This window comes from Monodon monoceros, unplaced genomic scaffold (assembly GCF_005190385.1).
Source record: "Monodon monoceros isolate NGI ecotype Baffin Bay Population unplaced genomic scaffold, NGI_Narwhal_1 Super_Scaffold_1, whole genome shotgun sequence".
Classification (NCBI taxonomy): domain Eukaryota; kingdom Metazoa; phylum Chordata; class Mammalia; order Artiodactyla; family Monodontidae; genus Monodon; species Monodon monoceros.
Genome location: NW_021703765.1, coordinates 68497156 through 68569244, shown reverse-complemented (window position 1 = coordinate 68569244; position 72089 = coordinate 68497156). Strand labels below are relative to the sequence as shown.

Genomic DNA, 72089 nt, shown 5'->3' with positions numbered 1-72089 from the left:
AAATGATGTGACTGACAAGGGATTAATTTCAAAAATATCCAAACAGCTCATACAACTCAATAACAAAAAAAAAAACAACCCAATCGAAAAATGGGCAGAAGACCTAAATAGACATTTCTCCAAAGAAGACATACAGATGGCCAACTGGCACATGAAAAAATGCTCATGATCGCTAATTACTAGAGAAACGCAAATCAAAACTACAATGAGTTACCACCTCACACTGGTCAGAATGGCTATCATTAAAAAGTCTACAGATAACAAATGCTGCAGAGGGAGTGGAGAAAAGGGAACCCTCCTACACTGTTGGTGGGAATATAAATTGGTGCAGCCACTATGGAGAACAGTTTGGAGGTTCCTCAAAAAAAACAGAATTGCCATATGATCCAGCAACCCCACTCCTGGGCATATATTTGGACAAAATTATAATTCAAAATGATACATGCACCCCAATGTTCATTGCAGCACTATTTACAATAGCCAAGACATGAAAACAACCTAAATGTCCATCAACAGATGAATGGATAAAGATGTGGTGTGTGTATACACACACACACACACACACACACACACACACACACTGGAATATTACTCAGCCACAAAAAAGAATGAAATAATGCCATTTGCAGCAACATGGATGGACCTAGAGATTATCATACTAAATGAAGTAAGTCAGAAAGAGAAAGACAAATACTACATGATATCACTTATATATGGAATCTAAAATATGACACAAATGAACTTATCTATGAAACAGAAACAGACTCACAGACAGAGAACGGACTTGTGGTTGCCAAGAGGGAGGTGTCGGGGAGGGATGGATTGGGAATTTGGGATTAGCAGATGCAAACTATTATACAGAGAATGGATAAACGACAAGGTCCTATTGTATAGCACAGGGAACTATATTCAATATCCTATGATAAGCCATAATGGAAAAGAATCTGAAAAAGAATGTATGTATAACTGAATCACTTTGCTGTACAGCAGAAATTAACACAACATTGTAAATCAACAATACTTCAATAAATTTTAAAAAAAGATTTTAAAAGTTCAGTGTTGTTATTATTCACTCCATTGTTTGTTCATGATATAAATTTTCACTTGCTTTAGCTACAGTACTTAGAAAATGTAGGTCCAGGAAGAACGGATGGCATGTTTTCCGAATAATCATGTTGTGTTGTGATCTAAAGTAAAGTGAGATGGAATCTGAAAGTGTTTTATTGCGATCTGATTCTTCTCCTTGGCTTCATTTCCAAGCAATGAGTAGAAAGAAGGAATCTTATTGTCTTGTTTTACCCCTTGATTAAATGTAAAAAAATTTAATGATCAAAAATAGTGAAGCTGATTTTCAATATTTTTTAAACTCATAGAAATGAATAGGCCATGAGGGCAGTTCACAAATTGCAATAATTATTTAATATCTTTAGAAATTACTGGGCACTCTCAATGCAATTTGATGGTGTGTGTCAAAGATCCTGCACAGGTGTTAGTGACAACTGCAGACCCTTTGAACATAATAAATGACCCTCTGACTAATAAATTTGTGCTAAAATGAGCAGCAACCCTCAGGGGTCGTTATATCACCATTTACAAAGGGATGGGTACCTCCCTTTTCTGATGCAGGTTCCAGGACTCCATTCTACTTTCTGAACACCCACCACAGTCCAGGACTAAGGTGATACCATCTCTGCTCAGTTCAGTAAACATATGTGTCTACTAAGACCTAAGACTTGACCCTGTTCCTTACAAGATTATTTGAAATTACAGCAGTTTCAATTCATATGCAGCCAATGTTTTTAGGAGAAGATGCACCTACACTGCCCTCCCTTCTGCTTCAAAACCTGTAATTCCGGTTATAAGATAAATAAGCACAAGGGATGTAATGTACAACATGATAGTTATAATGATCACAACCTGCCGCTGACCAGCGAGAGAAAGAGGATCTCACCGCCCAGGGCCAGAAGGGAAGGGGTAAGGAACTGAAATAGCACCGACGAATGGTGTCAGAACGACCAAGACAACTGATGGTTGCAAGGCAAATTTTATTGTGCTACAGTTGCAGATTATATAGACTAGAAAAGGGAAGGTTGCCTTCCCCCTCCCCGTGTCCTCAAGTCCATTCTCTACGTCTGCGTCTTTATTCCTGCCCTGCCCCTAGGCTCTTCAGAACGGTTTTTTTCTTTTTTAGATTCCATATATATGTGTTAGCATACCGTATGTTTTTCTCTTTCTGACTTACTTCACTCTGTATGACAGACTCTAGGTGGGCTACTTTAAAGCGGTGCCTCTGCCTCCTCCCTGCTGAGGGCCTGGACGGAAAAAGCGCGGGCAATGCAGGCCACGCCCTGCGCTGAGGCCCCGCCTCCTCAACACCGTGTCCAACCAGGGCCTCCTGACTGGGGATGGACTGGGGAGGGCCCCGCCCCCGCCCCGCCCCCGCCCCGCCCCCGCCCCGCCCCCGCCCCGCCCCCGCATGCCGGAGAGAAGGCCAATTCCTACACCAAGACCCGCGCCATTTTGCGCCGCCTCTTGTCACTCTGAGGGAAGCAGATGTGCCAAGGAGGAAGGTTGGGCCCAAAAGGAGTCCCAGCAGGCTTTCCCCAGCCAGACTTTGCCCTTTATGACTAACATTAAGCTCTACTTATATGTGCCAGGTGGTATGCTGAGTGCTTTATTTGCGTAATCACCTGAAATCTCAACAGTCCTGGACCCTGGAAGGTGAGTCAATTAGTCCTTATCTTGGAGTCTCACTGCAATGGGGGTGCTTCTTTCTGGAAAATAGGGGGCTGGAAAAGTACCGAATGATCCCGCTGCGAATGAGATGCCTCATTTTTTTGTAATCAAAAGTTTTTATTTTGAGATCACTGTCGATTCACACGCAGTTGTGAGAAATAATACAAAGAGATCCCATGGATCTTTGACCCAATTTCCCCTAATGGTAACATCTTGCAAAACAATAGTACAGTGTCACAACCTGGATATTGACATTGGTCCAGTCAGGGTACAGAATTGATCCGTGACTACAAGGGTCCCTCATATCCCTTTAATTCCCACATCCTCTTCCCTTCTCATGCAGCCTCTCCTTAACCCCTGGATTCCACTACTTTTTTTTTCTCTGTAGTTGCAAGAATGTTGTGTAAATACACCATACAGTCCTTTTGAGATTGGCTTTTTTCACTCACATAATTCTCTGAAGGTTCATGCAAGATGTTAGGTAAATAGTCTGTTCCTCTTTACAGCTAAATACTATTCGGTAGTATGGACGTTCTACAGTCAGTTTAGCCTTTCACCCACTGAAGGACATCTGGGTTCTTTCTAGTTTTTAGCTATTATGAATATAGCTGCTATAAACATCCATGTACAAGGTTTCTGTGTAAACATAAGTCTTCATGTCTCTGGGGAGAAAAAAGATGCTCAATTGCTGGGGCATGTTTAGTTTACTGGTAAAAACTGCCCAAATGTTTCCTGGAGTGGCTGTACCATTTTACATTCTGCCAGCAATCTATGAGAGATCCAGATCTTCTCCAACCTCAGCAAAATTTGGTGTTCTCACTATTTTTTATTTAGCCATTCTGATAGATATATAGTGGTATCTCATTGTGGTTTTCATCCCTGATGGCTAATGAATGTCAAAAATTTTTTTTTCTCTGTAAATTCCTCTTTGGTGAAATGACCATGTCTTTTACCAATTTTAAAATTGGGGTGTTTTGTTTTTTGTTTTTTCTTTTTTGCGGTACGCGGGCCTCTCACTGTTGTGGCCTCTCCCGTTGTGGAGCACAGGCTCCGGACGCGCAGGCTCAGCGGCCATGGCTCACGGGCCCAGCCGCTCCACGGCATGTGCGATCTTTCCGGACCGGGGCACGAACCTGTGTCCCCTGCATCGGCAGGCGGACTCTCAACCACTGCGCCACCAGGGAAGCCCATGATTTCAAGTATATTCTTAATTGCTTATTTGAGGACTTTTACAATGGCTGCTTTAAAATCCTTGTCAGATACTTCACCACCTCTGTCACATCAGTGTGGGCATCTACTGACTGTCTTTGTTCAGTCCGTTTGAAACCTTCCTAGTTCTTGATGTGATGAGTAATTATCTATTGAAACCTGGACATTATGAGTATGATGAGACTCTGGATCTTATTTAAATGTTCTGTTTTAGCTGGATTTTCTGACCCTGCTCAAGGGGAAGAGGGTCTTGACTCATTACTGCCAGTTGAGTGTGGAATCCAGGTCTCCCAGTTGGCCTCCATTAACCCTCGAGGGCTGAGGTTTTCCTTACTGCTGGTCAGGATGGGACAGGAGAGTGGAGTTCCAGCTCCCCACTAGGGCTCCAGTGATACATCGGTGGGAGGGAGGGGTATGAGTGCCTCATTAGTGCTCCCCATGTGACCTCACTGACATCAAGGGTAGGGAGAGTGGCCTTAGTAACACTGAGTGGTGGTAAAAGCCTCCTCTGACATCACCCCAGCGGGGAGAGGGAGGCCACCTCTTTACGGCTGGGTGTTGTTGGAAGTCCAGGCTCTCTCCAAAATCCACTGACACTGAAGAGTGGAGGACTTCCTCATCATCTGGCAGGGATGAAAGTCCTGACTCCATACTCAGTCTTCTCTGGCACCACCATACCCCCTGTCCCGCCAGAAGGGGGTTGTAGTGCCTCATTACAGCCTGGAGAGAGTGGAAGTCGAGTTTATTTACTCAGTCTTTGCAGATATGGGTGGGTGACTTATTCAGACTAATTACCCCTGGTTTCTACTTTGTGCCTGGGTCAACTTCCCTTGACCCTGGGATATAGATGAAAAGCAGCTTCTTTGAAATGTGGCCAGACATTCTCATTGTCTGAGAACAATGAGGGAAAGGGTCAGAAGGAAGAAACAGGGCTTGCAACCCAGAATAAGTACTGTAAATTATTAATCCCTATTAATGTTGGAACTGAATAACACACTCTGGCACAGCTGCAGAGGATAGCAGTCGTGAACATGAGCTTGGGAATCAGATAGCCCTGGGTGCAAATTCCAGCTCTTCCACTAATTAGCTGTGTGACCCTGGGTAAGTTATTCAACATCTCTGATCCTCATCTATAAAATGAGAATTGTTAATGTAACACGTTTTGAGTTCATACTATGAACAAATAATTGCTATTTTATGCTACTTAGGACCCCATCACAACACTTTGGGATGGTTTGTTACACAGCACTAGAAAACTGATACAGAAACCTTATCCTCCCATTTTACAGACTGAAGAAAGTGAGGTTTGCTTGAAACCGTGGAGCCACAGTTCAGTCTCTTTCCACTACATCATCAGGGTGAGGCCCCTTCTGACATCCCCAGCCCCATGAAGCAAGGCCAGTTACTGATAAGACAGGGGGTGGGAGACTCCAGTTTCCATTTCCGAAACTCTCATCCACTCACTCTTGACTCTCAGTTTTCACATAAAATGGGGTCACAGCACCTCCTGGGAGGCTTACTGTGAATATCTTTTCAGGTGGGGGATTCTGCCTTCTTCCTATGAGACTTTGGGACTGGCTTTCCCACTTGGGGAATCAGAGGCTGAGACACCTCCCTGTGTCTCCTTGAGGGTGCACTGGAAACAGTGCACCTGGAGACCTGCAGGCACATGGGGCCCACAGCCAGGACCCTCCTCCTGGAGCCTGGAAGGCTGTAGGAGACTGGGGGGTGGGGGGAGGTGCCAGGCTTGGAGGAGACAACATATACAATGGGACCAGGTGCTAAGGCTCCAGGTCCATGGCTGGAGCTGGAGCAGTCCTGGGGAGAAAGACTGATGGGCCTCTGAATGTTGCCTGGTTGCACAGAGCAGAGGTTGGTTGGGCGGGTGCCGTGTGGGTGTGGCCCCCTGCAGTTCTAAATGCTGCCCTGCTGCTGCTCCTTGGGGCTGAGCTTGTGCAGGGGAGGCTTCTGCCAACTAGATGTGGGCATGGGGAGTGGGGTGAGGTTAGGGCTGTCCTCTTCTGGAGCTCTGAGAGCTTCAAAAGAGCCAGAAGCCCAGAAGATGCTGGCATTGTAGCCCTTCACCATTTCAGGGTTGGGGGAGGCAGGCTGAACTCCCTCAAACCAAGAATTCACTGTATGTCCCCGAATCATCTACTGTCTCTTCCTTCATTCAACAAATAGGTCTGGGGCTGAGGTTAAGACCGTTCTTCCCACCACTGTGTGATTTGAGCAAGTGACTTCACCTCTCTGAGCCTCAGTTTCCTCATCTGTAAAATGAAGATGACAGTAACACTGCTTTCATAGCTTTTTGAGGATTTAATGAGAATACAAGTAAGGCCCTTAGCAAGGCGGTATTAGTGTTGATGCTCTCCTCCACGCCACACCCTCCCCACTCCCTCAGCCCAGGAGACCCCTGCCTGGTCTACCCAGAGGCCCAGCCCTGCTGGTTATTTGGGGTTGCCCAGGGAGAATGGCTAAGGCCAGCGCTGGAACCAGCAAGATATAGGCTCAGTGACATCCCTCTCTGGATCTCAGTTTCTCCATCTGTGGAAGACAAGAGCTGTACTGTAAAAAATGAGAGACAGCAGTGCCTGTGCATTTATGGAGGGCCAACGGTATGCTCCACACTTCACCACCTTCCCTACAACCCTAAGGGGCTGCCAGTGTCATCAACAGCCCCATTGTACAGTCACACAGCTAGGAGTAGGGGTGCTGGGCTTGAAGCCTCACTCTCATGGCTGAGGACCTTGGGCCCCTGGGAAAGCAGGGCTAACTCTGGAGGGACTTCCTCTCCCCCTCCCTCCTCCCTCCTTCCCAGCCTCCACTGGGAGGTGTGCCCTGGAGGAGCAGCTGCCACCCCACCTCCACCAGGCTTAGCACAGAGGCAAGGGCAGGGCTGGTGCTCTGTCTCCACCTCATCAGAAATGGGATGGAAAAACACAGGAGAGTCGACCTGGAGGGGAGGGCGCTCAGGAGCTGGCGCTGGCTCTCTGGGGCTGCCAAAGAACTGAAACAAGATTCAGTTCCTTCGGGCATCTGAGCACCTACTGTGTGCCTGGCACTGAGTGGGGCCCGAGGGGCGGGTGGGAGAGTAGGAGCCATCCCTGCCCCCAAAGAGCTCATTCTCCATCACACAAGCCGTCCGTTACTTCACTTACTATAGGGGACTCACTATGTCCCTTCATTCACCACCACCAAGCTATGGGTGCTGTTATCCCCAAGGGTTGTATCTGGAAAATGAAGCCCAGAGAAGGAAAGTGAGTTGTCCAAGCTAGTTGGTGTTGGAGTTGAGAATTATGATTCTTTTTTTTGAATCACACAACTTATTATTATATATTGACTTTCTAAAGACAAAACAGTGCTTTTGGTCTCCAACCATATTTAGTTGCTATTTATTCACGTACCTTCAATAATCTTTCTCTTTCGCTAACGTTTGCCTAGTATAACTTCCCAACATTTTAATCAAAAGTATATATGTGGGGGCTTCCCTGGTGGCGCAGTGGTTGAGAGTCTGCCTGCCGATGCAGGGGACACAGGTTCGTGCCCCGGTCTGGGAGGATCCCACATGCCGCGGAGCGGCTGGGCCCATGAGCCATGGCCGCTGAGCCTGCGCGTCCAGAGCCTGTGCTCCGCAACGGGAGAGGCCATAACAGTGAGAGGCCCCTTTAAAAAAAAAAAGTATGTATGTGTACTTATATATAGTCATGTCTTGTATGGTTTATCTAATCTGGATAAAAGCTTTTTAACTCTCATGTTAAGCCCATTTAAATTTAGTATGAGTGAATATTTTTATATTCATATTTATTTCTATTATAATTTTGATATATTTGTATTTATTTCTACTATGTTTTTTGCTAATTGTTCTGATGGTTTGATGCTTCCTTTCTCCTTTTCTTTTTTCTTTTGGATTGACTAACTGTAATTTTTACCATAGTACTATTATGTAATTTTAAAGTTACTCTTAAAACTTTAACATACAAAATTAGCTTACAATGCAAAGTAATCTTTGTGCCTACCTCACTCTGAACAAAATGAGAACTCTTCAAATCTGATTGCCATCCTTCTCACCCTACATGTTACTTTAGTAGTTTGCTTTTTTTTTTTAACTCCCAATTTGGAAAATACTATTATTTCATTTGGTGAGTACTTCATTTCTGCTCACCAGTGTTCACTGAATATCCCAACATCTCAAACTTTCATTCTGAGATCATTGTCCCTTTAATTACCTCAATTTGTCTCTGAAAAATCACCTTTACTGTTTCTTTTCACTGTTATTTGAATACAAGTAAAAGTCTATAATTCTACACTGATCTTCTTTTGAATCTTAGCATATGAAAGTGTTATTTCAGTTCCTTTTGTTTGTACTTTTGCTGGTTGTTCTTATGAGATAAGAATAGCCCTTTCTCGTCGCTCCGTTTGTTTTTCTTGAGATGCACTGCAATATAGCTCTACGTGGATTTTTTATTTATTCACGTGCTAGGGTTTTCATCCTGCTTTCTGAAGAGGAGAATTCACATATTTTTTATCACATCTAGGAAATGCTCGGCCGTGATTACTTCCAGTGTTTTCTTTCTCCCATTCTCTTCATTTTCTCCTTGGAATAAAGTTGGAAGATGATCAAAGCTTCTCATTCTGTGTTTCATATTGTTTTACCTCTTTATTTGAGCATTCCATTTCTTTGTATACTAAATTGGGAAAATATGTCAGACCTAATGTCCATTTCTATGTTTCTTTCTTCACCTATCTCTAATCTTCTGCTATAGCTCATTAAATGAGTTTTTAATTTTAATTTCTGTATTTTTCACTTCTAGTAGTTCAGTTGTTTCCTTTAATAATCTGCCTGGACATTTCTGATCATCTGTGATTCCTTTCCATGTTTTTAGTTCTGCATTTAATTTTTAAAATATTTAAAAGGTCTTTGTGATTCTGACAATTATAGAATCTCAAGCCCTTAGATATCTAGTCAAACAGGAAGTTATAGGTGAATTTTCTAGATAAAGAACTTTGGCTGTGTTTCTGCAAGCCATTGTAATCCCTTTAGATGGTACAGGTTTGTGTCCTAGGGGGTGGGGTGTGTCTGTATGTGAGTTCGTGTGGTGCAGTTTTGTGTGTGTGTGTGTGTGTGTGTGTCTTTCCCCTATATTCCTTTTACACAGCAAAATTGCAAGTGTCCACTTTCTCAGTAAAATATCCCATTGCCATTGCCTCATGGGTATATGTGTTAGGTGTACTGCAATGTCATTCTGACGCTAACCACCAAGAGTTACTATCAGATCCCACAAGTTAAGGACAAAGTCCTCCATATGACTGCCGTTTCTTCAGATACCAGCCACATTTTGTGGGTTCCCAGGCTACCCAAACTTCCAAAAGACTGGCTATAAATTCAGGGGTTCCCATGACCCCCTCAGGTTTGATAATTCGCTATAAATGACTCAAAAAACTCAAGAAAGTGCTATACTTGTTATTACAGTTTTATTATAAAGGACACACATAGGGCGAGGCCTGAGGGGGTCCTGGAAGCAGAGCTCCCATCCCCTCTCCCTGTGGAGTCAGGCACGTCACCGTCCCAGCACATCTGTCTGTTCCCCAAACAAAAAACACCACTAAGCTTCGGTGTCCATAATTTTTATTGGGGTGTCACTCTGCAGGCATAATTGATTTAAACACTGAAGCCAATCTCTGTCTGCCCTCCCCTCTCCTAGTCTTTGACCATGGTTACCTTATAGCAAAATGATCATACCTGTCTGAGCATCTACATTTGGAGTAGCATTTACATAATAGATACAGCAATAGTACTGATGTGAATATAGCTAATATTTGGAGGAGCAAGTGTAGGGTACAGATAGCAGGTTTTTAACTCAAATGTATTTCCCAATACATTTAACTATCAGTATAAGTATTATAATCTTGCCAACAATGCCAGTGTTAGACCGCATCTCAATATTATAGATGCAACCTGAAAAATGAGTTCCTTTTAGTTATGAATAAATAGTCCAGCCCATCATCATATTACATGACCAAATGTCTCCTGGGCCAGGGCCACAGAGGTTTGCAGGCTTCTGTTTGACATTGTCAGGTTCCAAAAGAAGGAGTGGTCTCAGCTCTATGTGGCTTCAGCCTTTCAGGCATCTGGCATAATTGAGCTAAGAGCCTTTTTGGAAGAATACTGGATTTCCCTCTCTGCATAGCCCATGTATTCATTCCTTTACCTTCGGCTATTATTTCTGCTTCTCTCCATTTGTACAGAATGAATGGGCTATTTCTACTGCTGGGCAGTATAAGAGCATGCACCATTAACCCCATTTTGGCTTGAGGGAGTGAAACCAGGACTCACTCAATCAGGCCTTAGGAAAATTGACATAAACGTGTAAAAGTAGAGTTACAATTTCTTGCCTAGGACCCATGCCTACTTCTGATTGTAGTTACAGCCCAGTCCTGTGACTACTATTTACATCAGGTAGGGGAAGAAAGTTGAGGTGATGGGTGAGGAAAAGAAAAATATATAATCATACCATCATCTTCCCCCAGTGGGAAGAACTGCATAGTCAAAGCAGCATCCTCTCCCACGCCCTCTCCCTCAGATCCACCACAAAAGCAGAAGGATCTATCTAGTGGGGAAATGCCTTTGGCGCCTGTCACGGTGAGAGTGAGCAAACGCTTGTGAGGGCACATAAGCAAGTCTGTTATGCCTCTATCTCCCCCTGTTTTAGACAAATCAGTGCTTTAATTGCCTATTCCAATCTTCTACCAAACCATTACTCTGAGGATGAGCATTGTGTTGCTCAGTGCAGGACCTTCTGTTCTGACTCTTTTGTTGTAGTGTGAGCATTGGCATGTACCACCTGATAACATACACTCCAGTCCATAGTCAGTATCTATTCCTGTCAGGACTTAGGTATAGCCCCCTGGGGCCCCAGCATTAGTCCAGTGTAATCCACTTGCCAGCTTTCCCGCTGGGGAATCCACTCCACGGCCATCAGCAGTCTGTGTCTCTCTTGTCAACAGACAGAACAGTTCCTGGCATTTTGTGTCTCAGAGGGAGCAAGAGGAATGCATGCCGATTCAGTCCATTACTACAGTCCATGGACCGAGGAGGCCACCTCAGGCAAGCACATTAGTATATCCAAACTCATCGATTCCAGTCATCTTACAAATCTGAAGAATGGTTTTTCTGATGGGCATTGACATATCCTACTTGAATTCAGTCTTCAGATTTCCATAGTGATTTCCATAGGGCCATGCCCCATCTGGGCATCCTTCTCATAGGCCATTTTTCCATTGCCTTTTGGCCTGACCATATGGCCAAGCTATTGGCCACCACCCATGCATTAGTAAAAACCCAAACAGCATGCAATATAGGGGCATGGAGCTAGTTTATTTTTACCTTCTTTGCTCAGAGTGATGGTCTTCCAAACAGGAAACTATCTCTTCATCTTGCAACTGTCATCTAGAAGCTAAGCTGCTCTTTTTTGGTCAGTCAAGAGCTGTTTATAGGGCACTGTCCCAAGTGGCAATGGAATCAGTAGCTCCTCATGTGATTCCAAAGTCAGTCCTAGAGAAAATGAGTGTACTTGCCCACAAATACACTGAACAAGTCTTTGCAATCCCCTCACAGCCTGCTCCTGTGCAAACCATTTCCATTTTATTATGGAACTCACCTGGGCATTGCCCTCCCTATTAGAGTGTCCCTCTGCTATCACCCAAGATATTATGGGTATTTCAGGTTTCAAGATTATTTTATGTCCTTCAGTTGTAGGGCAGAGTCAGTTAATGTCCAATAGCAAGATAATAATTGCTCCTCTTACGGAAATTCTCTAGTCTGTTATCCCAGCAGTGGTCACTGGGAGGGGAGCACAGGGTTTTGCCATAAACCCCAGTCTACACTCTTACATGGGTCTACTGTAATGAGAATTTGTCTGTACCAACACTTAAGCTTCTATTTTATACTCTGTAGGTTCTGACATTTTTACTGCTTCCCATTTAGCAATTAGTATTGCTTGAAGAGTGGACTTATGTGCCTTCTGTTTTATGCCAGGCAAGGGAAACATTCCTCAGTCAGACCCAATATCCATCCCTATAATATGTTCAGGTAACACAGACACAGCCACTTTACACAGAGCCTGCATAAACATTCCAGTTTTCATCCAAACTTTCTACCTTAATCCGATTAAATCATGCATTTCTTTTATTTTCTCAGTTTAATTGTAGGCTCTTTGAGGTCCTGTCTCACGCACAGATTTGGGTGCTACACAGTGCATGAAGTTCTTTTGTCAAGGAGCCCAGGAAACTTCCCTTCCTCCCTCCCCAATCATTCCACCCACTCGTGTGCATAAGACTTTGGGTCCCCCAGCAGAGCCATGAGCCAAGATACACTGGCCCCTTTGTCAGTCTTTATCTAGGTGAGTCTGCTTGACTGTCATCCCAGGTGACTCCCAGTTGGGTTTCTCACTGTAGTCTTTGCCTCCTGACTTTTAAAATTGCTCCAAACTGGGATAAATAGAGTGGAAAGACATGTTTGAGGACCCATGTGGACCCATTGGTCCACTCATCCTTTGATGGTGCTCCATTAAGACTTTTGTTTCAATGCCATTAAGGTCAGCTTTATTCATCCCATTCCTCAAAAACCATGCAAAGATTTCCATTCTGCTGGGATAAGTCCCTTGACTCTCCCTTCTGCCTTTTGCCGTTGTTTAAAGTTAATTAGTCTATTTTTTAATTAGCATCTATAAGACCCGTAAGGGGAAAACTGAGACAGAAAAATCTCATAAATCATTTTGGGGTGCTGTTTGATTTGGCAGCAGTTAGGTTACAAGACGTGTCCACGCAAAAGAGGCTCTTTAATCACAGCACTTGCCATGTCCTGGGTAAGGGGCATACTCTGGATTAAAATCCTGATCTCCATAAAGCCAGTGTAGCATGGCTTGTGTGCAAAGCATTTCAGCTGCTTCATCTGAGATGTACTAGTTGGCATTTATAGGGGGAGTCAGACAGTCTTTCCTGTCAGGGGAAACAGACTTCACAGGACCTTTTATCCAGCCCACAAGGCTGTTGGGAATAACCTTTGGTGTGTCTGAATCATGCACAACCTTCTGTGATTGTTCCATAGTGACATGTGGGTCCTGGATCAGAGCAAACACACCCTTCCACTGTGCAGCCTTCAAAGCCAGAGACACAGCCCCCACATTAATCCTCTCACGTGCCATTTCAGTACAGGCTTTTCAGGAAGCTGATGATACCAATCCACAAAATGAGACAACTGCACACTCTACCTCCTGGTTTCAGTAATTTCTTCTTTTTGCCATCCTCGACCTGGACTACCTTTTTGATGACCAGAGGTCTCAGAGGTCCTCTCCCCTGTGCAAAATCTGAGCTTTGTCAACACCAAGATCTGACTCAGAACTTTCTTTCAATTCAGTTTTAGCTATTACAGATAACAGTAACCAGCGGACTACATACTGAACTTTTTTCTTGTTATTTTACAATTCTTATGCATCCAGTGAGCCAAAACCCCAGGAGCTGGGTCCATCATCTCTAAACTCTATTGTTCACTTTTGAGTAAGGGACTGCAGCACAACTGCTATTCCATACTGTAAATGACCTTGTGGTCACCCAGGAATCAAAAAATCCTCACCCGCCACCCTTTTATCCTTTCTCTTCACAAACCACATGTCTCAGTGGGTCAGGGTCCTTGTAGTGGATCCCCCATTTCTGACACCAAATGCTGTGTTTCCCCCCCTATTCTGGGCATACATTAATGTGAGTCTGATGCTCACCACCCAGAGTTAGCATCAGATCCCACAAGGTAGGACAAAATCCTTCACAAGACTCTCCTTCCATCAGACACCAGATGCAATTTGGGGATCCCTAGCCACCTACACTTCTGATGGACTGGCTATATATTTAGGGGTTCCCACAACCCCTGGGGTTCAATAATTCCCTAGAAACAATTCATAGAACTAAGGGAAGCACTATTCTTACAGTTTTACTATAAAGGATACACACAGGTGAGGTCTAAGAGGGTTCTGGATGCAGAGCTTCCATGTCCCCTCCCTGTGGAGTCCTAACACATCACCCTCCCACCACGTGTTCACCATCCTGGAGGTTCCAATGTGTACAGGTGTCCAGAGTTTTTACTGGTGTTTCATTAGGTAGGCACGATTAATCAAATCATTGGCCGAATGACTGAAGTCAATCTCCAGCCCCCTCCCCTCTCCCTGGAGGTCACTTTGGCTTGAAGTTATAACCATCTAATCCTGCAGTTGGCCTTTCACTCCCATCCTAAAGCCATCCGGGGATCCAAAATGAGTCACCTCTTTGGCCTAACAAAGGCTATCTTAACATGCAGGAAATTCCAAGGATTTTTGAAGCTTTATGCCAGGAGCCAGGGACAGAGACCAGACACCATCTTTATTATACTATAGGATGTATGTCCAAATTTATCAAACTGCAAACCTTCAGTATGTACAGTATACTGTATGCTAAGCACACCTCAATAAACTGGGACAAAATACTGTTGCCATCCAGGAAAACATTCACAGAGTTCTAAATGGACAAAACTGTGGCTTCAGAATCACTATTACTGAGACATTAAGTATTCGTTTAATAATAAATCTCCACTCTGAGTTGGCCTTTACATTCCCCTCATTTTGGTTGATCAAATACAAGAAAAGAATCTCTAACTGTATTTATTTGACTTATGAGAAATGGGAGGCTTGAGAACGTGGGGGTATTCTGCAAAGCTGTACGACCAGCAAATAGGGAACCAGGCCCTGTAGATTAACCCTTCAGTTCCAAATCCTGTGGACTTTCTCTGGTGCCTCTGCTTCTTGGGACAGACTCTAAACTTCTCCTATGAGTTTGGCATATCAATTATGACTTTAATCCTTGTTCCCAATCCTTGCGTGGGATGCTCAGCAGGCCTGAGGTTGCAGGAATCCCAGCCCTTGCTCCTTCAGATACTTTAACATTAAAGGGGTATTTTCTCAAGGATGCCCCTTCCTGTCCCTCTCCACATTCCCAAAGCTTCTTTTTGTTATTACAAGAGGCTTCAGAATTAATCCTCCCCCATCTCAGCTGGGCGCTGGGGCAGCATTCCTTCCTTTTGCAGGAGCCCCAGGTGAACCCACATGTTGCACCCAATTCTGGAGGAATCTGAGAAAGGAGGATCCTCCAGGGATAAATGAAGAACCTATACTCCAACTCTCACCAACTAAAGTCTAGTATTTTGCTCCAGAAAATGTTGCCAAGAATAGGAAATGCCATTCTGATGTGGGAAATCAGTCTCCCATCACTTATGCCAGCCCTGGTTTCTGTGTGCTGGGCACGAAACACTGTACAGAGATCTCTTTCAGGGACTGAGCGTCAGGGTAGGCCCTGGGCTCCCTTCCTGGGAGGCTGAAGGGGAGGTTATGCATTGCAAGGTGGGGAGAGGGGAACTCAGCAGTGGGACAGGAACATCGCCACTCATGTCCCAGTCAAACCTGCCAGAGGAAATAGGGTCTGGGTTTCTTCTGAAGCCTTAGCAAGTAACAAGTCAAGGGAGTTGTTTGAAGTCAATGCAAATATAAAATGAGGCAGAGTCTGACTTGAGGATCCTTTTGTTTCATGGCTCCTGTGTGAAATGCATGGCATTTTAATAGAATTTGATTGTCCTACAGGAGTGTTGAAATTTTTCCCCACAAAATAAAAAGAGGAGACTAGTTGATTAAAAAGATCAATTTTTCCCCCCAGAAGCAAGTTTCTTATAACAAGATTGTCCTAGAAATCCTTCATCTCTAGATCACAGATTCCCAGGGGTGCTTGAGGAGACCCTGGCCATGTGTGATTAAAGGTTACAGCGAGAGATACCAAGAGCAGCTGCCCATAGGAGACATCAGGGCCCAGAACCTTGGGCAGGACCTTGAGAGGGAAAAGATACGGAGGGACACAAGAAAGACACAAGAGTACCCAGGCCATGGGAAGGAAGAGGGGTGATAGATTCCAAAGTCTTCAGATGGGAAAAATCAGTACAGCATCACCACCTGTGTCCAGCCATGGCCATCTCTACCTCTGTGCTCCTTCCATGTGGGGATGAGGGAGGATGAGGTGCAGTGGCTGCAGTGAGAACAACAGGGACATCCACCTTATTTTCTGCAGAGAGGAGCTTCCTTCCTATTCTGTTGTCTTCTCCATCAACTGGAATATACCCGGCACTTTGCATCATGGCAGTTGGTGAGAGGCAGAGAAGAGGAGTCAGGTCTGACATGGGTCAGCAGGAATGGACTACAGGGTCTGGCCAGAGACAGGAGAGTCTGAGACCTCTTCTCCCTCATGCTGGGACAGGGACCAGTTTTTACTTTTCATCAGCTTCTAGAGGTTGCATGACTGCTACTCCTTTTCTAGACAATATTAACCAAGGATTTTCCGGCCCAGAAAAGCATTTAAACTGAAGAGAGCTCACAGCATGTGGCCAGGCAGCTGTAGAACACTCCAGGTGCAGTGGAGGTGGGGAGGGCCACAGGCACTAGCACCAGGCAAGCTCAGCAAAGACATGAGGGATGTTCCCAGAGTCGAGGTAGTCCTTGCTACTCTCCTCTATGACTGAGAGGCATCAATTTGAGAGTTTCTTCGAAATCGTCTTGGAATTCTCAGGCCCAAACTCTGTGTCCTCCCACTCTTGGGGACAGGAACCTTGGATGTAGGTGACCACTGCAAGGGCACTGCCTGTATCTTCCTCATCAATTCTCACCCCAGTGGTCAGCCTTGGACAACCCTTCTTAGACCCCATAAATGTCTAATGTACATCCCCCCACCCCGGACTGGGATCCAGTTCAGGGGTGGAAAGGGTCCCTCCTCAGCTTGTCCAGGCCTGCTGGGTCCACACCAAGTCAGGGGCCTGCCCAGGTTCTAATCCAGATCAGGAATGAGACGGGTGGGCTCCTGAAACATCCCTCCCTCACCCCTGACCCTGCTGTTCTGATTACATCAGCACAGGTGTGCCCGGTCTTGCTCTTCATCTCTGCTGACAGGTGGGCCCCCTGATGGGAATCCTCTAGCACCTGGGTGTTGACCTTACTGTCTGTGTCCCCAGGGCCTCACTTAATGCCTGGCACGTGTGCGTGAGTCCAGGAAGGACCTACAAATGCATTGTCAGATAAGACCAGCAAACTATACTTACAAGGAACAAGGCGGAGCGGGGGAGACTATGTCTTCCTCATCTTTGGATTCTATAGCTGTGACATCCAGTGTGGTGTTCCCTTGCCAGATTTGCCTGTTTATAACTAACTAATTAATTAATTATAAATAAAATGAACATTCAGTCCATCCATCACACCAGCCATGTTTCAAGTGCCTTATAGAGTTATGTGCTAGCAGCCACTATATTCAACAAGGCAGAGAGAACATTTCCATCCTCACAGGACACTGTCTTGTGCAGCTGACCTGATCTGGGCACAGGTCTGTTGGTTGAACTCATCTAATTCAAAGTGTTTCCATCACAGGTGGAATTTCAGGTTGATAAATTTGCAGGTGACAGTGGTACTTATCCGGTGGGAATTGGGGTAGTGAGAAGTTGAAGAGGGCTCCTCTCTCTCATTAGAAGATTTGCAACTATGATCTTGGTGAAGGGCTCTGGTTCCAGGGAGCCCAGGGAAGGCTGAGAACCCAGAGGAAAGAGCCGGGTGATGCTGAGTGAGCCAGCATGGCCTCCACTGGAGTAGAAGGAAGGAGTGAGCTACTCTCTCTAACAACCTTATTGCTCAAGTTTGTGTTTCTAAAGAATGGCTGGAGGAGAGCATATATGACTCAAGCAGCGAGGATGACGACTCTCCAGGTAGGGAACAAGGCTCAGCTGCTTTAGTAGGCTGAGGAAGAAAGGTATAAGATCAGAAAGAAGAGGAAACATGGAGGCTTGTTTTGTGTTTTCCGTATTTTTAAAAATTTATTTATTTATTTTTGGCTGCATTTTATTTTTGGCTGCATTGGGTTTTCATTGCTGTGTGTGGGCTTTTTCTAGTTTGAGCAAGCGGGGGCTACTCTTTGTTGCGGTGCGCGGACTTCTCATTGCAGTGGCTTCTCGTTGCAGAGCATGGGCTCTGGGTGCACGGGCTTCAGTAGTTGTGGCTCGTGGGCTCTAGAGCGCAGGCTCAGTAGTTGTGGCACACGGGCTTAGTTGCACCGCGGCATGTGGGATCTTCCTGGACCAGGGCTCGAACCCGTGTCCCCTGCATTGGAAGGTGGATTCTTAACCACTGCATCACCAGGGAAGTCCCATGTTTTCTGTATTTTAATGACCTAATAGGAAGAGGTATTACGTTTGTGGGCTTTGAGGGTGCTGTGTTTGTAATCACCTTTCCTGGCTTTGTTATTTAAGATAATCATTTCCAGGAGACCAGTTCTTGCTGCCTTTGCCACTGCCAAACACCAGAACCTTTGCTTACGTTTGGTTGGCATCTCTTGAGAATAAAGCACAAGTGTTATTGGGTTGGGGTTTGGGGGTTGAGCTGGGATGAAGCCATCTGGTGGGACTCGACTCCCTCATGAACACTTGAACCTGGAGACACAGTTCTTCGTGTGTGATCCCGGTGCCGGGTGAGAAGCAGACTCTCCCTCTGCACATTCAGGTCTTGAGGCGGCACCTTCATGTCCTGTCCTCAGGTTTACTCCTGGTTTAAGGGCGCTCCCAGGGATGGGGAGGTTAGAGATGACATCCTCCCAGCTTCCTGCACGGGTTCCTGGGTACTCCTGGAGAGGTGAGTGGGGAGCACACCCTGGAGCACATTTCTCGCCTCCACTCCTCACCCACAACCCAAATCCTGGGACCAGGAATGAGGCCCATGTTCAGCTGCCCCTCGAGCCCCTCCACGGTTGGCAGGAATTCTCGAGGATGCTGTGAAGGGTTGCCGGGCTGGCCCCACACACTTGTCCTCATAGCCCTGCTGACCTGGTCCTCTGGGACTGACCTGCCCCAGGACAGAGCGTCTGGGAGGCAGGGCCAGGGGTCGCTTCTCCTCTCAGAACCCACTGCTGCAGCCAGGCAGCGCTGCCCCTGCTCCCCCATACCCCAGCCATGCCCACCCTGTGCTCTTCCCCCAGGCCGGCCCAGGTCCCCTCCTCCCCAGTCCTTCCAGGACTCCGGGGAAATCTCTCAGGTACTGTTTACTCATGTGGGCATATATCCTCCTGCTGGAGAACCCTTGTTGCATAGCTTGCAGACCAAGAGAATTTGGACAAGTTACTTTACCTCTAAGCTTGTGTTCATCCCCTCTAAGGAGCTAGAAAACTTACGGGGTTGTTGTGAGGACTAAGTATCTAGCAAGTAACTAAGGTCATCGCCTCAGGCACAGGACAGATAAGTTGTATGTGGAATTGGCTGCCATTCTGTCCCAGGAGGCCCATCAAAACCCTGGGTCCATGACAGGTGCTTCCTGCATTTGGTTGGATTGGTTCATCGATCCATTGATTGATTAGGGAGAGTGGCAGGATACCCACAATTGTTCCTGCAATGTTCCCATATGTTGGAGAACAATATGGTTGGTGGAGGTTGTCAAGGAGAAGGGACTTTAAGCCGACAAGGAAGGGAAGAAGTAAGGAAGAGGAGGGAGCTGGGAGGAGGGCAGCGTTATGCACAGAAAGCCGTGGAGATGTGACTGGCTGTTGGAGGCACAGGAGGACACAGGCATGGCTTCCTGGTCATAGTTACAGAATTCGAGGGCTGGAAAAGGGGCCCTAGAGATCCTAGACCCTCGCCCTCATTGCAGAGGTGAAGCCATCCAGGCCCTGGGAGAGATGGGGACAGAAGGGGCCCGAGTTCTGACCTTGACTCTGATTCTCAGCTCTCCTTTCACATGCCCCCACCCCCAGCATCGTTGCTGTCCTTGGCACTAAAACACTCCTTGGCTGACAGTGCAGACTCTGAACGGGAGGGCAGCAATCCGCATGTAACTTACTCTTTCATCTCCTTTACATTTTCTCTCTTTTTCTAATCCATAAGCTCCTCTGTGTAGCTCTTCCCTGTCCCCTCCTTCCCTCTTTTTAATGATTCTCATCCAGAAGGACCTGTTCTCATCCAGGCACTTGAGGTCCTGGGATCTTCTATAAAATCTGTACAAACCCTCTGCAGCCGTCCTCCTCCACTTTCTTAGCATTGCCCTGGCTCCAGAGTGCCCGCCCACCACCCTGTCTGTATCACTGAATCGTGTTGAGCAGCCCTGAGTGCCCCCCCTCCCTGGGGCAGGAGGCAGGTCAGAGTCAGAATGACTGGGCCCACCCTGCTGGAGCCCCCCCAGCCCCACCTGTGAAGTCTGGCTCTGCCCTGCCCCCTCCCACCACTGCCACTAATGGGTGTAGTCCTGCCCTGGGCGCCTCTGACAAGTGCCATTGTTTTCTCTCCAGCTGTCAAGAAATTCTCTCCTACTCTATTAGAATGAAGGAAGGAGATAAAGTGGAAGAATAAGAGGAAATGGGAGCATGAAACAAGTAAACTGCGGAGGGGAGGCAAATAAGGGCACATGGGTTCCATTGCTTCCTAACTTTCTTTCTGGCACTTTGGTAGAACCAGCCAAACTGAGGAGCACATTGGGGCGGCCAGTATTGCATGCAAGGGAGACAAGAGGATGGTAAAAATCTATGCAGACAAATGAAGGGTGCCCTGAGAACATCTTTCCTGGAAGCGATAACCCACTCCACATAACCTTTTAAGGTTGCTGGGCCAAACCCTCCAATGGCTCCTCCATTTGGAGGGGAGGGCTGTAGGTTACTGTAAGGCCACCTGTGCCTGACTCCAGGCTGCGTTGTTCACATCATACACGTTTGTAAGAGTCTTCCAGGATTTATTTAATATCTTGGTAGTGCGGGACCCAGCTCTGCTCCACCAACCCCCTTAACATCAACAGGGGGCATCCCCCACTCAGCGGCTGAATGCTAGATCCGCTAACATTGGATATGATGAGATAGCATGGTGAGGCCCTGACCCTCCCCCTCCCTCAGGCCTCCTAGGAAAAGGGTGAGAAGGACAGTGGCACCTGGGACTCCTTCTCATGCAATCAGGACAGCTCACGTGGGCCAGCTTAGAGCCCTGTCTGCCTGTAGTAGTCTCAGGATCAAGTAGGGGACTATGCAGGATCCACACCCAGCTGGGAGGGAGCCGACCCCTGGGGGCCCCTCAGCCTCTACAGAGCCCTGCGGAGGGCCTGAGTCACCTCATGGCAACGTTTCTCAGGCTGAGGCTCTGTAGATTTGTCATATGTATATAAGAACAAAACAGGCACACAAAAGTGGAAGGAAACTCAATGCCATACTCATTTGGGATAGGGTAAGGGGGCAGAATTATAAATCGCTTATGTTTCTTTAATTTCCAAATTTGTAAATAAGTAAAAAAAATTATATATTTGATTATATTTCATTTTTTATTTATTTTTTAAATATTTATTTATTTGGCTGCATCAGGTCTTGGTTGTGGCATGTGGGATCTTTAGTTGCAGCACATGGGATGTTTAGTTGTGCATGTGGACTTCTAGTTGTGGCATACAAGCTCTTAGTTGGGGCATGTGTGATCTAGTTCCCTGACCAGGGATCGAACCTGGGCCCCCTGCATTGGGATCACAGAGTCTTAGCCACTGGCCCACCAGGGAAGTCCCTATTTCATTATATTTTATTTTATTATTTTTTAAATAAATTTATCTATTTATTTATTGGCTGCGTTGGGTCTTCACTGCTGCGCACCGGCTTTCTCTAGTTGTGGCGAGCGGGGACTACTCTTCGTTGCGGTGCGCGGGCTTCTCATTGCGGTGGCTTCTCTTGTTGCGGAGCTCGGGCTCTAGGCGCACAGGCTTCGGTAGTTGTGGCACGTGGGCTTGGTAGTTGTGGCTCGCAGGCTCTAGAGCACAGGCTCAGTAGTTGTGGCACATGGGCCTAGTTGCTCCGCAGCATGTGGGATCTTCCCAGACCAGGGCTCGAACCTGTGTCCCCTGCATTGGCAGGCAGATTCTTAACCAATGCACCACGAGGGAAGCCCTCATTATATTTTACATAGCAGTGTTTTCTATAACCTTTTCATATTGGAGTACTTAGGCCATAAACCTCATTTTTTTATTACCACTGAATAATCTTTTTCTAAAGTGAAAGAAACAAGCAAGGCTTGGTGGGGATGTTAGGAAAAAAATTATTGGGGGTAAAATGTGACTTAATTGTTCATTTCCACTGTGCAGGTCTCCTGATGGGTCGGGTTGAGTAGGGCTGGAGGGAGAGGGTCACTACTTCCACCTGTGTCATCAGACCTCCCACTCCTCACAGCACCCACACTTTTCACCCTGGAGCCCCAGAGCCTCCCCTTTCCTCTGCATCACTTTCACTGTTCAGGGGACCAGTCAATTGAACGCCACCCAGCCAAATGCCCAGGTTAAATCGCCCCTGTAGGACAGGTCTCTATGCTACCAGAACACACTTGGCAAAGAGCAGCAAACAGGCCCCAGTGCCCTGAGGATGTGAGCCCTGGGGATGTCAGGGCCCAAAGTCACTTCCAGGGTCTGAGTAGCCCCCTGGGTCCCACACACCGACCCCAGGGAGCCCACCTCCCCACTGACTCCAGTCCCTGCCTTTGTGTGGCAGGCTCTGGTCTGACACCTGTGAAGACCGTGACCTGGAGGCCTCAGCCTGAGACTCAGGGGGGATGGAGCTTGTGCAGTGTCTGGCAGCTTAAATGAGACACGAGGCCAAGGAAGGAGGGCCGCCTCTCTGCTCCGCCTCCGCTCCTGAGTCAGCTAGTGGGTGCCGGTTACTTCCTGTCCGAGCTGTACAGATTTAGCATTAATTTTAGATATATGTTTTATTTTTAACACTGGAGGCTTTTACATCAAGCAAAATTGATCTCCTCCTTGGTTTATTTTTTAAACATTTCTATGTAAAATAACACACAAGTATAGAAAATCACCCTCCGCAAAGGGAGGGCTCAGTGAATTACAATGGGCGCTCCACTCTGGGGAGCAGTAGTTTTTCCCTCTGTAAAAGCCCAGATGCTTCTGAGAAGCTCCTCTCAGCTTCCTTCCTCTGGCCTGAGACCTCCACAGCGGAAATCCCAAAGGGACTGGATTCTCCCAGCCCTCCAGCACCCTCCACTACTTTCTGATTGTGCTGCCACACTCATTTTGAGTTATTTGTGTGTAAATCACTGCACTTGGAATATACATGGAGTAACTGATTTCATTCTTATAACCAAATAAGTTAGCACTGATTCTTCTCTCCTTCTACAGGGGGCTGCCAGGGTGCTGGGGACGTCCTGTATATTGAACTGGGTGTTGGTAACAGATGTGTTTATATTTACAAGAAACCATAAAGCTCTACGCTTAAGATCTGTGCCCTGTACAATACTCCAAGTAAACTTCAATTAGAAAGAGATCCAAAAAACTTTCCCCACAAAACAAACTTCAGGCCCAGGTGGCTTCCTCTGATTTCTATCAAACATTTAAGACAGAAATGATGGCTGTCTCCTACACACTCTTCCAGAGAACAGATACAGAGGGAACACACCCGCACTGCTTTCATCGGACCAGGAGAATACTGATGTCATACCAGCAGCAGATATTACAGGACAGGAGAAGTGACAGGCTAAACACTTCTGAATGTCGATGTCAAAATCCAAAAGCAAATATTAGCAGTCTAAATCTAGAGGTTTTCAGAAAGGAAGGAAACTGGGATTTCATGGCGGTATTTCCAGTGGTTGATGTGCACAGGATCACTGGGTGTTTGGGTGCTGCCTGGGAACGTGAAGAGAAGGGGCAATGCCATCGGGTTAGTGGAATGAACATTTGGTGACAGAGATTAGGAGGGCCTGGGTCATCCTCAGAGACAGTCCTGTGATGGGGTCTCTAGGCTGTGGCTATGGAGGGGTCCCTCTAGGAGGACATGGGCCTCCTGTGCCACCGCAGGGTCTAGGGATGGATGAGGAGTTTGTAGGGGCTGGATTTTGATGAGGAAGGATGAGCAGGGAAGGTGCGCGCTCAGAGCCAGTGCAGCCATGGCCCCTCCCCAGCCAGGCCGTAGCCCAGGCTACTCAGACAGTTGCTCACATCAATAGTCAGGCGACAGTGGGGCACGCCAGCTTCACCCACTAAACCACCAAGCACAGCCCAGCAGGCCACTGTCCTCATTAATCAGCACTAACTGTGTATCCAGGGCTGGTTGTTGAAGACCAAGCTAATTTGTTAGAGACGTGCCATGTGGGCAGCTGGCTTGGAGAGACCAGGGCTCTGAGCCACGTGGAGACAAGCCGACCACTGGTCAGACCACCAGGAGGCTCACCCGGTGTGTGAAGATGATGAGGGAGGAGGGACGTAGATGGGACCCTGTGATCCTTCAAGGGACCTTCTTTCAGGGATATTTAACAGCTGTGGGGTCAGGGATCAACATGTAAGGGAGGCAGCGGGTCAGGCATGGGCCCTCCTGTTGGCTCAGACCCCTCCTGTCCTTGGAGCAACCACGGGGCAGGCAGGAGGATTGGGGGGATGGAGGGAGGGGAGCCCTGGGCTCAGGAGTCCAGGGCACCATCTAGAGGATTCAGGGGTTCAGGGATTTCTGTCCCAGGGAACCAACTACATTCCTGTCCCACATCCATCTGTCATCAGCTTTGTGACTCCGGGAAAGTCACTTAAAATCTCAACATTTTAGTGCCATGTACCATAAAATATGGATCACAGCACCTGCCGTGAGTTCCCCACGGGGCTGATGTGGGGAATCACAGGAGATGATAACAGATACTCTTCACAAGCTCTAAAGCATCACACCCATAGCCTTCCCCGCTCCCCTGCCCTGTGGCATCCAGGTCCCCTCTCTGGAGGCAGCACTACCACATTTCTTGCTTATTCTTCCAGACATTTAATATTTGAACACTTAGGTAGCACTTATGAAGTACCCATCACTTTTCGTCAGGGTCTACCTGATTTGTTGTATTAAGCTTCATCATGTAATACTAATAAGTGGGCCCTATTAACATTTCCATATCACAGAACAAGGAACTGAGGACAGAGGGTCTGCATAACTTTCCCAGGTTCATGTGGCTTCTGGTATGATTTGAATCCAGACCATCAGGCACCAGCCCCCACTCTGTCGGTCACTGTGCTGTGTTCCTTTTCTATATTATCTCACTAAATAAAGTCATGTCCCCGTGCAGTCAGCCCACTGGCTATTTTAAGTGCACCCCACAGTGCAACACCCTCTTCCCAAGCCCAGCTTTGATTCGCTTGACTCCCCTAGACTCCCCTAGGAGGCTGGTGAACAAAGAGAACAGACGTGTGACCTGGGAATGAATTGACACCTCTGCATGGTCTTCTCCCAGCAACTTATCAATAGTTCTTTCAGTTTTTGTTGTGTTTTCCAGGATCATGACTCGGGTACCAAGAAGAAAAGGAAGATTATAAAGGAATCAAACACAGGATGCACAAGAATATCATCTGTGATCAAGATAATCTGCTGGCCATCCGCAGCGGTGGTTCAGGCACATCAGAATCAGCATCTGGCCAAACAACAGGGTGGGGACCCAAATAGCACCCCCACTGACCACTCCATTGAAGGTACTGTGGAACTAATACCAGCAAGTAGATTCAGGAGCAATGGCTGTAGTTTGTACAGCAGAGCCTGGATCTGGCTGAGGGATGATTGGGCAGGGAAGGTGCCCACTCAGAGCCCATGCAGCCACTGCCCGCTCTTAGCCAGGCCTTAGTCCAAGCTGCTCAGACGATTGGTCAGTTTCTAGTCAGTGAGACCCTGAGGGTCTGTAAACTTCATCTGTTAAGCCACCAAAACACCAGCCCAGTAGACCCTGTTCCCAGCTAATGAATATTAACTGCTCATCATCCAGGTTTGGTCAGTTGAAGATGATGCTAATTCTCTGTGCAACTGTCATGTGGGCAGTTGGTTTGGAATGTCCTGAGTTCTGAGTCAGTTAGGGAGTCAAGTAGACTACTGGTCATTCAGGGTGGTCACCTGACCACCAGGAAGTCTCACTGCAAGTCAGCTGCTAGAATCAAGTGCTGAGGGGGAAGGGAGGGGAGATGCACACATATTTGGATACCCCGGTCCATCAGGGGGTCTGCGTTTGGGGGAAAGGCATTGTATTTGGGGTCAGGGATTGAAACGTAGAGCCAGGAAGTGGGTCCAGATTTGAGCCATTCTCTTGGGCCAGGCACCTCCTCCGAGTACCAGCTGTCTCCTTGCAGCATCCTTGGGGCAGGAGGATGTGGGAAAGGGAGTGAGGAGAGCTCTTGGTTTTTGTATCCAGGGCATGATCTCATGTCCATGTGTTCAGGAATCTCTATCCGCAGGGAATCAACTCCCTCCCCTGCCTTAGACCCATCACTCATCAGTGTTGTGACTCTGGGCAAGTTACTCAATCTCTCTAAATTTCAGTGCCCTGAACCATAAAATATGGGCCACAGCTCCTACTCTGTCCAACCCATAGTGCTGATGTGAGAATCCCGAGAAATAACAGATTCTCTCCAGTATTGAAAGTTGAGTATTGAAGTTTCTCACTATTATTGTTGAGGAGTCTGTTTCTCTTTTCAATTCTGTCAGTTTGCTTCATGTCTTTTGGAACTATCTTGTTAAGTGCAAAATGTTTATAAAGTTTCCTCCTTGAGAAATGGACCCTTTTGTCACTCTAAAATGTCCTTACTTGTCTCTAGAAAAAATTGCCATAATGTTTGTCTTATATAATAAAGCCAGTCTAATTCTCTTTTGGTTAATATTTGCTTGGTATATGTTTTCCCACCTTTTTACTTTAGATCTCTTTGTATCTTGAATTTAAAGTGCAACTCTGTAGATAGCATACAGCTAGATCATAGCTTTTTATCCATTCTGCCAATGTCTGTCTATTGGAGTGTATAAACCATGTATGAATACATTTTATTTAATCACTAATCAGGTAGCATTGAAATCTGTCATTTTGCCATCTGTTTTCTGTATGAGTTGTATCTTTTTGTTCTAATATTCCTCCATTGCTGCTTTCTTTTGTGCTGGTTATTTTCTAGTGTACCAATTTAATTCCCATGTTGTTTCTTTTACTATAGATTCTGGGTTATAGTCCCACTATAGTCCTTAGTGGATTCCCTGGGGACAATTAACATCTTAATTTATAGCATTCTAATCTGGATTAATACCAAATTAATTTCAGTGACTTACAGAGACTTTACTCATCTGTGGATCTGTTCCATGTACCCTTCTGTATACTGTTACTGTCATATAAATTACACATTTTATATGTTGTGTGTTCAGCAATGTAGATTATTATATTCTTATAGTGTCCTTTTTAAGCAGATAGAAGAAAATAGTACATTGTTTATATGTTTATACTATATACATCTTATGTACTTATATTTACACTTTCTTTTATATTTACATATGTAACAATTTCTTTATGTAGATTTGTGTTACTCTGTTGTCTTTTCATTTCAGCCTAAAGGACTCCATATTTCTTATAGGCCTGGTGATAGCAATGGAGTCTCTCAGGTTTTATTTATCTGGGAATGTCTTAATGTCTCCTTCATTACTGAAGGGCATCTCTAGTAGAGAATTCTTGGTTGACAGTCAATGTCTTTCAGCACTTCTTTGTGTTTTTTTTGGCCACGCTGCGCACAGCTTGTGGGATCTCAGTTCCCCAACCAGGGATTGAACCCGGCCCCTCTGCAGTGAAAGCGTGGAGTCCTAACCACTGGACTGCCAGGAAATTCTCTTTTTTAGCGCTTTTACTATGTCATCCCATTGCCTTCTGTTCTCCATGATTTTTAATGAAAGTCGGCCCTTAAACTTAGTGGGGAGCCTTTGCCCGTGATTAGTCACTTCTTTCTTGTTGCTTTCATGATTTTCTCTTTGTCTTTGACCTTGAACCATTTTAGTGTGATGTGAGCTTATTCAACTTGATGTTCACCGAACTTCTTGAATATTGATTGTGTTTTCCATCAAATTTGGTGAGATTTTGGCTGTTACTTCACATGGCCTCCCTTTCTCTCTCTCATGTCTTTTTGGGACTCTTCTTTATGCAGGTGTTGGTATGCTTGATAGTATTACCCAGGTCTCATTAGGCTCTGTTCATTTTTCTTCCCTATCCCCCCCCCTTTTTTTAACTTACTGTTCATCAGACTGGAACTCAATTAACCTGTCTTCAAATTCGCTGATTCTGTCTTCCTCCTGCTCACATCTGTTCAGCCCTATTGTGGGTTTGTGTCCCCCCAATTATATATTAAATCTCTAATGCCCAGTACCTGTGACAGTGTCCTTATTTGGAAATAAGGTCTCAAGTTAAGATATGGTCATATGGGATAACTGTGGGCCCTAACCCAATGGCTGTTGTCCTTATAAGAGCAGGGAAGTTTGGATACACAGACACAGAGGAGAGAAGGCCCCGTGATAATGAAAGCAGAGATTGGAGCTGCAAGATAAGGAAAACCAATGAGTTCCAGAAAATACCAAAAGCTAGAAAGAAGCAAGGAAGAATAATTTTCTAGATCTTTCATAGGGAGCATAGCCGGGCCTACAGCTTGACTCCAGACTTCCAGCCTCCAGAAGTGTGGAACAGTAAATTTCTGTTGTTTTAAGACGTGTGGTTTATAGTAATTTGTTACAGCAGCCCTGGGAAACTAATCTAAGCCCCTCCAGTGAAATTTTCAGTTATTACTGTCCTTTTCAACTACAGATATTCCATTTGGTTCTCTTTTATAATTTTATCTTCTTTATTGCCATTCTCTACTTCGAGGAATATAATTTTCATATAATTGTTTAGTTTTTAAAATATGATTTCTTTTAATTCTTTGAACATACTCAAAAAAAATTTCAGGGTTCATAGCAGCACTATTTACAATAGCCAAGACATGGAAGCAACCTATATCTTCATCAACAGATGACTGGATAAAGAAGATATGGTGTATATATATATAATGGAATATTACTCAGCCATAAACAAGAATGAAATAATGCCATTTGCAGCAACATGGATGGACCTAGAGATTATCATATTAAGTGAAGTCAGAGAAAGACAAATATCATATGATATCACTTATATGTGGAATCTAAAAAAATGATAGAAGTGAACTTATTTACAAAAATAGACTCACAGACATAGAAAACAAACTTATGGTTACCAAAGGGGATAGCAGAAGGAGGGAGTAGAGATAAATTAGGAGTTTGGGATTAACATATACACACTACTATGTATAAAGTAGATAAACAGCAAGGACCTACTGTATAGCACAGGGAATTATATTCGATATCTTATAATAACCTATAATGGAAAAGATTCTGAAAAAGAACACATATATATATAAACCAAACCATGTTGCTGTACACCTGAAACTAACACAACATTGTAAATTAACTACACTTCAGTTTTAAAAACTGGTTTAAAAAAATAGCTGATACAAAGTATTTGTCCATTGTCAGGAGTTTCATGAAGATACTGTCTGCTAGGGTTTTTTAACCCTTGTGTGTCAGCCTGTTTTGGTGGGGGGGCGAGAACACCCCCAGGCTACATGATTCTCTCACTGAACTCAGTATATTGTCATACTAGTTGCTATCATTTATTACAATGACAGCACACGAAGCAAAATAAGCTCAGGGGAAAAGTGCATGCAGGAGGTCCAGAGGAAACCAGGCACAGGCTTTTAGGAATCCTGCTCCAGTGGAGTCACACAGGCACACTGAGCTCCTCCAACAAAACTTGTGACAGCACATGTGAAATGTTGGCTTCCAGGGAACCTCATTAGAGACTGTGTGCCCAGAGGTTGTTACTGGGGGCTGGTCATTTAGTCATCCTCTGCCTAGCACATACCTAAACTCAAGAATTTCAGCAGGAAAGAGATGTTCAGCATAAAGCACAGTGTTTGCAAAAACAGCTTGGGCACAGTGAGCCACTCTTACTGGAGAATGGTGGGGACTGTCCTGATTCCAAGTTCCCAGACTCTAGCCAAGGGCCAATCTAGCAAGCAGGCCTTTCTAAGGAAAGCAGTCTCAACCCTACTATGTCAACTCTTTTCTGGACCACACTTTTTTTTTTGGTGGGCGGGGGGGCATAAACTGGACATTTAAAATAATATCACATGGAAACTCTGAGAATCAGATTCTCACCCCTCCCCAGGATTTGTTGTTATGCTATTTTTTTGTACTTGTTGTGTTTTTGGTTTTGGGTTTTTTTTGTTGTTGTTGTTTTGCTATTGACTTTTCTGAGCAAATTCACTAAGTGTATTCTGTGTCGTGTGTGACCACTGTCGTCCCTGTTTGGTTACTTGGTGGTCATTTGTTGATTGGATAGAGATTTCATTAACAGCCTGGAACCAAGAAGTCACCCAGTCTTTACTGAGGGGCTCTGTGAGCATGGGGATTTTTGTCTTAGCACTCAGCCAGGCAGCGGAAATCCCCACCTAAGCCTTCACTTCCTGCTTGTGCAGAACGTCAAGGTCAGCCGGAGGTGAGAGCTTAGGACCTTCGCAGGTCTTTCCTGAGCGTGTGCACAGCCCTGAGTATGTGAGCCAATTCCTCATAATAAATCTCCTTCTATCTCTGTTTGTTTCTCTAGAGAACTCTGACTAGCCCAGGCTCCACATGACCTCTACAGCCAAATGCATACTTCTTAGGATGTGTCATCTTTACAACATGGCTGCACCCTTCCTTCATCTCATCCAGACTCATCTAGAGTCACTTCTCCTGACCCTGTCCACACTGCCATCTGCCACACTTAGGCCCAGTGCAAATTCTATTATTTACTTGGATGAACAACCAAAAAATTTTTTTTCTGTTGTTGACATATGCTGTTACCAACACCTAGAGCATTTTCCCCCTTATTTCTCCTTCTAGCTCATTTCCATAAATCCTAAAGATATCACCCTCTGGGGTCAGGTTTCTGTGTCCTAAATGCTTCCCCCAAGCCTAAACCCTCACTGGGGTTTAACTCAATATGTGCTCCCACGGCACCCTTCTAATTCTCACACTGTTGTGTTCAGGGACTGGTAGAAAAAGGTGAAGGTGGGGCTTTGGAGGCACAATTGAGGAGACTGACATCCAAAAACATAAACTGTGTGAGAGCATTACTGTTCTAGTGTTAGGGACCCCAGGAAGTGGCCAATATATGCTGTAATGGTGGATAATCCACAGGACTGAAAAATTAGATGATTGCATGGAATTGAAAGATTGTTAGGAAGAAGTTGGGTAAGTAAATGTCCCTTTAGCTATTCTTGGCATTGTTTACAGTTCCTTTATGGAAAAAATCAGAGGTTAAATAAACATATTTAACCTAGCTCCTCTTCATTAATAAATACATGTAATACACATCATCAAGTAGATCTCAGTAGGTTTAGAACTGTGCTGCATATAAATATTTTTGAATGAGTAATTCTAAACATCCTTAACTGGATTTATTGAGTTTTGTTGGCAGTCCCAACTTAAAAAAGCCCCTTCAAGTACCCAATATTGTCTACTCCATATCTCCTCAGGGATCCATTGCACCCCGATGCTCTGGGCAGCGAGTAGGTAGCCTGAAGCCCAAAGGTCTTTCTCTCACTTCCCTGTGGACCTTGAGCACAATGCAAGCACTCAGCTGCTGTCCCATGCTGAGCAGTAATGATTAGCCTCATCTCCAGGCTGGAGACCAGAGAGAGAGAGGCCAGTCTGCCTTGACCCAGAGCCCACGAATCTCTGTGATTCCTGAGAGTCGGTTAACATACTTGTGGGTCAGGGGTTTGAGGACACAGCCTGAGTGTTGCTGCAGCCAAGCTGCTCCCTGGTTGCCCATATTGTTGCTATTTCCAGTACAGGTGATGGTGGTCATCTGTCCTGGGCCCTTGGATGCTGAGGGTGGCTAAGTCAGCCCTGCCTGGGCCGTAGACCCTAGAGGGAGAGAGGGAACAGTGAGCCAAGTGAATGAGGGTACAGGGCAGAACTGAGGGGTCCCCCACAAATATTCCACCCAGAACAGGTCAGCCCTCACCTGCTGCAGAGAGGGAGGAGAATGGTGAGGAGAGGGGTGCAGGTCATGGGGCAGGTGCTCAAGAGCTGTGCTGCCTGAGTCTCCAGTGGGTGCTCCCCTAAGTCTCTTATTCTGAGGCACCCATGGGAGGGAGGAGTTCCTACATTCACATGTGTCCCTGTTCCCCGACACACTCAGCCCTGGGCAATGTCTCTGTGGCAGGTTAATGGCCCCTCCAAAGATGTTTATATTCTAATCATTGGATTCTACCCAAATGTTGCCTTATATAGGGAAAGGGAATTAATGTTGCAGATGGAGCTAGGCTGCCTATCAGCTAACATTAAAATAGGGAGAATATCTTGGATTATCCAAGCGGTCCCAACATCATCACAAGGGCCATTAAAAGTGGAAGTGGGAGGCAGAAGAATCAGTGTCAGTGGGATATGAGAATGACTTCATTGGCCATTGCAGGCTTTGAAGATGGAAGCGGGGCCAGGAGGCAAGGAATGCAGACAACTTCTGGAAGCTAGAACGAAGGAAACAGACTCCTAGAGCCTCCAGAAAGGAATGCAGCCCTGCTGGCATTTATTTTAGCCCGGTAATGCCCACATCAGACCTCTAACTCAGAGTCAGGAAATTCATTATTCTTAGATTATATATTGTATTGCTGCTTAGGCCAAATTCATTCCTAACCTACTCAGTAACGTGAAACTTAGGCACTATGATACACTGGAGAAAGTTTATCTGTAAGCCTTTGGAACAATAAAGCTTTCTCCTAGAAATATTTGATACCCAGTTTCCTTCATCTAATTTATAAAGGACTAGTAGGCTAATAAAGTCAGATGGTGTCCTGGTCACAATACTTCTGTTCATCTTACAAAAGCAACAATTTTTTCTAATCAGTAGATTAAGAAGCCTAAGACCATATTTTTAAGAACAAGACTGAATTCAGTGATTTTAACATGAATACGTTTAGTGAATCACATTTTAAATTTATAATTCTAGACATTATAGTTTTATGAATAATATTTGTATTGCATTTATAGGAAATGTTCAGAAAGTGCTCATTACTTTGAATTTGTTCCAAGTGATTTTTGTAGCTCTCTAGAAATGTACTACCATAAATGTATTATCATAAATCAAATTCTAGCTTTAGAAAAGAATGTGTTATCTTTAATCATGGAGACCATATCCTATATTTATCATTATTAGCAATACAGCTAGGTAGGACGTTACCTGGATTACAGTATATTTAAAAGACTTGTTTTAATTTTATTTCTTATAAGATGGGTTCAAATTGCAAACCTAAATTGATTAACCTATAATCAAAGCAATTATATTGTTTTTAAACATATCCTTTCTGATGTATTTGAAGCCCCCTAACTACCCCACCTCAAAAAGAAAAAATACCACTCTAGGAGTATAAGAGAATGAAAGTTTCACATATTGTTTTTTTAGTTAATTAAGTTATTTATTTATTTATTTTTGGCTACGTTGGGTCTTTGTTGCTGTGTGCGGGCTTTCTCTAGTTGCGGTGAGCGGGGGTTACTCTTTGTCGTGGTGCGTGGGCTTCTCATTGCAGTGGCTTCTCGTTGTGGAGCACAGGCTCTAGGCGTGTGGGCTTCAGTAGTTGCGGTGCGTGGGCTCAGTAGTTGCGGCTCGCGGGCTCCAGAGCGCAGGCTCAGTAGTTGTCACGCCCGGGCTTAGCTGCTCTGCAGCATGTGGGGTCTTCCCAGACCAGGGCTTGAACCCGTGTCCCCTGCATTGGCAGGCGGATTCTTAACCACTGAGCCACAGGGAAGTCCCACATATTGTTTCTTAAGTCTATTTACAGATAGTTTTAAGTGGAAAGAGAAAAAAAAAATGTGCCTGCTTTCAGGAAAAACATGATAGCTTCATTTAAACAACTTATTCAAGACTTTCTTCTGATGATGGTACAGCTAACACAATAATGTCACACTTAGAACATGCACAAGAGAATGAATTAAACAGAAATGCTAACAAAGCCTTTAATTTACCTTCTTTGTGGAAAAAGTGACAAAATGTTACATTCCTGAGCCACCAACTTTTAAATCGCAAAGCTCTCCTTACTACAGCTCCACCAGAAAAAATTCAGATTGCCATGCAGGTACAAAGAACAAACTATTTCATATATAGGTTGTTTCTTTCATACAAAATATTAAACACAAATAAATTCCCATTTAATTTTGCCACTTTTATGTCTTCACTGTCCTGAGAAAAAGGTTGTTACAAAAATAAAGTAGGTATGATTTTCCAAGTAGAATTTACTTGTTCATAGATATATATATTCTCCATGTGACTAATGCCCAACCTTTTTTAAAAATTAATTAATTAATTTATTTTTGGCTGCGTTGGGTCTTCATTGGTGTGTGCAGGCTTTTCTCTAGTTGTGGTGAGCGGGGGCTACTCTTCATTGTGGTGCACGGGCTTCTCATTGCGGTGGCTTCTCTTGTTGCGGGGAATGGGCCCTAGAGTACATGGGCTTCAGTAGTTGTGGCATGTGGGCTCAGTAGTTGTGGCTCGTGGGCTCTAGAGCACAGGCTCAGTAGTTGTGGCACATGGGCTTTGTTGCACCACGGCATGTGGGATCTTCCTGGACCAGGGCTCAAACCCGTGTCCCCTGCATTGGCAGGCGGATTCTTAACCACTGCACCACCAGGGAAGTCCCCCAACCTTTACAATTAGAGCAGCATTGCTTGGAGTACAGAATATTCAGGCATGTTTAATCATAAAGTCCTTGTAACACATTTGAGAGGTAAATTCTAAAACAAAACTGTCACTGTCAGTTCTCCAGCCTGGAGAAGAGAAGCCTCATGTTAAGTTAGTGGTGGTATTGAAAATAGCATAACACACTTGGAGTCTCGTCCGTGTCCAGTCAAGAATGGTTTTAAGCTCTGATCGTGCATCTAGGAAAAAATTTCAGATGTACAGATGCAGAATGAGAAAATAAATTTACAAATTGTGGTTTTCAACATCCTATCATGCTTTCTTCTCTAGGTTAAAGGTAAAAGAGATGTTTTGACAGAGATCCATGTGGTTCTTGGTGAAGACTCTGGCCCACCAGGTAAGCCAGCTTATGGGTATAATGGCAAGGAGCAGGGACTCAGATGATACCCTTTAGGAGAAAGATTAACCAAAACAATTTTCTTACCTTTATGTCTACTTTCCCTAAGTTTAAATTTTTATAGATATCCAAGGTTCAAAAAGCAGATTCAATTTTGAACAGTTTCACAGATCTGAAGGAAAATCAGTATCAAAAAACACTTACCATAGCCACTATGGAGAACAGTATGGAGGCTCCTTAAAACTAAAAACAGAGCTACCATATGACCCAGCAATCCCACTCCTGGGTGTATATCCAGAAAAGATGAAAGCTCTAATTCAAAAATATGCATGTACCCCAATGTTCGTAGCAGCACTATTTACAATAGCCAAGACACAAAAGCAACCTAAATGTCCATCAGCAGATGAATGGACAAAGATGTGGTATGTGTATACAATAGAACAGTACTCATTCATAAGGAATGAAATAATGCCATTTGCAGTAACATGGATGGACCTAGATATTATCATACTAAGTGAAGTAAATCACAGACAAATATTATTTGATATCACTTACATGTAGAACCTAAAAAATAGCATACAAATGAACTTATTTTTATTTACAAAGTAGAAACAGACTCACAGACACAGAAAACAAACCTATGGTTACCAAAGAAGAAACTGCAGGGGGGAGGGATAAATTAGGAGTATAGGATTAACAGATGCACATCACCAAATTAAAGAAAAAAAGTATTTACTGAAAAATTGTAATACATGTGGCATAATTTGTAAGTTAGACTCTGTACTGCATCTGGGCTCAAGTAAAGCGTGTCATGGATGACATTATAATGAGTGGGAGTGACAGTGCCAGTGCCTTCTTTCACAGACTGACTCACAATAAAAAAGTCATACCTAGAATTATAGAACCTAATTGGTATCAAGCTTATTTTAGAAGAAAAACAGTGTAGCAAACCTAGTCTCTGAAGTAACAATTTACAGAAATCTATGATACAGCGTTTCCTTTATATTTAGAAGCCTGGCTAACTGTTGAGCAATGATTTGCTAAAGCAAATCTACAAAAGACAGTGAAATCATTGACAATTAATAACGCTCATGGGATTTAAACTCAAAAGCATATGCACTGATGCCTAGAGGCAGCAAACATCAAATTAGCACGTTAGACATGGTCATAGGTAATGTGATTCAGAGGTTCAGGGAAAGTTGGGAGTATCCATCCCTGCAAATCACCAGAATATATTCAAACTCCCTAAATTATATAAGTGGTAAGCTTAACCAATTTATTGTAAATATTGAATGTTTATATCATTTTATGTTATACTTTATGTTAATTGTACTCTTCATTTGCTTTGTTTCCTTCAATCCTTTCATGCCTTCTACTAGAAAAATCAGTGTTTCTGCCTTTCTTCAAACTTAATTCATTTCTCCCTATCTGTTGGTATGAATATCCTGTTTTATTTCTTGCTGTGGTTTTGCATAACTTTCTCATTTGCATAATTCACTTTACAAGTCTAAAGTTAACCAGAAGTTCTAGCCTTCTTCCTAACAACGGAATCATCTTAGAACGATCAATAAATATTTGTCTGTTTTTAAAATTCTCTGAGAGGGCTTCCCTGGTGGCGCAGTGGTTGAGAGTCCGCCTGCCGATGCAGGGGACACGGGTTCGTGCCCCAGTCCGGGAAGATCCCACATGCCGCAGAGCAGCTGGGCCCGTGAGCCATGGCCGCTGAGCCTGCGCGTCCGGAGCCTGTGCTCCGCAGCAGGAGAGGCCACAGCAGTGAGAGGCCTGCGTACCGCAAAAAAATATATATAATAATAATAAAAAAATAAAATTCTCTGAGAAACAAAATGATTGAAGAAAGAAAAAATTATCATCTAATATACCTATCATTTTTAACCTTCTTTAGGTCAATTCTTCCTTTCTCGTCCAAATCACGCAAACCTTAAAAAATTCTGTTACTATTTGAATAAAAAGGAATCTTTAAAATAAAGATGGCTTACCATTCCGTCCTAGTCACCTCTAAATCAATAACAATTCCTGGAGATGGATTGTCAAGTCTTCCTTCATCCTTTTCAATAAAAAATCTGATGTTTATTTGTTTCTTCACCACGATGAAAGATCAGTGTCACTCTGTTTGCTCTGCGTTATCTCAGAAGCATTCGGAGTGTCGAAAACAGCCCACACGTAGGAGCCATTAAAAGGAGTCTGCAGATGGTAGCTCTCCACACACCCCAATTTTACTGTCTTAGATCCAAGAGCCTGATTCAGGAAGTAAAGGAGGAGGTTTCTATTCATAGCCATTCAGATCCTAGGGGAAGGGTCCCTTCCTCCCAAGGTCAGGATTACTTGTACTGTCTATGCTGGGCACCAGGCTTCACTGACAAACAGGTGAGGCCAGAGAAGGGAACTGAGAGGAATCCCCAGTCCTGGGACGTACAGAACTCCAGGATAAAGGAGCTGGATAAGTACAAACCATTGACAGGCTATGTTCATGGACTTTTAGGAATATCTGAGGTTAGCAAGCCCTTCTCCATCAAGGTTTGAAAGGAGATTAGAAAAAGAGAAAGAATCATGGGGTTCCATATGGAGAAACAACCTGCTACTGCAAGGCTTCAGTTCTGCTTTCTCCTCTGACGTGGGCATGGAACGCAAAGGGGGAAGGGTCTGTTTTTTCTCCCCCCCGCCATCCACTGAATCCCTCTATATCCAGCTTTCCAATTCACACATCACAATTGTTGTAGATATTTCCCCCTGCCCCCAGAAACTAAAATGTAAAGCTTACAAAATCTGCACTTCAAGAGTAATATACCCACTTTTGTCCTCTGTAAGCATTTTCTAAGTAGGACTCCATCTGTCTTAGTTTTTGGTCAGTCAGTGCTTGAAGCTGTCCATCTCCCACTCCATCTCGATACACAATGGTGAATGTGGCAGAGATGAATTTTGTTCATACCAGAGCTTCAAGGCAGCTGAAAGGAAGTCAGAAACACATATAAATAAACCATAACTTGGAACAAAGTGGCCACTATTTTTGACAACTTCTGTGTTCATTTGTCAACATGGTAGCTTTCAGGACACTGCTTAAGTCCTCAGTCTTGTCCATACTTAACAAGAGTATGAAAATTTTGAGCCAGATAATTCTTTGTGGTGGTCAGGGGCAGGGAGTGTTGCTGTCCCATGCATGGTAAGACATTTAACAGCATCCCTAAACTTCTGTCCACTAGATGCCAATAGCACCTCTATCCCCATTGTGACAACCAAAAGTGTCTTCACTCATTGCCAGATGTCCCAGGTGGGGGAGCAGTATCTCCACCAGTATAGACTCAAGCCCTCCAGCCTCCACCAGGCACTGACTGTGCAAGCAGGTCGTCAGCCCTTTGACAAGCTCCTGCCCCGATTGCTGGATGATGCATTGAGAGAACCACCTGTATGGAGAAAAATAAGCCATTAGTTTGGAAAACAAGATTAATTCAGAATCAAAATGATGAAATTAATCTATGACCAAAAAAAAATTCACTATCAGTAGTTGAGGATCCAATTAAAGATCCTTTTTTTTTTTTTTTGGCGGTACGCGGGCCTCTCACTGTTGTGGCCTCTCCCGTTGCGGAGCCCAGGCTCCGGATGCGCAGGCTCAGCGGCCATGGCTCACGGGCCCAGCTGCTCTGTGGCATGTGGGATCTTCCCGGACCGGGGCACGAACCCGTGTCCCTTGCATCTCAACCACTGCGCCACCAGGGAAGCCCTAAAGATCCATTCTTCATCCCGCTGCAGAGATCCAGGTATTGGTCTCTTCACATATCTTAGGCATTTTGTAACATTTTGAATGTACAGAAAGAGTAAGATAGAATGGAAACATTTGTTAACATTAACTACAAATTATACATGCTTTGAATACATATGACTCATATTGTTTCAGCTCCTGGGGAATTCCACAAAGTGCAAACCCAGTGTTTCTCTGGAGACTCCTACTTTAGTTCAATGTCTTAAACAATGGCTCATCCATATGAATCTGCTTTGGAGGGAGCAGTTTGCTTCAAAACAGTAATAGCTATTGTGACCACTGCTCAAGGTATCAAGTAAAATCACCTGTTTGTCTCGAGTTTCTATCCCCTTATTGCGTTTTTGTTTGCTTCAGAGTATTAGGATGACCTGATAGGGCATGATGTATGTTTGCCTCTTCATCTGAATCTGTACTCCAATGGACGGGATCAGGTATTTTGGCTTTACATTTTCACTGCTGCATTCTCAGTATTTACACATAGCAAGTGCTCAAAAATATCTATTGCATGAATGCAAGCTTAACTTTTTACCTATTATCACATTTTCTACTAAAAAAGGCAGAGTAAATCCATGTTACTGTATTTAGAGTATGACTGGAAAAAAAAAGATCCTTAAAGGATACTGTGGAATTATACCTGGTGGGCCACAAACAGCATTGAACATAGTGGTGGTTTGTGACTGTCCCACATACCATAACGCACAAGAGAAGAATATGCAAACCCATCTGCACTATGGGTTTTATTTTCTACTCTAAGCACAGAAAATAAAAGGTCCCTGGAGAAAAGGAGAATCATAGGATATAGAAGCACATCTCCTTATTCAGGTACATTATATACAAATGTATGAAGACAAGATCTTATTATACCTACAGGCCACTGAGTATGTTCCCATATGTGTCTTCACCCACGTATATCCTAAGTGCTTCCTCATGTGTCCCTATGCAGAGGCTTACTGATCAAATTCTGCGGTTGGCAGAATTCTACCTGTCCTCATCCTTGGAACTTGTGAACATCTGAGATCTGGCCCCTGTGGTGATGTTATATGGCACAGTTGACTTTAGGATAAGGAGTCTCCAGATGGATGATATCCGACATCCTGAGCTCCTTTAAAATCAGCAAGTTTTCTTTAGCTGATGACAGAAGAGGAAGATGGAGAGATTCAAAAGAGAACAATAGCACAGTGTGAATTGGCGGGTTGGAAGTTGGAGGGGAGGCAGGGAGCACATCAGAAGGAACATGGATGAAACTCTAGAAGCTGAGACTAGCTGTAGGTGACAGCCAGCAAGGAAGTGGGGTCCTCTGTCCCACAATCACAAGAAAATTGGCTCTGCCACAACGACGTATGCTGGGAAGAGGATCCCAAGCCTCCAGGTGAGAATGTGGCTTATGTGACACTTTTCACTCAGCCTTGGGACTTCCCTGGTGCTCCAGTGTTTAAGAATCTGCACTTCCTCCGCAGGGGCCATGGGTTCGATCCCTGGTCGGGGAACTAAGATCCCGCATGCTGCGCAGTGCAGCCAAAAAAACAAAAAAAATCTCGGCCTTGTAAGGCCCTGAGAGCCACGCAGTGCCCAACATCTGACCCACAGGACTGTCCATGGTCATGTGAGTGTCGTCTTAAGCTGCCATATTTTGTCATGGTTGTTAGGCAGCAATAGAGAGTGATCAGAGGCTTCCATACAAAATGTTCTGGGAGCCTAACTTTGCCAGAAGATCAGGAGAGCACATCTCTAAGAACAACTTGTCCATGGAGCTTGCCAATAATGTGTGTTAAGTCCACCTCTCCTATCTGGCCTCCAGATAGCTCCCCACTAAACACTGTCTGCCAAAGCTTACCCACCGCGTCAAGTCTGGATCGATGCTTGCCACAAATCCTGCGACTGACTTCCGTCGATGTACAATACCGTGGAAACAATCGATACCGATGAACATTGCATTCTGCAACTTAAATTTTAAACAAGGTAGCAGATTGAGTTAGAACACGAAGCAAATTTCCAATTAAATAGGACCTTAACAAATTGTACCAAAGACAGATGAAAGCAAGAGAAGGCAACAAAATCCCCACGTACTTCTATATCCACCTTCCAGAGGGCACCTCCTAGCTTGCAGTTCATCTGCAGGGCAATCTTTGTAGCGATGGTCTCTCTAAGGTCCGTTTCAACACACACTGGCTTGGAAGCGGGTAATTGACACACAGGTGTCTTTTTATGCCATCATAAATTTCTTTATTTTCAGTGGGCAGCAAGAAAAGGACCTTGAAAGAAAGCAAACATGACATTCCCCAAAATGCAAGAACACGGTGACGTGAGAAATGGATGCGTGTCGAGGAAGCTATATAGGTGGAGCACTGACAAAGTAGAGACTATTTATTAAATAGATATCTGAATCCATGAGGGTGAAGGGTCTAGAATCACACTGCATTCAACAAGTGTGAGTGTGAGTGTATGGAAGAGACAGGCTGCGAGACAGGCATTTGGAAATATGCATCGATCCTTTAAACTTGCAAAACACTTTCATCCTAGTCATTCCATTCCCAGGAGTCATTCCATTTCCAGAAGTTTATCATGAAGTCAACATGGATGGGTTAAAAACATAGACTGAACTATACCGTCCTCAGGACAGTCACCGTCGATGGGATGATCGCTGTGTGGGGTGCTTCCCAAGCATTCTACTTGATTCAGTTAATTCTCTCACCAATCAACTGAGATAAATACTGTTATGTGCCCCCACCAGCAAACAAGCTTGGGGGCTGTTGTGGAAACTGCCTGATTTACAAGCAGCAGAGCAAGTTTCCAAACCCTCGCCAGGACCTCCAGTAGGACACTGAGCAGTTAGGAAGAGAGGCTACTGCTTGGCTTGTTTCTGACTAATGGGAAAAATCATCAGTATATATATATTTTTTTTTTTCAATTTTATTTTATTTTATTTTTTTGTGGTACGCGGGCCTCTCGCTGCTGTGGCCTCTCCCGTTGCGGAGCACAGGCTCCGGACGCGCAGGCTCAGCGGCCATGGCTCACGGGCCCAGCCGCTTCACGGCATGTGGGATCCTCCCAGACCGAGGCACGAACCCGTGTCCCCTACATCGGCAGGCAGACTCTCAACCACTGTGCCACCAGGGAAGCCCAGTATATTCTTTTTAACATAATGATGCTTATAGAAGTTTTTGGCAGACGTTCTTTATCAGATTAGGGTAATTCTTTTCTCATTGTAGATTGAGTTTTTTTTTCACATGAAAAAGTATGAGATTTTATTAAATGCATTACCTGCGTGGACTAAGAGAAATATTCACCACACTATAATTCACCACACTAACCAGTTTTTAGAAAAATATAAACAACCTATTTCAAACTTAGTGGCCCACTCTAGCCCATGGTGTTCTCCTAATATTTCTTTAACCACCAACTGTGAACTTTGGAAATCACACTTCCCATTTCTTATAGCTTTTGTAAAAAATAAACAAGCCTCAATTAAATAGAGTCAGGAGACGAGAGGGGGAGCTCTCATACCCTGCAACCATAGCAGAGCCCAACAGGAAGAAGAAAGACTTCTTTTCTTCCCTGGCAAGACCTTGGCCAATGAAAAGCCATGGACTCTTTGTTTACTAAAGCCCTTCCAACTTGCTTTTCTCTTCTATGAAGGGGTTCTTTCCTCATCAAGTGGGACTTGCACGTGGCTCGCCAGGGTTGCAGACCCCAAATTGCAATTCTACACTGATCCCAAATCAACCCATCTTTGCTGAAGAAAAAACCTGCAGTCTATTGTTTTAGGTCCAAAAAACAAATCAGTTCTGTTGTCCCTATTTCCATTATTTGAAAGGTAGGATTGCGCTTACTTTCTAATGCCTCATCTATGAATTCAGCAGTTTTTCCCAGATCTCATTACAACCCTACGACAAAGTTGTCATCTCTTATGAGACTCAATTCCTAGCAGGGCATCCTGAGACTACCCTAGTCATTCAAATATTTCAGCACATCCATTTCACTCAAGTAAATCTGCTGGAACCATTTTCTTATGTTTACATGTAAGACTCTATATATCAACACATGCCAAGAAGGTAGTTTGCCTTAATGTGACACACTCCCTCAAATTATTACTAATCCCACTACTCTGTGATGCTAACATGCATGAATTATCTATTACAACCTATGTGTATGAACTACTATGTGCCAGGCATGGTGTAAGGTATAAGAGATATGTATTGCAAAGAGCAGAATCATAGCTCTCCTAGTCCTATGAAACTCATAGTCTATTGGGGAGGGGAGAGGTTAATAAAAATCACCCAAATATATAATTACAAACTGGGATAAGTGTTATGAAATACAAGTACATAACAGAACAGGGTGACCTCACAGAGGCCTGATGTTGCAGGTCAGTGTATGCACGAGAGGGAGGGGTACTGTTGGGATATCCAGAATGGCTCTTTTTCAAAACATTTTATGAAGTATAGTTGATTTACAATATTGTATTAATTTGTGCTATATAGCAAAGTGACTCAGTTATACATATGTATATTCTTTTTCATATTCTTTTCCATTATGGTTTATCACAGGATATTGAATATAGTTCCCTGTGCTATGCAGTAGGACCTTGTTGTTGTTCCATCCTATATATAATAGTTTGCATCTGCTAATCCCAAACTCCCAATCTTTCCCTCCCCCACTCCCTCCCACTTGGAAACCACAAGTCTATTCTCTGTATCTGTGAGTCTGTTTGTTTCATAGATATGTTCATTTGTGTCATATTTTAGATTGCATGTATAAGTAATACCATATGTCCATCAACAGATGAATGGATAAAGAAGATGTGGTGTATACACACACACACACACACACACACACACACACACAATTGAATATTACTTAGCCATAAAAAAGAATGAAATAATGCCATTAGCAGCAACATGGATGGACCCAGAACGGCTCTTCTTAGTCAAAGATCTTTGAGATAAAATTTGTAGGATGAACAAGCAAACATCAGCCTAGGTGGAGGAATCAGCACACATAAATTGAGAAGGAGAGAGGTCCTTAACTCTCTCACAGCCTCACCTCCCTTACTTCCCCAGCTTGCATTCCATAGCCTGTCACAATTACATCCTCACAAATGCCATTCATTCCTTCACTATGCCTTCATCATGCTACGTTGGCAAGTCTCAAACCCTGGTAAAATCCAGCTGTCTGTTCTGCCCATGCAACCAACAGCCTAACCCTGCTGAGTGGTTCTAGAGTCAGTCTGCCACAATCTAAAAGGGGTGTTCTGTTCAGATGCCCTAGTTATGCTTCCTACCCATTCAAAAAACCAACATTTCACACTTTCTCATCTCTTCTCAAATCTCCTATACATCTCCCTCATCGCTGCCCATCAACTAACTCAGCCAGTGATCTTGCTTCATACTTCGCTGAGAAGTGAATGTCTGAGGATTCAGACAGGAGTACACTTATGTTCTGCCCGGTGTTTGCCTTCTCTCTACACGTATGTATGTTCTTCTTGCCTTCCGATTACTATGGAGGATGTGTCTTGCTCCAGAAAAGGGTCTGTAATCTCTACTACAGCTATGGATTCTAACCTCTTCTTTCCTTCAGGGATTTTGTTCCTATCATTACCCCTCATTTATCTTGCCTTCTGTATTAACAATTTCTCCTTCTCTATTGGACAATTTATACCAGGATAAACACATACTGTAGTATTCTCTAACTTAAAAAAATCCTTCATCTACGTAACATTTCTCTTCCCTTCTACAGCAAGTGTTGCTAAATTTTTCCTTCAGTACCTTCCACCTGGACTTCAATTGCCACCATTACACAATTTGCTCTTGGCAGTGAACTCCATGCTATCAAACTCAATATACTCTTCACTGTGTGTTTTTCCCCCAGCTCTATTGAGGTATAATTGGTATACAAAAATCTGCCCATAATGTGTACAGTTTGGTGAATTGGGGCATATGTATACACTCTCATTTAACCTCATCTTAACATTCTACAGAGACGCATATCCTTCTTTCCTGAAATATTTCATTCTCTTGGTCATCTATATATTCTGCCTAGGTGACTGCATATCAAAATCCAAGGACTAGGTAAGAGCTAATAATTCCCAAAATGAAAACTCCAGGCTTTACACCGTGGGACTCCAGACTCATCCGCATGCCCAAAGAGCATACTTTATTTACACCCTTTGGCAGAGAGATGATACTGAACTCACCACATCTGTACACGAAAGAAAAGAGTGTCCACTTAGGTAGGTTCAGGCTATAGGACTGAATTTAACAAAGAAATATGAGTGAAAGTAGTGCATCAGCCTATCACTTTCAGTCTAAGGGACCTAAGAGCCAGGATGCTGCTTCTACCTCTTTTCTTCTAACATGACAACCTTGGAGTCCTCTTGTTGAGATGGTAGAGCCACAAAATGGTAACAGATGAGATCACTGAGTCTCCGTGACTCTCATTAGACTTTATTCAAGCCAGAAATAAACCTTTTAAAATTAACTTATTGATATTTCAGTTTGCAATTCCATCTGTGCCTATCTCATCCCAGAACAATCCCCTCACTTATTACAACCAAGCCTTCACTATGTCCCCTCCATTTTCACCTACTTCTCCCACCCTGCTCCAGGCCACCATCATCATTTAAGTCAACTGATTTAATAACCTCCTCACTGGTTTCCCTGCCTCCATTTTTACCCCCATACAGCCCATTCTCTGTATATTAGACAGAAATCTTACAAATATCTACACAGTATTATTTGACAATCAAATCCAATTTACTTCTCCAGAGAACACTCCAGCCTAGTTTGGGCTCTGGGTACACAATGCCCACCCCGAAAATAGTGCCTTTGTACTACCTCTTCTCCCTCATCCGCACCTAGCTTGCTCCTTGCTTCCATTTATATATCAGCTTCACAGAGAAGCTTTCCATGACCTTGCAGACTAATAGCCACCAGATATTCTCCATAATACCACCCAATTTTAATTATCTCCATATCCCTTATAACTATTAGAATAGTTTTCTTCTTGTTTGTCATCTCTCTGCCATGAGAAGGCAAGTGCCTTAAGAGCTGAGAACTAAATTGTCTTACTAATGTATACCCAAGATATACAATAGGCACTAAATGCTCTTGGGATTGAATGAACAAGTAATAAGTGTGAAACACAAATGAGGATAATGTCATGATAACCCTCCCTTGAAAGGATGTCAGAGGGCTATGTACCTGCAATTGTTCCAAGTAGCTATGTTTTGAGTCCCAATATAATACAAGCTTTTTAAAAAACATCCATTTATAAGTTCTTTCCATTTGCCACAAATATCTGCCGTTCCTTTAATTACCTTTCTCTCATCTGCTAAAGCTAGAAAACCAACCTCACCAACTGGCCTGAGTTTACATTCCTTTAATTACCTTTCTCTCATCTGCTAAAGCTAGAAAACCAACCTCACCAACTGGCCTGAGTTTACATTTCTTTAATTACCTTTCTCTCATCTGCTAAAGCTAGAAAACCAACCTCACCAACTGGCCTGAGTTTATTTGTGAGCACTCAAATTAAAAATATAGGAGGGAGGGCTTCCCTGGTGGCGCAGTGGTTAAGAATCCGCCTGACAATGCAGGGGACACGGGTTCGTTCCGTGGTCCGGGAAGATCCCACATGTCGCAGAGCAACTAAACCACCGTAATGAGAAGCCCACGCACCGCAATGAAGAGTAGTCCCTACTCGCCGAAACTAGAGAAAGCCCGCGCACAGCAACGGAGACCCAACACAGCCAAAAACAAATAAATAAATAAATAGAGGAATCCATGAATTATGAGATTTAGCACGTAACAGACATCATCTCAGATTGTAATTGGTCGTTTTTTTCTTCTTTTTGAACCAAGTTCTGTAGGGCTGAAACTCCTACATAAAGTTCTCATTTCTGAAGTCTTACCATATTTTATTTTCTACCTAACAATCCATCTACATGTTCAAAACAACCATAGCCACTTCTAAGCCTGACAGAGAGGGCCATCTTGGAGCCATTCTAATTATGTGACATTACCCTATACACAAAACACTCGAATACATGGATAATAGATATAAGCCAAGCTATAATACCCCAAAAGGAGAATATATACAAATACATATATATGTGTCTAAATAAGACTTGAGAAATATACTTAACTGTATAATATGAAAATTTTTAAGACAAGTATGTTTGAAGAAATAAAATTTCATACCTCCCTGTAATAGTCTACAAAGGAGGTTTCACTGCCATCTGATCTTGTAAATGTAGAGCTGGGAGACTTCTCCCAAGTAATACCATCCACCCTATAGGTTCTGTTGTCATACCTGTGAAATAATCGTAATATATGGTATTATTCCTGACGTTATTGCATGGAACCATGTAAGAAAGAAGTGGTTTAAAATCCTACAGGTAATTGCAGGATATATAGCTTTACTAAGATTAATTCACATAACATGCAATTCAGCCATTTAAGTGTGCAGTCCAGTGGTTTTTAGTATACTTACTGAGTGGTGCAACCATCACGCGATTTTAGAATATTTTCATCACCCAAAGAAGAAACACCTGAACCATGAGCGGTCACTCCTTGTTTCCACCCAATTCCCCCAGTCCTTAAACCACCACTAGTTTACTTACTGTCCCTATGCACTTGCCTACTCATCACATTTCATATAAATTGAGTCATATAATACGTGATCTTCCCTGACTGGCTTCTTTCACTTAGCATAATATTTTCAGGGTTCATTCATGCTGTAGCATGTATTGCTACTTCATTCCATTTCATTGACAAATAATATATCATTGTATAGATATACCACATTTGTGTTTATCCATTTACCAGTTGATGAACATTTGGGTTGTTTATGCTCAAGCTAGTATGAATAGTGATGTTGTGGACATTCATATACCAATTGTGGTGGATATGTTTTTATTTCTCTTGGGTATATAACCTGGAGTGGAATTGCTGGGTCGTATGGTAATGCTATATTTAGCACATTGAGGAAATGCCAGACTGTTTCCCAAAGAGGCCATACTTATACCAGCAGTGTATAATGGTTGGTTTCAATTTTTCCACATCCTTGCCAACACTTGTTAATATCTTCCTTTTTAACTTTTAGCAATCCTAGTAGATAGGAAGTGGCATTTCATTGTGGCTTTAATTTGCATTTCCCTGATGGCTAATGATGTTGAGCATCTTCTCATATGATTATTGGCCATTTGTATATTTTATTTGGAGAAATGTCTATTCAGATCCTTTGCCCATTTTTTAAAGTTGAGTTTCTTTGATTGAGTTGTAAATATTCCTTATGTATGTAGATACAAATTATTTATTACATGTGATTTGCAAATATTTCCCCCTGTTCTGCCAGTTGTCTTTTCACTTTCTTGACAGTATACCTTAAAGAACAAACATTTTATTTGGTTAAGTCCAATTTATTTGTTTCTTTGGGCATTACTTGTGCTTTTGGTGTCTTATCTAATAAGGTTTTTGCCTAACTCAAAGTCAAGATTTACTCTTATGTTTTCTTCTAAGAATTTTATATTTTTACCTCTTTTAGTTAGGTCTATCTCGAGTTAATTTTTTAGTAAATTTGAGTTAATTTTGTGTATCCTGTGATGAAGGGGCAGGTGAATATCCAGCTATCCCAGCAATACTTGTTGAAAAGACTGTTCTTTCCCTGATTGAATTATCTCCATACCCTTGTTCAAGTCAACTGACTATAAAAGTGAGCGTTAATTCATGGATTCCCTATTCTGTTTCACTGGCTTTTAGGTCTATACTTATACCAGCGTCACACTGTCTCAGTTACTGTAGCTTCATAATAAGGTTTGAAATTAGGAAGTGCAAGTCTTCCAACTTTGCTCTTCTTAAAGATTGGATTTAAGGTTACTTAGCCAAAACATCCTCTTACCAATTAAGATTTCTGGTGTAGAGGGAGATTAAAAATAAAAACTTCCTTCAAATGGAAATTTGCTAGTAGATTATAATTAAGCACCAATTTTTAAAAATAGCTAGACAAAGAGAAAGGAAAAGAGAAATTTGGAAGATGCATACTCTCTTGAGTGCAAGTGAGCGTTCAGAGCCAACAACTGAGTTAGCAGTAGGACTCAGAAGAACCTCAGAGTTTACAATTGACACATGTTCCTCTCCCATGCTGTATAACCAGATGAGAAAAATTATCCAGTGATTCTTGCCATTTTCATGCTATTTCTACTTCTGAATGTCTATATTTAATCATTCAAAAACCCTAGGAACATCTCTAATGAAAAAAAGTCAAAGTGATTGGATAGGTTTCCAAAAAGCAGACTTACTTTGTAAGAACAGATGACCCAACTAACTTTTTAAGAATTTTCTCTTTTGCATCTTCTCCTCTGGCTTTTTCACGACTGTGTGATATTAAATCATAAGCAGTTTCCATTCGGAGCAGTTTATGGCTCACATCAGCACAGAGGGTAAGACCAGCTTCATATGGAAGAATGGAAGTAATATAGCCAGGCCAGATTTCCAATCTGCAAATAAGTTAGATGTGGGTTTCAAGATCCCAGCTCTGGCCGTAAAGCCAGGTATTAGGGAACCTAAACTCACTGTCTAAAATTGATACTTTTAGAGTCAGTTTTAATCTCTTATTTTTAATAATCACTGGTCTTTTGAAGGACCTTCAAACAGAGATTTTTACCAGATGCGCTAGTTATAATACATCATCTTTGTTAAACCATTTTTATTATCACCTATGGGCTTAAACTGTTATATATACTCATATGTGAGGATATATATGATATATACATGTGTAAATTATATACACGTATACCAAGGAGTAATACATACACATAGACACAAGTGTTATGATTGACAATATTTTCAGAGAAATTACCCAAGTTTGAGATGATTATTTGGTTCTTTAATGTAGAAGTTTATAGGATAAAATAGTAAGTCTTTCTCCCAATGTTTTTTTCTGCTAAAGTTTTAGAGGGAACAAGAAATTTTAAAAATTACTCAAAACTTCATTATCGGCATTTGAGACATATTGTACCATTAAAAAGGTGGTAAAAGATATATTTTTTACCTTTGTACTAAATTCAGTTTAAGCAGTGAAATGAGACACTAGAGAATATCGGTGATAATCAAACATGGCATGTGGGTTTGTTACAAGTCCTATGGGCAAGGGATGTTCAGGATATCTCCACAAACTGTTGCACAGGAATAGTGGGAGTTTGGCTCTAATAGAGTGAAAAATGGGAGAGAAAGAGCAATGTCAGGAAAATGTAGGATATTACTTAACCGTTTCCCCTAGTGAGTGAAGTAATAATAAAGAGTTTCCATCACGTATACGACGATGTCCCAATAACTTTCCAAGTTCAGAGAGTAAAGCTTCACGTTTTCGTCCATCCTCTATGTCTGGCATATAGATGACATTGTACTTGTGTGAATTCCCATGGGAACAAGACTTCAGCTGGACATGGTTCAAAAATAGCATTACCGGGCTACCTAGCATGCCTGAAAAATGGAGCCACGTGTTAATCATGAAACAGAGTGGCTGATCAGACCCCAAACAATTTGGACACCACAATATTAAGAACCAAAGTTAGATCCAACCAGGAGATTGACAACAAACAACATAAGCAATTATATACACCTGGCCTCCAGAATCCCTAACATCAGTTTAGGTGAATCCTTATGCAAGCCCACATTTAGGAAGTTCAAGGATCAAGGTATTTAACGATAATAAAAATAGCAAACGGAAACCTCTGCCAAAAGCAGGGGATTAGGGGAGGGGAGCCACGGTATGTAATAATGTTTAGTTTTCTGGGTTTTTTAAAAATCTCAGCACAACCGAAGAACTGGGTCATTCTATCTTAAGTGGCTATAAAAGGAAGAGATGAAAATGAAGAGTACATCCAGGACTCTTAAGTCTTTGTTTATGCAAAAGTGAATGTTATTACAAAAATGTGAGAAGGTGAGAGGGTACCTCCACTTAAGGTGATGGTATAAAGCATCATAGATACTTAAACAACTCTATAACATTGTATTGTTAACGATCAACATACCTTTTGTTGAGTCTCTAACATGGCCTAATATCTGCTGAGTATTCACCACAAAGTCTCGATAATCCCTGCCAACATCCCTCCTCTGCCTCAGCGAGGATTCCTGCAACCCAGATGCCGGTTGAAGTTCCTCTACATGTAAACAAGCATGAAACTTGTTAATTTACACAAAAAGGGAAATGTAAATAGAAAGGACAATATTACACCCCAGCTATTAAGAGTTAAGATTGTTTGAGGAAGAAAAGATATCAAAGGATCCCAACATTATTTTAGCAATGGGTCATCAGAAAAGAAGAGTCTTACTCAGAAGCTTTTCCCAACAAGTCCCCAGTCCACATCGGTGTTTGCCTTAGCACCTCATTCCTCCCTGCTCTAATATTTGTCTTGTTTCATCTGGTTTTGGTTCAGAATACAAGATTCTTCAACTGGAATATTGTTCAACATTAAACAATGAATTCTATGGGCTTCCCTGGTGGCGAAGTGGTTAAGAATCTGCCTGCCAGTGCAGGGGACACAGGTTCAAGCCCTGGTCCGGGAAGATCCCACATGCCGCGGAGCAACTAAGCCCGTGCACCACAACTACTGAGTCCACGTGTCACAACTACTGAAGCCCGCATGCCTAGAGCCCATGCTCCGCAAGAGAAGCCACCACAATGAGAAGCCCATGCACCGCAACAAAGAGTAGCCCCCGCTCGCCACAACTAGAGAAAGCCCAGGCATAGCAACGAAGACCCAATGAAGCCAAAAATAAATAAATAAAAATAAATTTTAGAAAAATCTTGCAATATGTAACAACATGAATGAACCTTGAAGACAGTCACAAAAGGACAAATACTGCATAATTCCACTTATACATTGAAAATAGTCACACTCAGAAGCGGAGAGTAGAATGGTGGTTTTCAGGGAGTGGGAGAAGGGAACTAGGGATTCACTAATCAACAGGTGTAAAATTAGAGTTATGCAAGATAAGTTAGTTCTTGAGATCTGTGGTACAACATTGTGCCTATAGTTAATACTGTGCTGTACATTTAAAAATACAATAAGAGGGTAGAACTCTATTGTTCTTACCACAATAAAAATTTTAAAAATGTTTTAAAAAGGTGGTTGGAGAATCAGATCTAAGGTTTCACTGCATTACCCAAATCCTTGGCAAACGACAACATCTGAGCCTGTGGGCTTACCTGTATAATGATAACTGTTCACCTGTGAGGATAATACAATGTAGGTAAACATTTGAGGAACTGCTCAACCTTTCAGTATAGCGATTCACGAACCCAAGAAAAATCTTGTTCCCTGAACTAGTTAACTTATAGTTGTCATACCAATGCATTTTCTAAATTTGAAAAGCAATTACATTGAATTAGCTAATGAATAATGACCTCTATTTCTTTTTCCATAAGTCTTAAAATATAAGGGGAATAAAGCATTGATAGCCAGATAATTCACTGCAGGAGATAGTTGAGAGCTGTACCTTCTTCCCATCCTGCCAAACATCACGGGAACACCGAGGCTGTCTGTCTAGAATTTTATCACTGTCATGTACCGTCACGTATTAAGTATCCTCTACCCCTCACCATATCTTTCTTCTTCCCTCTTTTTACCTGAAGGCTGCGGTGTTCCTTCTGCTTCTGTTGGTGGTCCAGCCCCAGCCACGTGGCTAACACCCCACAGCTGCTTGAGTCTAGCCTGGATTTGACGAGGTTGCTGAGCCTGCAAGTTTTTGGAGATAAAAATAAAGAGTAATGTTATCCATATGTTCGACCGTCACCCAAAAATTATCATATGCCTGCCATGTGCCACGATGCATGTATCAGAGCATAAAGCAAAGGAACTTGCTTGAAAACCTCATATTCCAGTGACAGAAAATAAATTGATGACTAACTTATATGGCATGAATATGATAATTGCTAGGGAAATGAAAAAAGTAGAACAAAGCCAAGTATGGAAAATTGGGAGTTATTGGGAAGGTGGGGTATGAAAGGGGCTGGTTGCATTAATTCATGGGGGACAAAGCAGAGCCTCAGTGCGAAGTTGACGCTGAAACAAAGACTCAGAGGCAGTGAGTTAACAAGGTTACACAAGCCTCAGGTGGAGGAAAGAGCAAGCTCCTAAGGAAGAATTGTTCAAGGGAGAGCAAGATGAGCAAGGGAGGGGGAAGCAGGGGGACCCGGGGAGGTAGTGGGAGGGAGGCCATGTTAAGGAAATCTCCTGTGACTCTGAGAAAATGGGAACTCTTACAGGCTGTGGGTTGGACGTGAATCCAATTTACCGGCTCTGTGCTGGGGACAGACTGAGGATGAGACCAGGGCAGAAGCAAGAAGGCCAGTTACGAGGCCATTTGTGGGGTCCAGCCAGGGATGCTGGTGGTTTGGCCCAGAGGGTGGTAATAGAGGGGATGAGAAATGATCAGAGACTGGATATTTTTTGAACATCAGGGACAACAGTATTTCCTGGTTGTTTATGTGAAGGGTTTGAGGTCAAGAGAGGATGAATCCAAAGACTTCGGCCTAAACAACTGGAAGAAAGGGATTTCATCAGATGAAGTAGTTAGGAATTGTCTGGGGGGGCAAATCAGGGGCGTGAGACATGCATGGGGATGTTCGTTTAGTGCAGGAGAGGGAACTTGTCCACATACCAGATCGCACCTAAAGCCATGATACTGATAAGATGACCAAGGGTGTGAGTGCATGTACCAAGGAGAAGAGGCCCAAGGACTAGGTCCTGGGCATATGGACAGGACAGGAGGAGAACCCAGCCAAGGGAAGCTACAGCAGTGGCCAGTGAGGTTGGTGGAAAACCAAGGGTGTGCGGTGACCTGACCAGCACATGGAAGGAGTTAATCAAGGAGAAAGGAGGGCTCAACTATTCCAAGTACAAGTGATAGGCAAGACCAAGGAGGACCTAGGACGGACCTGGGGATTTGACAAAGTGGAGGATACTGAGGAAGCCTGACAAGAGCCATTTCAGTGGAGCAATGGGGAGAGCACCTGATTGGAGTGAAGGGTCAAGAGGGAGATAAGGATTGGAGTTCAGAAACGAGACAAGACTTCGTTGATGGGAAGCAAAGAGAAAGGAAGTAATTGTGAGGAAAGCAGATCCAGGAGAGGATTCTCATTGGATGGCAGTCAACTCAGCTGGTTGTAGGCAGATGGGGATGATCTAGGACTTGGGAGATAGGAGAATTGCAGGAGAGATGCCAGGGGATAGAGAATTGGCTAAGGGGCCCAGGAGATTTTTCCTTTAGGTAGGAGCAGAGCCAGTGCCCTAGGGTCTCGGGTGAGGGGCCAAGGCCAGGATGTGGAGATTCGGTGAAGACAGCATTGAAGTTCTGCTTTGATGCTTTATTTGTCTCAGTGACATAGGAGTTGATGTTAAAGGCTGAAAATTAAGACGGGGGAGGAGCAGCAGGAAGGGTTGAGGCTTGAGCAGGTGGGGGAGGCGAAGAAACAGGACCTGATGGGGTCATATGACTGCTGGCCAGCACTGGGACCCATCAGAGGTCAAAGCAAGACCCCCTAAAACATGCAAAGTGGATGCGGGATAAGAGAGGACAGAAGTGCATAGAGACAGCAGGGATAGCAAGTTTTAAACAAGACTAAAAAATTCTATCCAACTCAGTCTGTTCAAACACTTGCCTGAAATTGCCCATTTTGAAATCACTCCCCAAAGAGGAGTCACTGGCTGAGACCAAGAGATATAGATGACTTTCCATCCACTGGGGTTTGGAAGAAGGTCTGTTTGCATCTATGAAGATGCACATGAAAGGGAAGGGGTAGAGAGGATATCCGGGTAGAGAGGATATCCAGGTAGATAAAGCCTACCCACACCGACAGCCATGGAATCTGAATTTTCTTACAAGATGCATTAGTTCCCTCTCAGCAGGAGAGAACTCTAAACCTGAACTGTACTGACTCAGCAAGGCATCTTTAGGAACATTAGGAAGCTCACTGCTGTGCCACGTCTCACTATGTCAGCGAAGCTCCGTTGTAGGTCAGTTCTGGGTACTTCAGGACCCCCTAGCCACCTCAGGCTTAGCAGGCTCCACGGATGCTGGATTGCACGCTCTACCTCGGGCTCGAACCCCGGCCCTGCCGGTCATTGCTGTCCCGAAGGTGATGACCCTGAAGGGGGGAGGCCCTTAAAAAACATGGTTTTGTTAAACATCTCTGTGTAGTTGCCTGGGAACTTTTTTTTAAACTACGACTTCAAATAAAGCATCAGGTTTCTAGCTACACACGTTTTCCAGTCACACCAACAAGAGGGACTGCCCCTAACTTGTCAGAGAAGTGTCCTGTAGTAAAAGACAGGGGACCTGGGCAGATACTCATGGGAATTTAAGAAAATTGTTGATTATGATTCTTTTCCACACACAGATTCACGAGACACTATGGTCAAAGTGCTTGCTAGTACAAGTCAGGTGTGTACTGGGTTCTTCTTACCTACTAGGCATCCCCATAGCACAGTGAGGAGCCTGGGTGTCCCCTAGACTTTCTCTAATGCACACACACACACACACACACACACACACACGGTGTCCCCTAGACTTTCTCTAACACACACACACAGACACACACACCTCTGAATTGCTACTCCACCCACCTATCTCCAGTCTTGGTCCTCAGCCCACACAGCTCACCTACCCTCGTTCCTCTTCTGCAATTAGGAAGATCTGTGCATGATGCACCCACAGTTTTGTGCCCTCGGGTCCCTCTCCTCCAGCCCCACAGTGTCTGAGCGCCGATTTCTGCAGGGTTAGAGGTGCAAAGCTCCTTCTAAAAGGGTTAGCCCTTCCCAGGACACAACCCTGTGCCCCCAAAGCAGTCACCAAGCAGGGGTGGGATTGGAGGGAGAACTAGCCTGGCCACTTTGTGGGATGCGCCTCACCCCGAGCAGGGCAGGTGCCCGGTGCAGGCCTACCTCAATTTCATTTTCAACCCTGCTGCCCAGCCTCTTCCGGCGCCGCCTCCATCCTGGCCCAAATGCAGCCAACTCTAAGCTGCACCTGGTGAATCCCACCCATCAGCCATCCGCAGATTAACCTGCCGAGTGACTTTACCAAATGATGTTCACTTGGAACTCCAGAAACTTATGTCCTTAGCACTTAATACTTGAACTAAATCCGTGCTGTGGCCAATATAACTAAATCAGTTGTAGCTACTGTGGCTGTCTTTGGACTCAAACCTGGGCTCATCCCTAGTTGTCTCCCTGGCACAGATCCCTACAAGTGGATTTGCAGTGATATTTAAGCTAACTATTGGAGGTTGTTTTTGTAAATGATATTTGTTGTATCAGTCGTTTTGTTAATTGCCTCCAGGTTCTGTCATTCTTTGGCTTTGCCATTTAAAAATTTTATTAGGGCTTCCCTGGTGGCGCAGTGGTTGAGAGTCCGCCTGCCGATGCAGGGGACGCGGGTTTGTGCCCCGGACTGGGAAGATCCCACATGCCGCAGAGCGGCTGGGCCCGTGAGCCATGGCCGCTGAGCCTGCGTGTCCAGAGCCTGTGAGAGGCCCGCAGCAGTGAGAGGCCCGTGTACTGAAAAAAAAAAAGAACTTATGACTAAAAAAATAGTTATGACTGAGAACCATAAACAAAATGAAAAGACAACCTATGGAATGGGAGAAAATATTTGCAAGAGCTTTATTTCCAAAATATACAAACAACTCATACAACTCAACAACAACAAAAAAAACAAACAACCCAATTGAAAAATGGGCAGAAGAGCTAAATAGACATTTCTCCAAAGAAGACATACAGATGGCCAATAGGCACATGAAAAGATGCTCACTTTGTTTTAAAGCAGAAACTAGCACACCATTGTAAAGCAATTATACTCTAATAAAGGTGTTTAAAAAAAAAGAAAAGATGCTTAACATCACTAATTATTAGAGAAATGCAAATCAAAACTACAATACAAAGAGGTACCACCTCGTACCAGTCAGAATGGCCATCATTAAAAAATCTACAAATAACAAATGCTGAAGAGGGTGTAGAGAAAAAGGAACCCACCTACACTGTTGGTTGGAATGTATTGATAAGTTGGTGCAGCCACTATGGAAAACAGTATGGAGGTTCCTCAGAAAACTAAAAATAGAATTACCATATGATCCAGCAGTCCCACTCCTGGGCATATATCTGGACAAAACTATTATTCAAAAAAATAAATGCACCCCTGTGTTCATAGTAGCACTATTCACAATAGCCAAGACATGGAAACAACCTAAATGTCCATTGGCAGATGAATGGATAAAGAAGATGTGGCACATATATACAATGGAATACTACTACTCAGCCATAAAAAAAGAATGAAATAATGCCATTTACAACAACATGGATGCAACTAGAATTATCATACTAAGTGAAGTAAGAAAGTGAAGGACAAATACCATACTATATCACTTATATGTGTAATCTAAAATGCAGCACAAATGAACCTATCTATGAAACAGAAACAGACTCACAGAGAACAAACTTGTGGTTGCCAAGGGGAAGGGGGGTGAGGGAAGGATGGATGGAGTTTGGGGTTAGTAGTTGCAAAATATTACATGTAGAATGGATAAACAACAAGGTCCTATTGTATATCATAAGGAACTATATTCAGTATCCTGTGATAAACCATAATGGAAAAGAATATAAAAAAGAATGTATATATGTATAACTGAATCACTCTGCTGCACAGAAGAAATTAACACAACATTGTAAATCAGCTATACTTCAATAAAAAAAAATTTAAAAAAAGAAGCTATGACTGAAAATCTTGGAAATAAGGAGAACACATATGCTTGTTATGTCAGTAACAACTAAGGAAGCCAATTACAAGTTCTAGTAAAATAAGTTTGTGCAAGGAAGTCGTGGGCCAAATAGGAGGCCAGTGAAAATGAGGCATGACTTTGAGCCTGTGATGGGTTATAAATTTAGAAAACCATTTGATACTTGGATGGAACAATTTCCTTAGAATGACCCAGGACTGGTATTTCATTGTGTCCAATGGAATATTATTCCATTGTGTGTGTGTGTGTGTGTGTATGACATATATATATATATTATATATATATTATATATATATATAACATTTTCTTTATTCATGCGTCTGACGATGGAGATTGCTTCCTTGGATTAGCTCTAGTAATTGATGCTGCTATGAACATGGGTGTACAAATATCTCTTTGAGATCTTGCTTTCAATTCATTTGGGTATACACCCAGAAGTGAAGTTGCTGGGTCATGTGGTAATTCTATTTTAAATTTTTTAGTAACCACCACACTGTTTTCCATAGTGGCTGCAGCATTTTACATTCCCACCAACAGTGCACAAAGTTTCCAATTTCTCCACATCCTCACCGACACTTGTCTTTTGTTTCTTTGATAGTAACCATTCTGATGGATGTGAGGTGGCACCTCCTTGTAGTTTTGATTTGCATTTCACTAATGATTAGTAATGTTGAACATCTTTTCACGTGCTTGTTGACCATTTGTATACACTTTTGAACAAATGTTTATTCAACTCCTTTGCCCATTTTTGAATGGGGACATTAGTTTTTTGTTATTGGATTGTAAGAGTTCCTTATATATCCTGAGTATTAACCCCTTATGAATGATTTGCAAATATTGTCTCCCATCCCCTGGGTTACCTTTTTCACTCTGTTGATTGCGTCATTTGATGCACATAAGTTTTTAATTTTGATGTAGTCATTTATCTATTTTTATTTTGTTGCCTGTGCTTTTGGTGTCACATCCAAGAAATCATTGCCAAACCCAACATCATGTAGATTTTTGCCCTGTATTCTTCTTCGAGTTTTATAGGTTTAGCTCTTAACGTTTAGATATTTGATCAGTTTTGAATTAACTTTTGTATATGGCATAAAGTGAGAATCCAACTTTATTTATAATTCCATGAATATTTGTGGCTTTTCTGCTTATTTCTCCCTCAGCCTTGGCCATTACACATGGTTCCCACTCACTGCCCGTGTGGATGCCTCCTCCGAAGCAGCTTGTCTGTACCTGGGATGAAGAGCCACTAGGTGGCGCTGTTGTCACTCGTGAGTTTCGGCGACGATAAATCTACACCAGCCTCTGTAGCAAGGGCTTTAATTTACATAGGTTAAATCATTTAATCCTCACAATGACCCGGAGAAGGAGACAGTGAGGCACAGAGAGGCAAAGTTGCTTACTCAAAGTCACACAGCTAGGAAGTATCAGAGACAAGATTCAAATCCATAAGCCAGGGGCAGGAGGTTTCTGCAGTGAAATTGTCAGTGTACAAACACCAGCTGTCCCTGCCCGGGAAAGGCCTTTTTTTTTTTTTTTAGGGCTGAAATTAGGTCCTTCTTATCCTTTAGGTGTTAAGATGGTTTTTCTTTTCATTTTTTAATTTATTTATTATTTTTGGCTGCGTTGGGTCTTCGTTGCTGCCCGCGGGCTTTCTATAGTTGCGGAGAGTGGGGGGCTACTCTTCGTTGCGGTGCGCGGGCTTCTCATGACAGTGGCTTCTCTTGTTGTGGAGCACGGGCTCTAGGCGTGCGGGCTTCAGTAGTTGTGGCACACGGGCTTAGTTGCTCCGCGGCATGTGGGATCTTCCCAGACCAGGGCTCGAACCCATGTGCCCTGCATTGGCAGGCGGATTCTTAACCACTGCGCCACCAGGGAAGTCCCGGTTTTTCTTTTATGAAATGATGGAGACAGTGGATGTGTGGTGGTTTTTTGCGTCCTTAATAACCAAAATTAAAAATTTCCAGGAATTCCCTGGTGCTCCAGTGGTTAGGACTCCACGCTTTCACTGCTGAGGGCACAGGTTCAATCCCTCGCCTGGGAACTGAGATTTTGCAAGCCACGTAGCACAGCCGGAAAAAAAAAATTTTTCCTATCCAATACATATTCCCCTGCAATTTTCAGGCCCCAAATATGCAAGATCAGGAACCATTTCCCTTAATGAACAAGCTATGGTGTTCAGTTAGGAAATTCAAGTGTGTACAACAATTCTGTTGGTCACGCAGTCCAAGTGGAATACAGTCAGTAATGTGGCACATATATTTATAAATGCACCAAACAATGAGAAATATAACAAAAATTTTTTTGTATCATACCCAAAGCAATAATTTATGAAGAGGAAGAGATAAATTTCAAACAGAATCAATGATTAGGCTCTTGGATTATTTGATAATCAAGTTAAGAAGAGGAGTAAACCCTAAAATATTGAAGGAATATACAAATCTGACCGGTTTCACAAGAAATCAGGATAACAGAAAACTATAGGTTTTCATTATAGGTTATTAGCATTTTTTATGTATATTTATTTTTTACCTTTTAAAAAAATCATAGTTCATTTACAGTGTTGAGTTAGTTTCAGGTGTACAGCAAAGTGATTCAGTTATACATACATATATATGTCTTTTTCAGATTGTTTTCCATCTATGTGGAAAGAAAAACAGACCTTTTTGAATCAGGAGTTTGTGACAAACCACAGCAAGGCATTCATGTGGCATTAGGACATTTAAAAAAATTAATCCTGTAGGTGGATAGTTGTGGCTTCCTCAATATCACTGTGGGACTCCTCTTGTAAATGACAGTAAAACCACTTTTGTACACCACCACCCATATGTGCAAGTGTAAGGCCATCTTCCTAGGAATAATTGCTCAATTTGAGTTTAATTTCTTTACCATTTGTTTTTCTGATTTCACAGGTTCACCCCTTTAAGCCTCCAAAAATCACATTAACTGGATCCTTTTTTTTTTTAAACATCTTTATTGGAGTATAATTGCTTTACAATGGTGTGTTAGTTTCTGCTTTATAACAAAGTGAATCAGCTATACATATACATATATCCCCATATCCCCTCCCTCTTGCGTCTCCCACCGGCCCACCCTCCCTATCCCACCCCTCAAGGTGGTCACAAAGCACCGAACTGATCTCCCTGTGCTATGAGGCTGCTTCCCACTAGCTATCTATTTTACATTTGGTAGTGTATATGCCACTCTCTCACTTCATCCCAGCTTACCCTTCCCCTGCCCCATGTCCTCAAGTCTATTCTCTATGTTCCAAAATATAGTAGAGGGAGGAATACTCCCAAACTCATTCTACGAGGCCACCACCACCCTGATACCAAAACCAGACAAAGATGTCACAAAGAAAGAAAACTACAGGCCAATATCACTGATGAACATAGATACAAAAATCCTCAACAAAATACTAGCACACAGAATCCAACAGCACATTAAAAGGATCATACACCATGATGAAGTGGGGTTTATCCCAGGAATGCAAGGATTCTTCAATATACGCAAATCAGTCAATGTGATAAACCATATTAACAAATTGAAGGAGAAAAACCATATGATTATCTCTATTGAGGTAATATTGATTATCTATTGAGACGCAGAAAAAGCTTTCGACAAAATTCAACACCCATTTATGATAAAAAACCCTCCAGAAAGTAGGCACAGAGTGAACTTACCTCGACATAATAAAGGCCATATATGACAAACCCACAGCCAACATCATTCTCAATGGTGAAAAACTGAAACCAATTCCTCTAAGATCAGGACAAGACAAGATTGTTCCTAACAAAGGCTCTGATGCTAATCCTAACTAAGGCCTGACACTACTCCTAACTCAGGCCATGGCACTAATCCTATCTCAGGCCCTGACACTGTCCCTAACTAAGGACCTGACACAACTCCTAACATAGGCCCTGACACGGTACCTAGCAAAGGCTCTGATGCTAGTCCTAACTAAGGCCCTGACACTACTCCTAACTCAGCTCCTAGCATGATAACTAACAAAGGCTCTGATGCTACTCCTAACTAAGGCCCTGACACTGTCTGTAAGTAAGGCCTTGACACTACTACTAACTCAGGACCTGATACTGTCCCTATCTAAGGCCCTGACAGTACACCTAACTCTGACCATGACACTGACCCTAACTAAGGCCTTGACACTGCTCCTAACTCAGGCCCTGACACTGTCCCTAACTGAGGCCCTGACACTACTCCTAACTCAGGCCCTGACACGATACCTAACAAAGGCTCTGACGCTAGTCCTAACTAAGGCCCTGACACTGTCCCTAACTAATGCCTTGACACTACTCCTAACTCAGGCCCTGATATTATACCTAACAAAGGCTCTGATGCTAGTCCTAACTAAGGCCCTGACACTGTCCCTAACTAAGGCCTGACACTGTCCCTAATTAAGGCCCTGACACTACTCCTAACTCAGGCCCTGCTAGTCCTAACAGGGCTTTGAGAAGGATAGGTGTTAGCTCTTCTCTAAATGTTTGATAGAATTCACCTGTGAAGCCATCTGGTCCTGGGCTTTTGTTTGTTGGAATATTTTAAATCACAGTCTCAATTTCAGTGCTTGTGATTGGTCTGTTTCTTTTCTATTTCGTCCTGGTTCAGTCTCGGAAGGTTGTGCTTTTCTAAGAATCTGTCCATTTCTTCCAGGTTGTCCATTTTATTGGTATAGAGTTGCTTGTAGTAATCTCTCATGATCCTTTGTATTTCTGCAGTGTCAGTTGTTACTTCTCCTTTTTCATTTCTAATTCTATTGATTTGAGTCTTCTCCCTCCTTTTATTGGTGAGTCTGGCTAATGGTTTATCAATTTTGTTTATCTTCTCAAAGAACCACCTTTTAGTTTTATTGATCTTTGCTATTGTTTCCTTCATTTCTTTTTCATTTATTTCTGATCTGATCTTTATGATTTCTTTCCATCTGCTAACTTTGGGGGTTTTTTGTTCTTCTTTCTCTAATTGCTTTAGGTGTAAGGTTAGGTTGTTTATTTGAGATGTTTTTGTTTCTTGAGGTAGGATTGTATTGCTACAAACTTCCCTCTTAGAACTGCTTTTGCTGCATCCCGTAGGTTTTGAGTCATCGTGTTTTCATTGTCATTTGTTTCTAGGTATTTTTTGATATCCTCTTTGATTTCTTCAGTGATCTCTTGGTTATTAAGTAGTGTATTATTTAGCCTCCATGTGTTTGTATTTTTTACAGATTTTTTCCTGTAATTGATATCTAGTCTCATAGTGTTGTGGTTGGAAAAGATACTTGATATGATTTCAATTTTCTTAAATTTGATTTGTGACCCAAGATATGATCTATCCTGGAGAATATTCCATGAGCACTTGAGAAGAAAGTGTATTCTGCTGTTTTTGGATGAAATGTCCTGTAAATGTCAAGTAACTCCATCTTGTTTAATGTACCATTTAAAGCTTGTGTTTCCTTTTGTATTTTCATTTTGGATGATCTGTCCATTGGTGAAAGTGGGATGTTAAAAGTCCCCTACTATGATTGTGTTACTGTTGATTTCCCCTTTTATGGCTGTTAGCATTTGCCTTATGTATTGAGGTGCTCCTGTGTTGTAACTGGATCTTTTAAGGCCCACTTAGCTTCCCCAAATTGTCTTTTGAGCTTCAAAATTAAGTTGTTGAGAGAACTCTTCCAGCCCAGGAATTCTTAAGGACTCCCTATTTCCTATGGGATAATGGGTGGGGGGCTCACCTAAAAATAAGCCATGAAGGAGGTGCATCCAAGTGTCAGTGATGTGGTTCCCTGGTGAGCAGATTATTGTTTATGTGATGGTTCTTCTTTTGTTTTTTGTTTGTTTGTTTGTTGGGTTTTTTTGCAGATCTGCCCCAGATATGAGCTGCCCCTTTGCAGCACTCAGCATTACAGCAGAAGTGAGTGGGTCCCTGAGAACCACAAGCTGCTATGGGGGAAGCGTGGCCTGAACACCTGGGGCCCCCCTCAGCAAAACACCTCCATAGCGACCACAGGACCTGGCACTAAGAATAACCCTGTTTTTGCAGGCACGATTGCCCCTGCCTTAAGTCAGAACCTGGAGGTACTCCAAGGCAGAGCCCCCTTGTTGCAAGTAGGGAGCCCGGTGACACCAAAGGCAAGACTGTGCTGAGATGTAGGCTCTGGCCTTTGCTACCGGTGGCCCTGCTTCTGCCGAGGGCACAGTGAGGAGCAGCCTTGTCATTAGGGTCCCCTCATCACCTGCCCAGGCTCTTTTGGACACAGAACTGTCAGGCTATCACCCAGCTCATTTTCCTCTGGTTCAGGATCCACACTTCTGGAGTCTAGGAAGCAAAAGCCGACCTGAAAAAACAGTTTGCTTGAGAAGCAGCCAGAGCTCGGGTTCCTGTATCCTGGACCTTGCTTCTGCTCTGTCTTCGTTTCTTTTATAATTTTTTAAAATTTATTTATTTATTTATTTATTTTTGGCGGTGTTGGGTCTTTGTTGCTGTGCACAGGCTTTCTCTAGTTGCAGAGTGCGGGGGCTACTCTGTTGCAGTGCGCAGGCTTCTCATTGCGGTGGCTCCTCCTGTTGTGGAGCACGGGCTGTAGGTGCTCGGGCTTCAGTAGCTGTGTCATGCAGGCTTCAGTAGTTGTGACTTGCGGGCTGTAGAGCGCAGGCTCTGTAGTTGTGGCGCACGGGCTTAGTTGCTCCGCAGCATGTGGGATCTTCCCGGACGAGGGCTCGAACCCATGTCTCCTGCATTGGCAGGCAGATTCTTAACCACTGCACCACCAGAGAAGCCCTGTGTCTTTGTTTCTAACACAAATTTATCTCTCATTTGTGCATTCCTCCAGGAAACTGGAAACCCAAGACCTCGAAGGGAGTGTGAAGAGAAGGAGGCAGAATGAGACCAAGCAGAAGATACCTCGTGCCCAGATCTTGGTTTCTAATGCCACACCCCAAAAGAAGAAACTAAGGCGTCCTGGAGAAGTAGCTGATTCACAAGGAGGCAAGATTCACAAAACACGCAGGTACTTGCAATTCCTGCTGAGACCCTACCCCATCATCTTTATTATTATCATTATTATTTTCCATTTTGTGCAAAGGTACCAACATATGTTCATAACAATTTTTTGAAAAGCACACTGCTGGAGGGACTTCCCTGGTGGTCCACTGATTAAGACTCTGTGCTCTCAATGCAGGGGGCACAGGCACGGGTTCAATCCCTGGTTGGGGAACTAAGATCCCACATGCTGTGTGGTGCGGCCAAAAAAAAACCCAAACGTACTGCTGGAAAGAGCACACAATTCAAAGTAAGTCTCCTTCCCATACATTAGTAAAGGGAGAAAGACCCATCGGCAAAGAGAATGGAGCCACACACAGCAAGAGATGCTATTCGGCTTGTCCTTTTCTTCTGTCAAATCCGCCCCGCATATCTTTCCATCAATTTAAGTGACTCAGAGTGAGTGTCTTTCCTGTCTCAAGAGCCTTGACTAAGATCTGCTTTAGCAGCTCAATAACACAATTTTATCACTTCAGTAAATTAACAGTCGTATGTACTTACATGGCATGTACACCAAGAGTCTCCATAAACACGATGTCATTTGATTCTTATCTTCACAGGTGCACTGGGAGATAGATAGACAAGTAGAATTAACACCTCTCCCATTTCATAGATGAGAAAAGTGAGGCTTAGAGGGTAAGGAATGATGTTCAGAAGGCAATGCCTGTGGCACAGGAACCAGGACATCCTGGAGCCCTCAGAGACCATCTGGAACACTTTTCTCTCCCACCTTCTCCAGGCCTCACTCATAGGCACACTCCTGAGCCACATACTCTTCGTTCTGCTTCAGTAACAATGTTCACACCAAATAACTTCAGCCCTCTGGCTACAGCTGACTGGAGCAGATAGGGCCACCTGACCCAGGATAGAGTCAGTTCATTGGCTAGGCTAAGCCAATCAGATTTTGAAGTTTGGAGACTGGAGACGGGTTTTTTAATAAATTTATTTATTTATTTTTGGCTATGTTGAGTCTTTGTTGCTGAGTGTGGGCTTTCTCTAGTTGCGGCAAGCTGGGGCTACTCTTCATTGCAGTGTGTGGGCTTCTCATTGCAGTGGCTTCTCTTGTTGCGGAGCACAGGCTCTAGGCATGCGAGCTTCAGTAGTTGTGGCATGCGGCTCAGTAGTTGTGGCTCATGGGCTCTAGAGCGCAGGCTCAGTAGTTGTGGCACGAGGGCTCAGTTGTTGTGGCTCTTGGGCTCTAGAGCACAGGCTCAGTAGTTGTGGCGCATGGGCTTAGTTGCTCCGCGGCATGTGGGATCTTCCTAGACCGGGGCTTGAACCCATGTCCCCTGCCTTGGCAGGTGGATTCTTAACAACTGTGCCACCAGGGAATTCCCTAGAGACTATTATTTCTTGAGCATTTTCTGTATGCCAGGAATATAGCACTTGGCATCCATTTCATCCTCACAACAAGCTTATATTGATCATTATTGCCCCCATCTTATAAATGAGGAAACTGAAGTTCAGGAAGGTTAAGGGACATGATCAAGGTCACACAGCTGGCAAGTAGCTGAGTTGAAATTCAGTCTTGTGTATGTCTGAGCAGAGACTGTGGTCTTAACCAGTATGTGGTGCTGCCTCCCTGAGTGGACCCCAGAGCTTTCTCAGCCACCCCGCTTTCAACACCCCAGTATTCAATTTATTGACCAACATGTAATTCCCCAAATGTATCTTACTGGCTGTCACCTCTGAACCCTGCATGTGTTATTCCTTCTGCTTTCCATGCCCTGGATCTGTCACCTCCTAACAGCCAGACCTTGGGCTTTGTTACTCCATCTCATTGATCTCAGTTTCCTTGTGTGTAGAATGGGAAACACTGATTGTAACCTTTACCTCGTAAGGACAATATGAGGATCAAGTGATGACTGTGAAACCACTTTATAAACTTCGGCAATACTCCCCCAAACTGTCTACAGATTAGTACAATCCTTAGGGAAAATCCCAACACCATTTTTGCAGAAATGAAAAAACTGATCCAAAAATTCATGTGGAATATCAAGAGTCCTCAAATAGTCAAAACAATCTTTAAAAAGAACAAAATTGGTAGATTCACACTTCCTTACAGTTATCAAAACTGAGGTGCTGGAATAAGGATAGTTATATAGATCAACTGAATAAAATTGGGGGCCCAGAAAGGAGACCATACATCTATGATCGACTGGTTTTCAAGAGGCTGCCAAGACCATTCAATGGAGAAACAATAGTTTCTTTTTTTTTAATTGGAGTATAGTTGATTTACAATGTTGTGTTACTTTCTGCTGTACAGCACAGCAAATCAGTTATACATATACATATATCCACTCTTTTTTAGATTCTTTTCCCATATAGGTCATTACATAGTATTGAGTACAGTTCCCTGTGCTATACAGTAGGTCCTTATTACTTATCTATTTTATATATGGTAGGGTGTATACATCAAGCCCAATCTCCCAAGTTATGCCTCGCCCCGCACTCCCCCCCTGCTAACCATAAGATTGTTTTCTACATTTGTAACTCTACTTCTGTTTTGCAAATAAGAACTTATTTTGTAAATAAGTTCTGTTTTGTAAATAAGTACCATTTTTTAAAATTCCACATATAAGTGATATCATATGATATTTGTCTTCTTTGTCTGACTTACTTCACTCAGTATGACAATCTCTAGGTCCATCCATGTTGCTGCAAATGGCATTATTTCGTTTGTTTTTATGGCTGAGTAATATTCCATTGTATATATGTACCACATCTTCTTTATCCATTCGTCTGTTGATGGGCATTTGCTTCCATGTCTTGGCTATTGTAAACAGTGCTGCAGTGAACACTGGGGTGCATGTGTCTTTTTGAACTATGGTTTTCTCTGGATATATGTCCAGGAGTGGGATTGCTGGATCATATGGTAGCCTTATTTTTAGAAACAATAGTTTCTTGAAAAAAGGGTACTGGGACAACTGGATATCCACATGCAAATGAAGTTGGACCCTTACCTCACACCATATATAAAACTTAACTCAAAATGGATTGGAGACTTAAATATAAGAGCTGTACCTATAAAACTCTTAGAAGAAAACATACGGGCAAATAGGCATAACCTTGGTTTTGGATATAGTTTCTTAGATATGGCATCAAAATCACAAGCAACAGGGACTTCCCTGGTGGTCCAGTGGTTAAGACTCCATGCCTCCAATGCAGGGGGCACAGGTTCGATCCCTGGTTGGGGAACTAAGATCCCACATGCCCTGTGGAGCGGGCAAAAAAAATTTTTTTTTAATCACAAGCAACAAAAGAAAAAATACATAAATTGGACTTTATAAAAATTTAAAACTTTTTTTGCACTATCTCAATAGGCTTCTATCAAGAAAGAGAAAAGATAGCCCACAGAATGGAAGAAAATATTTGCAAGCCATATATGTAATAAGAGTCTAGTATCCAGAATATATAAAGAATTCATACAACTCACCAATAAAAAGACAATTCAATTTAAAATGAGCAAAAGACTAGCATAAAATTTCTCCAGAGAAGTTATACAAATGGCTTACAAGCATATGAAAAGATGTTCAACATCATTAGTCATTAGGGAAATGCAAATCAAAATCACAATCAGATACCACTTCACACCCACTAGGATGACTATAATTTTTAAAAAGGAAAATAGGTTTTAGCAAGGATGTGAAAAAATTGAAATCCTTGTACATTGCTGGTAGGAATGCAAAATGGTACAGTCACTATGGAAAAGAATATGGAGGTTCCTCAAAACGTTAAGCATAGAATGACCATGTGACCCATGTCTTAGTCAGTTTGGACTGTTATAACAAAATACCATAGACTAGGTGGCTTATAAACAACAGAAATTTATTTCTCACAGTTCTGAAGACCAGAAAGTCCAAGATTGAGGCACTGACAAATTCAGTGTCTGGTGAGAGCCCACTTCCTGATTCATAGATGGCTATCTTCTTGCTGTGTCTTCACGTTGTGGAAGGGGCCAAAGAGCCCTCTGGGGTATCTTATAAGGGCACTAATCTCATTCATGAGGGTTCCATCCCCCTGACCTAAACCAAATCACCTCCAAAAGGTCCTTCCTCCAAATACTGTCACACTGGGGATTAGATGTCAACATATAAATTTGAGGGGAACATCAACACTCAGTCTATAGCACCCAGCAATTACACTCCAAGTTAAATAAAAATATTTGTCCACATAAAATCTTGTACATCGAAGTATACAGCACTATACATAGCAGCATTATTCACAACAGCCAAAAGGTGGAAACAATCCAAATGTCCATCCACTAATGAATGAAGAAACAAAATGTGGTATGTCCATAAAATGGAAATTCTTAGGCCATAAAAAGGAATGAAGTACTGATACATGCTACAACATAGATGAATCTCAAAAATATGGTATGTCAAAGAAGCTGGACACAAGGCTACCTACCTACTGGATCATTTAACTTACATAAAATCTCCAGAACAGGCAAACTGATAGGTACAAAAAGCAGATTAGTGGTTGCCAAAAGTTGGGGGAAGGGGGAAATGTGGAGTGACTGCTTAATGGGTACAGGGCTTCCTTTTGAGATGAAGTGTTCTGGAACTAGAGAGTGGTGATGGCTTCATCACATTGTGAATGTACTAAATACAACTGAATTGTCTACTTTAAAATGGTTAGAATGGTGAATGTTATGTGACTGTTACCACAGTAAATTAAAAAGGCTTGCTGATGGATAGAATGTGGAATGAGAAGGTAAGAAGGAAATCAAGACTCTCCTGGGTTTTTTTAGGGAGTTATGGACTGGAGGAGCCTTAAGTACTCACTGTGTTACAGTCTCCACCACATCCATTCTCTTCTTTGACTAGGCATGCTCATTCCCGCCCCAGGGGCTTTGCACCTGCTCTACCACGTGCCTGGAATGATCTAGATCTATATTTATTGACATAGATAGATGTTCTTTTTTTTTTTTTTTTTTTTTTTTTTTTTGCGGTACGCAGGCCTCTCACCGTTGTGGCCTCTCCCGTTGCGGAGCACAGGCTCCGGACGCGCAGGCTCAGCGGCCATGGCCCACGGGCCCTGCCGCTCCGCGGCATGTGGGATCCTCCCAGACCGAGGCACGAAGCTGTGTCCCCTGCATCGGCAGGCGGACTCTCAACCACTGCACCCCCAGGGAAGCCCGAGATGTTCATTTTTAAGTGAAAAAGCAGGTCACTTTTTTTTACAAATGTTCATGTAAACAGATGAACACATTACATAGAATAATTTTATCAGCAAGGTGTTTTCAGCTGCAGGTAAGAGAAAACTCTAGGTCAATGACTTCACAATAGGGTCATGCCGTTGTGCCAGTAATCAGTGTATTGCTTTTCAACTCCAAATTCTTTCTTCCATAGTGAATGGAAGTGTTCAGAGGTCTTTGGCCATAAGCCACAGAAGCTGACTTTGGCTAATTTAAGAAGAAAAACGGGCATTCCCGGAGTTCAAGGGAGGCTCCTCCATAACAAAGACTGCATTAAGATTGTCTTTTATACTGAGCACGATGCTCAGATTTCTCAGTAGAGGGCGCTAAAGAGACACTGCAGGAGAAACAGGCCTTTCTCGCTGGTTCCCGCAGCTGCACCAGTGGTCAGCAGCACAGGTATGAGGCAAAGCCTGGGTAGCTGTGAGTCAGATGGTGGAATTCTCAGACCCTGAGGAGGGCTTTGGGATCTTTCCAAGCTGATCTTAGGTGATGGCGCCCCAAGTGGTGAGTGGTCTAACTTCAGCGGAGAGAGCCAAGCTCCTGGTTCAGAAACCTGAGCAAATCCAGGTCCCACAGATGCCCATCTTCCTGTTGCTATTAAAGCAAGCTTCATCAAGTCCTTCTTTTTGGAAGAAAAGCTCCAGGTTTTCAAGGAGGGACCATCACAGGTCACCTATCCATGCCTAGTGCTTGGCAGAAGGAAAAACATGGGTTTTGAGAAATGGCTCCCCATAGTGGGGCCTGGGCATCCTACTTTTCTAAAGTACCACAATTATCCTAGGGGCACAGTCAAGGATAGAACCACTGGATCAATCTCTTGAGCCCTGAGGTCAGAATTCTGACTGCTGTTCACTTTGTGTATTACCATTTTTTTTTTCTTTTGCCAATAGGCAACTGTTTCTCATACTCTGGGCACCTGCACTGGAGATAGTGAGGTGGGGGGTGTGTGACTGAGACTCCCCTCCCTCAGAAGGAGCAGGCTGTGTGACCCAGGCCAGACCAATCAGATGCTCCCTCTCTGGAACAGGGCCTTAAATAGGTGGAGCTCCTGTCACCTGAGTGGTGGTGCTCTAAAGTCTTTGTCAGATGACTATTCCCAAGAGTCTCTTTCTGGCCTTCCAGAGCTGCCTTGGTTTTCATCCCATTTCTGAGTCTTCCAGCCTCCCTTGGACTCTGGGAATGCCCATTATCCTTCCAGTCTATTCCCTTTTGCTAAGTTAGCCAAAGTCAGAACCTGTGGCTTATGGTCAAAGGCTCCTGACACTGACAAATGGAAAAGAGGGGACTCTGGATCCACGGCTACAGGGAGAGGGCACACTCTGAGCTGTCCTCAGTCCTTCTGAAAGGAAAACTGAATAGTGGGGGCCCCTCTGGGGCAGGATGCAAATCCTAAAGTGGACTTCAAGGCCTTACAGGACTTTGGCCCACCATTGTGCTCCTTGTTTGTGCCACTCCAGCCCCACTGGCTTCTCAGCTTGTCGTCACACTCAGTGGGCGTACTCCCACCTCAGGGTCTTTGCACTTGCTGTTCCCTTTGCCTGGAATGCTCTTCCTCCAGAAATCCCCACAGCCTACTCCTTTGCCTTTGCTCAAATGACATCTCTTCAGTGGGGCCTCTCTCAGCTACCCCACTTCAAAATACAAAGCCCACCCGTCTGGGCCCTCCCTCTCTGCTTTGCCTACTTTATTTTTCTCCAGAAGCTTCCATCGTACTATATCATCTGCTTATTTATTTTGTTGTCTATTCCCTAAGCCCCACAAAGTGAGGCATTTTGTCTGTCTTGCTCACTTCAGTATCCCCAGCACAGTAACCTGGCACATAGTAGGTGCTCAATAAATATAGATCTGAGATGCATCCTGGGTGGATGCAGTCAGGAACTTGGTGGAACAAACCTTGGTCCCAAAGAGCCCATTGCCTGCCCAGCCCTGGAGATCCTGGCTGACAGGTGCCCCTATTGGGGTCCTGCCAGGACCCCACTCTCCCAATGACCTGCATGTGGGGGAGGGAGCCCCTCAAGGCTTGGCATCTCCTGGATGGAGAACCAGTGTGCCTTGGAAGATTCTTAATAATACCGCATACCTCAAAGATATGGCGGGTTCAGTTCCAGATCATCACAAAAAAAGCGTGAATAGCAAAATAAAGCAAGTCACACAAATGTTTGTTTCCCAGTGCTTATAAAAGTTATGTTTACACTATACTGCAGTCCATTAAGTGTGCAATAGCATTATGTCTAAAAAAATGGACATACCTTAATTTCAGAATACTTTATTGCTAAAAAATGCTGTCATCCAAGCCTTCATTGAGGAGTCGATCTTTTTGCAGGTGGAGGGTTTGAAA

General features: G+C 43.4%; 1 protein-coding gene and 1 non-coding gene across 2 annotated transcripts; one reads left to right on the top strand and one right to left on the bottom strand.

The window, feature by feature from the left end:
• Window positions 1-34886: 34886 nt before the first annotated feature.
• Window positions 34887-54851, bottom strand: PIWIL3 (piwi like RNA-mediated gene silencing 3). The gene is given in 16 exon segments (XM_029218381.1): window positions 34887-35003; window positions 35689-35842; window positions 36950-37086; window positions 37759-37868; window positions 37871-37915; window positions 38301-38371; window positions 40566-40669; window positions 40795-40862; window positions 40865-40979; window positions 46923-47034; window positions 49022-49354; window positions 49985-50204; window positions 50756-50884; window positions 52354-52462; window positions 54701-54764; window positions 54766-54851. Coding segments are annotated over 16 exon segments (1974 nt in total).
• Window positions 54852-67673: 12822 nt separating this feature from the next.
• TRNAW-CCA lies at window positions 67674-67746 on the top strand. The gene has a single exon. It is a non-coding gene; the product is annotated as a tRNA-Trp (tRNA).
• The last annotated feature ends 4343 nt before the right edge of the window (window positions 67747-72089 follow it).